Genomic DNA, 72089 nt, shown 5'->3' on the forward strand with positions numbered 1-72089 from the left:
ATCTGGTGTGTGAATGAAAAATTCCCACACTAGATGAAAAATTGTGTGAAACTGTCCTGATGTCTCAGATTTAAAATGTTTTTAAAAATTTTTAAGACAGCAAAATCAAATTGTCTATGGCAAACCTTCAGCGTTACTCAGGGTTTCTTGTAGGATCTTGAAGTTGGAAGAAATAGAAATGTTCCTCCTGTTTGAGAGCTGGGGCTGACCTCACAGGTTCTTTCAAAGCAAAAAAAGGGAAAAAAATCTCTTTTAATGATAATGCACAGCATATAAGGACAATAAAGCACTCTTATACACAAACAGTATGAACCTTTGTCTCTCCCTTGGCTAATGCACAATGAAGTATTGGAGCTGGTTTAAAGTCATTTTCACCTCAAATGTTTTCACTTTAAACCAACCACCCTCACTGGGCTGGGTCAGTAGCTGCACAAAGTCAGAGTCTTTCGGGCCTTGGTCCTTACGGTCTCACTCTTCTCTTGTGAGGCCTGGACCTTGGCTGTTGACCAGAGGTGCTGACTGGGCTCTTTAGTGATGGCTTTCCTTTGGCACATCTTTGGCTGTCATTGTCAGACCGTGTGTCTAATGCTGACATTCAGGAGGGCAGGGGTTGAAGGGTCAGCTGCTTGATACGGGAACGACAGGTATGCTTTTGAGGGTACCTGGTGCGCTTTCCCAGACCTGATCCAGCCCAGACTGAGACACTGGGGCAGGGCTATTCAATTACAAATTCAACTGGGCCAAATTTTAAAATCAAGAAATGTAGCTGGGCAAAACATGTTCGGATCCCAGTAAACAGCTGGTAATGTTAAATTTTGATCCAATACAGATCAATTTCATAAAAAATGTGCACTTTTTATTCATCGTATCCATTTTAAAATTGTTAGCATGACAAAAGCATATGAAAAAGTGCATACAACACAACAACAGAGCTGTATTTGAACATAACCTGAGGTAGTAGACATGTTTTTTTTTGGTACTTGAATAAAAATAAAATAAATGGAATGAAAAAATAAAAACTCAATTCTGTAAATAACGATTTTGGTCAAATCGTAGCCAGCCGTATCTTAGGGGCATAAAACCTAAATTAGCACAGTTGTAGCTACAGTTGAAAAGGATGTTATTTTATATCTGGTATCTTGAGGCTATTTCTGTCAGCATCGACAGCCACGCTTCAAAACAACACAGTGCATTGTAGGTAGACTGCTGCTAGGCTATGCAGAGTGTTGCATTCACGATCTGAAATACTGTGGGAATTTATGAAAACTTGCAAAACAGGTTCCCCTCTGCACCTCTGGCATGACCACAGGCTGAGCCACTTGGGAGTCGGTTCTGGGCCGCATGTGGCCCCTGGGCCGCTATTTAAAAAGGCCTGCACTAGGGTGTCTGTTATGGAGGGTTCAGCTGGGCGGATACCTGGAGAGATGGGACATGGGCCTGGACCAGGCCTGGATGATGGCCATCAGGAGGCCAGAGCAGTCCAGGACTAAGGCTGATGCCGGAAAGTGTCGAAAACACATCCATGCCTTCAGCTCTGTGATGACCTGATCACCTGCTCATCAAAGGATGGGTTAAATGCTTAAACTGAATGAAACAAAAATTCTCTGAATGTTCCATGTCACCTCTATCAGACATATAAACCCTCCTCTATTCTGAGTAAACAGTCATTTATCCAAAAACAGACCTCTCACATGTCAACATTGGTGTGTCTCCACATCAGAACTGTTTAATATTTTTACTGTGTGAGTAAATGTTTGCCTATTAAAGACGCTAAAGTGAAATGTGTTTGGATTGGCTGTCAAAACAGACACAGGGAATATTTAATGACACCCAGAATCAACAATGTCACGTCATCTGATCCAGGTCTAATTACCCGATGTGTCCCATCCCCCCTCCTGTAGATTAATGTTTGCATATGTTGGTGTATGTAGCATCTATGCCATGTTTGGCTACCAAAGAGTATTTAAGATCTGCTCTTTATTTAGTTCAGCAGATCCTTACTGAACGGCTGAGAGGATTATCTCTACGCCTGGAGCGTCTCCACCATGAACCTGCTGACTGTTTCTCTGATGGTTTGTGTCATGCTGGCTCTGACCCTAGCTGATGGTGAGGATTTACTTGGTTACTACTCTGCAGATTTAGAAATAATTTTTCAGAAACGAAACCTTTGTTTTTCAAACTTCATGTAGTGTTTTTTTTACTTTAGTGTGGAGAGGCAGAGACAGAGGGGGTGGCTGTGGGGGATCTGGTACTTGAGGGGATTGTGGACTGGCCAGGGCCACATATTTTTGTTAGAAATACCTGAAAAAGGGATTTTTGCATAATGTGTGACCTTTAACATATCCAAGGCTGTGACCACCCCTCTAAAGGAAACCCAATTTGCATGTCGTTTATAAAAATTATTTGTTTCTTTTTTGTATATGTCCATTCACAAGAAAAACAAAGCGATTTAATGCTTCTAAACTGGCATTTTAAGGTCTGAATTCTGAAAATTAAAAAAAAAAAAAATCAAAATCTGATACTTCTCATCAGGTTGTATGTTGAAGAGTGTAAAATTATTAATGCATAATATTTTTTATCTAAGTTTATATGTATGGCAGGGGTGTAGCTAGGGATTTAGGGTCCCCAGAAATAATATTACACAAGGGCCCCATTAACCAACTAGCCAAGCAACAAATGTGGTATCATTTTTACAAATATCTATGCATTTTAATGTAATTTTTGAGCCATAATTTCCTTTACATTTTTACTATGGTAAAAATGAATTAACTTTAATTATGCTACAGTGCTGGGCTACACCTATTGATGTTTTTAAAGAAGGGCAGCCCCCCTTTTTACAGATTTTATCATTTTTAGGACCTACTGATGATGAATTTACAAGACTGAAATGTTCATTATAAATATACTTTCAAAATTACTGTTTATGGGTTTAAAACAGCAACCTGTCGTCCACAATATCTGATCTGACCCTGAGATTATTTCACCTGACCTGGGATCAGCGCAGAGGATCCAGAGAGGAGACGAGTGAGAGAAAGGAGCGAAAGAGAGAGAGACAGAGACCAGGATCCTGCGAAATTTATTGCATTGTTACTTCTTATAAAGCTGCAAACCCTCACCTGCTGAGTGAAAACTTCAGTCGTTCCTCCTCTCTATCTGAATCCCCCTGACTGTGTCCAGATTAGGATTGAATTTTCAGTTATTGAGTCATTTTAACTGTGGAGAGAATAATTTCTACCATTTACAGGGGGGTGGAGTTAAATATGCCACAGGATTTATAAACGACATCCTGTTTAAATTTTAGTCAGGGATGTCAAACTCAATCGAAGCAGGGGCCGAATTCTGAATTTGGGTCCAACCTGAGGGCCAGGCAGGGTCCACATTTAATAATCTGTCAACCTCATTTTCACCAGCAATGGATTATGGGGAAAAAATCTTAGCACTGATGATAAATGATTTTGAAATTGAAAAAAGGTCAAAAAAGAAAAAATTAAAGGCTCAAAATCTGAATAAAAATTCAAACTTATTAGCTCAAAAGGTTCAAAACATGGCATTTAAAGTCAGAATAATGTTTTTAAAAGGCAAATGTATGAGACAGAAAGTTGAAATCATGATTCTGAAGAGTCAAAATATAAGATAAATTCAAATCATCAAAGTGTGAGAAAAACATTTACATTTTTTAATTTAAAGGTCAAAATATTACTTAAAAATTAAAATTGAGGAACTTAAAGGTCAGATTATGAGATAAAAGTCAATGTAAGGAGCTATAAAGGTCAGACGTGAGAAGAAATTCATAGTCATGAGTTTAAAAGGTCAAAATATTACTTAAAAAATTAAAATTTTGCTTCTAAAAGGTCAAAAAATATGATAAAAAGTCAAAACTGTGAACTGAAAAGGTCAACATATAAAATAAAAGTCAAAACCATGACTTTGCATCATAACTGTGAGGTACAAAATTAAGAATATGAAATGAAAACAAATGTATTTTACCATATTCCTGACTTTTTATCTGATTATTTTAACTTTTTACTCATTCAAATTTTTTTACTTAACAGGGATGTTTTAGATTACTATGGTTAAGTTTGCATTTTTAAACCGGAGGAAATCTGCAGACCTCAAACCAGTGGGCCAGTTATAATAAAAATATGATATGATCTGGTGGGCCGGATATAACTCTACCACAGGCCGGATTTGACCGCCGGGCCTTGAGTTTGACACCCCTGATTTAAGTGATAAAGACCATAATTTCACTTCCTGACATAAAATTAAATCATATGTAAATAGAATTAGTTGATATTAGTTTGGCATTACAGATATTATTATAGATTTATTTATTATAGGGCTTAAATCAGGCTGGAGATTGAACTGAGTCACTCACCAAAGCGAGATATGATGTCTGTGTTTGTGGCTGTGGGACTATTAGTCAGATACAGTAGTGTTATCCTGAGAGCAGCTGTTTTATTCACACTCAGAGGAAGAAGTTCGGTTCTACAGGGCAAAAACCTCTTTATTTGACATTTGTTAAGGCCCTTGTGCAAGAAACCAATTAGAGGTGTGGACAGGAGAAGACTCACTGAGAGAGCAGAGGTGATGCTGCAGCTGCACTCTGCTGTGTGTCTTTTCAAGATGTTCCTCCCTGCTCTGAATGTTAAACTATGAATAATTTTCTTTTTCCTGGGGAGTGGCAATAACAAAAGTGAGCTATAATTGTAGATAAACAAACCTTGGCAAATTCTTGAGGCCCCCCTTATGGACGAGGTCCCAGGCAATTGCCTTCCTTTGGCTAATGGTAAAACCGCCTTAGGAAGTTTTCCAGGCACATTACTAAAGGGAGCCAGAGGTCTTGAAAAATGTAGCCTCAGTTATGCTTTTCTAAAGACATCTCTCTAAAGGTAGAAATTCAGAAATCTGATCAAAAACATCTTAAAGGTCAGGGGGAGTTCATTTTTCCAAGAAAAAAGAGTACACTTTTTATCAAAATATGTTGTGGTTATTAATAATCTGATTTTTTTCCGATCAAACTGAAAAGCTGGTTTGTTGTTTAATAAATAAGCACAGGGTATTAAATCAAATTCTGTTTTCAAAGCTGATTTAGTGAAATGATGAATTGAATTCCAAAAACTTTTCAACAGATCACAGTGCCAAAAAAGATGCATAAATGTTCCTTGGACAGTTCTGTGAGATATCTTTGGATATTTTATGCATCCTTAATGGAGTTAAATTTAGTTGCTTTCGATTCAATAATGACACTAATTACTAAAAGAAAGAAATAAAACGCTCTTCTCAAGGGCCCCTCCCTACTGTGGGCCCAGGTAATCAGTACCCTTTCCCCCCTGTGCTACGCCCCTGACATATGGTGTCCATTTTTGGACATGAGGAGCCTGAGTGTAACATTTTTTTTCTTACAGTGTGAGCAAATAATAATGCATCAGTTTAAAATTGATGTCGTCATTAATATATCCAAGGCTGTAATAACCTCTCTCATTTGTGTGTAGTTTGTGAGCGTGTTGTCTTCTTTTCCGCATTAAAAAACAAGGAGATTTTATGCTTTTACACTGGCATTTTTGGGATTAAATTCTTGAAAATATATCAAAGTTTTATAGTTCTCATCAGGTCTTATGTTGGTGAAAAGATTAGTGCAAAAAGTGGGGAAAAAAATCATGGATAGTATTTTTTTTCTAGCTGTTTCTGTATGGGGTTCATTTCTGGATCCGAGGAGTCTGTGTGTAAAAATGTTTTTAAGGTACCTGAGGGTTAAATCACTGGGTCAGGTTAAAGTAAGTTACTTTTATTGTTGCCAGGCAAAATCATGGGGGAGCAAGAGGACAGCAGGATAGAGAGAGTGAGAAGAAGCCCAGGAGGCCTTGAAGCCGGTCCAGCACAGAGAAGAAGAGGAGGAGGAGGAGCAGGATTTAGAGGAGGAGGAGGAAGGTGAAGATGAGCCATGAAATTCAACTTTCCTGTAGTGTATAATCTACTGTGGCCTAAACATGACTGAAGCTGAGCAGCATGTTGAGCTGAAATGAAGCTGATTCACATGAGCCTGTACTGCAGGACCCAATAAACATTTATCACCTTTTTCTGTGTCTGTCAGATTTTCTTTGTAGTCTTCCTCATTGAACTCACAGGTGAAAATAAAAGTCTTTCATTTTGTAATGCATTTTTATTGACATTTTGAAAATTTTAATATTGAACTGACTTGATTGGGGGCTGCATGGTGGTGCAGGGGTTAGTGCTGTTGCCCCACAGCAAGAAAGTTCCTGGTTCCCTTCCTGTCAGGTCAGGGCCTTTCTATGCAGAGCATAAATGTTCTCTCTGTGCACGCTTTGGTGCTCTCCGGGTACTCCGGCACCCTCCCACCACCAAAAACATGTTCATAATGTTAACTGGTGACTCTAAATTGGCCGTAGGTATGAATGTGATCATGCCTGGTTGTTTCTATATGTCAGCCCTGTAATTGACTGGTGACCAGTCCAGGGTGTACCTAGCCTCTTGCCCAATGACAGCTGGGATAGGCTCCAGCACACCTGTGATTGGGGACGTTTGAGGACGGGATGACTTGACTGGGGAGGTCCAACCTTTCCATGTCTGACTGGAAACACTGGTTTATGAGTTGCATAATTGTGCTTAAGATCTGTCTGCCCTGTTAAAGTCAACAGGATAATTAAAAGACAATGGATGTTTATTTCTACGCCCCGTTCCAAATTATGATGTTAATGATATTTTTCTTTGTTGTTCCTTAACAGTTGATGCAAATGACAGTCAGTATAATTTTCAAGTCCTTTCAAGGGGCCTACCAGCTCTCTCCTCATGACTCCGCCCCCTCCTTGCTGACTTCACAGCCTTGTTGGGACATGGTGGCCATCCACCAACCATCCACTACTCCTCCATCTGGACCATCCAGGGTCGGCACTCATCAGTAAACAAGACTGTTTGAAAATGAGTCTTCATGTATTTCTGGGCCCACTGCAACCGTTTCTGCTTGTGAGCATTGGTTAGGCGTCTGTGCTCTGAATCAGACACAAATTTCTTCTCCGTACGATGACCACACTGAAGTTTTCCTCAAATATCTCATGTTGTCATACTTTTTCCAAGGCATTGCCCTATTTGAGGCTTTTCAGCAGCAGAGATCTTTTTTCTTTCCCATATTGCTGAAACCTGTGGCCTGATTAATAATGTGGAACATCCTTCTTAAATAGTTTTCCTTTAATTGGGCTCTCCTGGCAAACTAATGATCACAGGTGTCTGAGATTGATTTCAGTGATCCAAAGAGCCCTGAGACACAACACCATCCATGAGTTTAACTGAACAACAAAACCTTGAATGTTTATGACATGAGAATCTAATTTGCATAATAATTTGGAACACAGAGTAAAAAAAAAAAAAAAAAAAGTATTTACATTTTTAAGATGACTATATACTACGGCACAAATAATAAAAAAAACTCCCACAGTTTTAGCCTTGATAACAGCGGCTATTATTCAGCTAAAAAAATTAAATGTGGTTATCACAGTGTTAAAAATCTCAAATCCTCAGTCCTACTGATACAATCATGGCAGAGCAGGGAGGAGGAGCCTCAGGAGGTTATTTAAGAGATGGGTGTGGTTATCGGCCTCCCTTTGTCCTTGAGCCTGCTCTGTCCATGCTGCCACAGCACTTAAGTAAGTTTGTTTGTTGAATTATTCCACTTTTTCCTTTGTTTACCAAATAAGTGCATCCTTTTAATTATGTTTGTCACTTTCACCAAAGGTAGAAGTTTGTTTGACCACTGAAACCACAAAGAAGATCTAGAGACTTAGAATTGTTTGTCTACTTTAAAGGACACATATGAGTGAGTACATTTCCTACCTAAGTTTAGAAAGAATAATCTAATTTGACACAGTGCACTAATTTATGTTTGTTTAGCAGGAAGCTGAAGCAATTCCTCACTCCTTGTGTAACATATTGGATGCATAAATTAATGTAAGTTGATCCCTGTTAGCTTTAATTTAATTGTGATATGTGCGTGGCAATGTTTTGATTTGATATATCTGTTTGTACAGAAAATCATCCATCCATCCACCTATTCATCCATCCTTCCATCTTCATCTTCAATAAATGGTTAATCTGATTTCTGGATCCATGTGTTTAAATGTGCACCCCACCTAGAGGTTCGATGAGCTAGCATCAGTTGAAATTCAATTGGCCTCCTCTAATTCAATTTAGTGACAGTTTTTACACACAGATTAATATAACAATGGACCATCATTTTGCTGACTTCATGGCTGAGCCCCAGAAATCCTCCCATCCACCTTCCCTTTATGGACGGCCTTGTCTCCACATGACTGTTCTTGTACATGGCTGCGTTCAGGGACAGTGGGGGTCCCCGGTCTCTGGCACTTTTATTTTGTGGGTCGCAGGCTGAAAAGGTGGAGAACTCCTCCCCTTCATGTGAGCTAACCTAGAGTGTGCCTTTAATATTAATATTATTATAATTTAATCTGTAGAATGAATGAAAGGTCAGCTCCTCCCCCCAGGAAAACTAAAGTTCATTTCTTAAAGGTACATTTGTTTTTATTGTTGGTGTGAAGAGGATGTTCTGCTCAGTTGAGTCTCATAGTTTCTGTGGTTGGAGTGTGTCATATTTCATGTCACCTGTAGTGAGTGTTATTAGAGAATAGTCCAAGTGTAAATCTACTCCATGCCTTTAAATCAGGGGTGTCAAACTCAATTAGGGCTGCAGTAATAGATTCTTTTTGTAGTCGAGTACTCTATCGATTCTTCTGACGATTAATCGAGTACTCTAATAAGAAATGTTGCATTTTTTAATCAGTCACTTTGGCTTTTTCAAGAGAAGTAGTCCTAGACAGATGAGAAAAGAAGCTGGGTCCTTTAAACGAACTACTTCTATCTTAAAAATTGGTATTATTCTTTAAAGAAAATATATTTTACAAAGTGCAATGAAGTTCTTAGGACAGTTTAAATTTCTTAATGTTACAAGGAAAGGAAGTTAAATAATGACATTAGATTATGCCATGTGTGGGGTTTTAAGGATCCTCTCCCAGGAAATTTTGGGTGCCAACACTTCATTTCTTCTGTTGTAGTTTATTTTTATTTTCCAATTTGTCATTAAAGTAAAGGGACACTTAATCATTTTAACATCCTCTACTTTATACATGTGTGTAATATTTCACATTATAGCAAGAATAAAGCTCCATCATTCACACAGAGGTCTGATGATGTCTGAAAGCTGAAGCTTTAGATTACAGGAATATGGTCGATTGTTCACTTTTAATTTTAGCACATTTTTGTTGGTGAGTTCATCCACCATAAAAATCTGACCTTTTAAGACCATCCACTGACATGGAGAACACATTTTAAGGAATAAAGCTGCGTCTGTGACCTTTTGAATTCTGACTATATGATGATGAACTTTGACCTATTTAGTCTCAGTCAGTGTCTGTGGCGATAGCGTGTTTCTATTTAATTGGTGTCAATTTATTATCAATAGAAGTCATAAAATTATTTGGGATGCTGAAACTTTTTTGAAAAATACGCTGCAATCAAGACGCCAGTGCGCTGAGTTTTAAATCATTTATAATTAAATGTATGGCGTGCGCTCGCGGAAGAGAGAGAGAGAGAGAGAGAGAGAGAGAGAGAGAGAGCCCCAAAACAGGACTCCAATCGTGACGCCTGACGGTGTTCCGCGAAACCGTCTGGCCAATAAACCAGAAGTTTATGAAATTCCCTTACGTCTGCAGACACAGACTAAGCGCTGTCTCACTCCAGCGAGTCATGCAGGTAAGATCAACTCGGAGATCTGCACCTGCATAGCGCCATATCTGCCAGCCGCAGGCAGTGGCTGCGTAAAAACGCAGGACGCATGCCTGTGAGCATCACTGCATCAACTGCTCTTCCTTCGTGATTTCCACGCCTCGTATCATGCATGTTGGGTTATAGTAAAAGCGAAAACAAGTACATTGTGCCTCACAAATAGCCGTCCGTGTGAAACACAGCTCGCTGTACAACAAACGGCGCGATGTCCAGGCTACAGTACGGGCGTATGGATCCGTGACTGATTTAAGCGAAGCCTCGAGGCAGATAATTTGCCTCGAGGAATTTTTTTATTCGAATCACCTGAATAATTCGAGGAATCGTTTCAGCCCTAAACTCAATCACAGCAGGGCCCGGATTCTGGATTCAGGACTAACCTGAGGGCCAAAGGGTCACCTTTCTGACCAGAAATTGTCATCCTTGTTTCACTGGTAATAAAATATGAAGAAAGAAAATGTAGCACCGATGAAAAACGAATATGACATGAAACTGAAACTGAAAAATAATGTTGTAAAGGCAAATATATTAGAAAGGAAGTCAAAATCATGAGTTTAAAAGGTCAAAATTTTAAATAAAATTTGGTATCATGAAATTAAAAGTCAAAATTTTAAATTGTGATTCTAAAAGGTCAAACTATGGGATAATGAAGTCAAAGTTTGGAGTTGAAAATACAAGATAAAATACAAAATAATTGGTTAAAAAGGTCAAAATATAACTCAAATTTAGATTTATGAAACTTAAAGCTCAAAATATATGAGAGGTCAAAATTATGAGTTGAAATGCTCAAAGTATGAAATCAAAAGTCAAAATCCTAAGTTTAAATCCTGATTGTGAGATGCAAAATTGAAAATGTGATATTAGAAACAAAATTTTTTTTCTTCCCACATTCCTGACTTCTTATCTAAATATTTTTACTCCTTACATTTTTAGATTTTATGACTTAACAAGAATTTCTTAAATCATCAGTGATACGTTTACATTTTTATACATGAGGAAATCTGCAGACCTCAGACTGATGGGCCAGTTAGAACAGAAATATGAAATCATCTTGGAGGCTGTATTTGGCCCCCGGGCCTTGAGTTTGACACCTGTGCTTGAAAAGATCCACTTCACTCAGCAAACAGTATTACTTTTCTAACCGGCTCTCACGGATGTCGTACTGGTGTAGTGTCCGGTATTCCTTCTGCTTTTGAGTCCGTAATACTGAGCAAATGTTTGCTCACTGATTTATTTAAGCCACTTGTGTTTTTAGTGGCTGTCAGAGGCACCATGGGCATTTTCAAACTACCCACAGTGCTTGTGGTTCAAAGCTATCACATATAATAACATAATCCATCATTAATTAACCAGTTATGGGTGAGATGATATCGAGCTGTTTCCATGTAGATGTGATAAAGCTAGGACTGTTGACTTAGGTTGCACAAATGTAGGTATATTATGTTTTACATATAAGTTCATCATACTTAAATGATGGTTGGCTGTCCTCACATGGCCTCTGACTCCTATTATGGGAAAAAAAAAAAACACTGAGACATGGCCGGTTATGGGAGAAACAGATGTTTAACCTAACGTCAGAGCTGCATTCAACTCACTCTGACTCCTCACTCGTCTTTTAATGTAGAATTCCTAGCTACAACACAAACACCACAGTTATCCAACCACACTTAACCACTAATGTCCCATCTGTAGGACCAGTGTGAGTGCACTGCTCAGGTGTGGTATGATTCCTGGGCCCAGGCATGGACGGAAGGGATCTGCTTCTACATAGTACTATTGAACACACACAAGCAGGCCTGCCCACAGAATTTTCTGGGACCCTGACAAACCCAGAGAGTGGGCCCTCCCCAGGTGTGATTTCTAGATAGAATATATCAGAGGTTCTCAACCTTTACAGCCCTCGACCCCCAAAATAAAGATGCCAGAGACCGGGGACCCCCACTGGACCTGAAGGTGATTTAACACAGCCATGAACATTCAAGAATAGTCATGTGCAGACAAGGCTGTCCATAAAGGGGGGATGGAGAGGAGAACTTTCTGGGCCAAGAAGTCAGCAAAATGATGGTCCATTGTTATATTAATCTATGAGAACCACATTTCATTTTTTTAGCTGAATAACAGCCTCTGTTATCAAGGCTAAAACTGTGGGAGTGTTTTATTATTTGTGCCGTAGTATAAGTATATAGTCATCTTAAAATGTAAATCCTTTTTTTTTTTCTTTTTTTTTTTCTTACAATTTTGCTCAATTGGTTTGGCTCATTTCTTGAAATAAAAATTACATTCTCAAAATAACATGGACAAACCTCCAAACCACTTGGCAATTGTTCACAACAGAATTGAATTTCTCCTTCATTTTATCAAATTGCAAATGTCTTAGTACATGTTGTTGCAAATGTCTTAGTACATGTTGTTGCAAATGTCTTAGTACATGTTGTTGCAAATGTCTTAGTACATGTTGTTGCAAATGTCTTAGTACGTGTTGTTGCAAATGTCTTAGTACATGTGGTTGCAAATGTCTCAGTACATGTTGCAAATGTCTTAGTACATGTTGTTGCAAATGTCTTAGTACATGTTGTTGCAAATGTCTCAGTACATGTTGTTGCAAATGTCTTAGTACATGTTGTTGCAAATGTCTTAGTACATGTTGTTGCAAATGTCTTAGTACATGTTGTTGCAAATGTCTTAGTACATGTTGTTGCAAATGTCTTAGTACGTGTTGTTGCAAATGTCTAAGTACATGTTGCAAATGTCTCAGTACATGTTGCAAATGTCTCAGTACATGTGGTTGCAAATGTCTTAGTACATGTTGTTGCAAATGTCTTAGTACATGTTGTTGCAAATGTCTCAGTACATGTTGCAAATGTCTTAGTACATGTGGTTGCAAATGTCTTAGTACATGTTGTTGCAAATGTCTTAGTACATGTTGTTGCAAATGTCTTAGTACATGTTGTTGCAAATGTCTTAGTACATGTTGTTGCAAATGTCTTAAAACATGTTGCAAATGTCTCAGTACATGTTGCAAATGTCTTAGTACATGTGGTTGCAAATGTCTTAAAACATGTTGCAAATGTCTCAGTACATGTTGCAAATGTCTTAGTACATGTTGTTGCAAATGTCTTAGTACATGTTGTTGCAAATGTCTTAAAACATGTTGCAAATGTCTCAGTACATGTTGCAAATATCTTAGTACATGTTGTTGCAAATGTCTTAGTACATGTTGTTGCAAATGTCTTAGTACATGTTGTTGCAAATGTCTTAGTACATGTTGTTGCAAATGTCTTAGTACATGTTGTTGCAAATGTCTTAGTACATGTTGTTGCAAATGTCTTAGTACATGTTGTTGCAAATATCTTAGTACATGTTGTTGCAAATGTCTCAGTACATGTTGCAAATGTCTTAGTACATGTTGTTGCAAATGTCTTAGTACATGTTGTTGCAAATATCTTAGTACATGTTGTTGCAAATGTCTTAGTACATGTTGTTGCAAATGTCTTAGTACATGTTGTTGCAAATATCTTAGTACATGTTTTTGCTAATGTCTTAGTACATGTTGTTGCAAATGTCTTAGTACATGTTGTTGCAAATGTCTCAGTACATGTTGCAAATATCTTAATACATGTTGTTGCAAATGTCTCAGTACATGTTGCAAATGTCTTAGTACATGTTGTTGCAAATGTCTTAGTACATGTTGTTGCAAATGTCTTAGCACATGTTGTTGCAAATATCTTAGTACATGTTGTTGCAAATGTCTTAAAACATGTTGCAAATGTCTCAGTACATGTTGCAAATATCTTAGTACATGTTGTTGCAAATGTCTTAGTACATGTTGTTGCAAATATCTTAGTACATGTTTTTGCTAATGTCTTAGTACATGTTGTTGCAAATGTCTTAGTACATGTTGTTGCAAATGTCTCAGTACATGTTGCAAATATCTTAATACATGTTGTTGCAAATGTCTCAGTACATGTTGCAAATGTCTTAGTACATGTTGTTGCAAATGTCTTAGTACATGTTGTTGCAAATGTCTTAGCACATGTTGTTGCAAATGTCTTAGTACATGTTGTTGCAAATGTCTTAAAACATGTTGCAAATGTCTCAGTACATGTTGCAAATGTCTTAAAACATGTTGCAAATGTCTCAGTACATGTTGTTGCAAATGTCTCAGTACATGTTGCAAATGTCTTAGTACATGTTGTTGCAAATGTCTTAGTACATGTTGTTGCAAATGTCTTAGTACATGTTGTTGCAAATGTCTTAGTACATTTTGTTGCAAATATCTTAGTACATGTTTTTGCTAATGTCTTAGTAAATGTTGTTGCAAAAGTCTTAGTACATGTTGTTACAAATGTCTTAGTACATGTTGTTGCAAAATTCTTAAAACATGTTGCAAATGTCTTAGTACATGTGGTTGCAAATATCTTAGTACATGTTGTTGCAAATGTCTAAGTACATGTTTTTGCAATGTCTTAGTACATGTTGTTGCAAATGTCTTAGTACATGTTGTTGCAAATGTCTCAGTACATGTTGCAAATGTCTTAGTACATGTTGTTGCAAATATCTTAGTACATGTTGTTGCAAATGTCTTAGTACATGTTGTTGCAAATGTCTTAGTACATGTTGTTGCAAATGTCTTAGTACATGTTGCAAATGTCTTAGTACATGTTGTTGCAAATGTCTTAGTACATGTTGTTGCAAATGTCTTAAAACATGTTGCAAATGTCTTAGTACATGTTGCAAATGTCTTAGTACATGTTGTTGCAAATGTCTTAGTACATGTTGTTGCAAATGTCTCAGTACATGTTGCAAATATCTTAGTACATGTTGTTGCAAATGTCTTAGTACATGTTGTTGCAAATGTCTTAGTACATGTTGTTGCAAATGTCTTAGTACATGTTGTTGCAAATGTCTTAGTACATGTTGTTGCAAATGTCTCAGTACATGTTGCAAATATCTTAATACATGTTGTTGCAAATGTCTCAGAACATGTTGCAAATGTCTTAGTACATGTTGTTGCAAATGTCTTAGTACATTTTGTTGCAAATATCTTAGTACATGTTTTTGCTAATGTCTTAGTAAATGTTGTTGCAAAAGTCTTAGTACATGTTGTTACAAATGTCTTAGTACATGTTGTTGCAAAATTCTTAAAACATGTTGCAAATGTCTCAGTACATGTTGCAAATATCTTAGTACATGTTGTTGCAAATGTCTTAGTACATGTTGTTGCAAATGTCTAAGTACATGTTTTTGCTATGTCTTAGTACATGTTGTTGCAAATGTCTTAGTACATGTTGTTGCAAATGTCTCAGTACATGTTGCAAATGTCTTAGTACATGTTGTTGCAAATGTCTAAGTACATGTTGTTGCAAATGTCTTAGTACATGTTGTTGCAAATGTCTTAGTACATGTTGTTGCAAATGTCTCAGTACATGTGGTTACAAATGTCTTAAAACATGTTGCAAATGTCTTAGTACATGTTGCAAATGTCTTAGTACATGTTGTTGCAAATGTCTTAGTACATGTTGTTGCAAATGTCTCAGTACATGTTGTTGCAAATGTCTTAGTACATGTTGTTGCAAATGTCTCAGTATATGTTGCAAATGTCTTAGTACATGTTGTTGCAAATGTCTTAGTACATGTTGTTGCAAATGTCTTAGTACGTGTTGTTGCAAAAGTCTTAGTACATGTGGTTGCAAATGTCTTAGTACATGTGGTTGCAAATGTCTTAAAACATGTTGCAAATGTCTCAGTACATGTTGCAAATGTCTTAAAACATGTTGCAAATGTCTCAGTACATGTTGCAAATGTCTTAGTACATGTTGTTGCAAATGTCTTAGTACATGTTTTTGCAAATGTCTCAATACATGTTGCAAATGTCTTAGTACATGTTGTTGCAAATGTCTTAGTACATGTTGTTGCAAATGTCTTAAAACATGTTGCAAATGTCTCAGTACATGTTGCAAATATCTTAGTACATGTTGTTGCAAATGTCTTAGTACATGTTGTTGCAAATGTCTTAGTACATGTTGTTGCAAATGTCTTAGTACATGTTGTTGCAAATATCTTAGTACATGTTTTTGCTAATGTCTTAGTACCTGTTGTTGCAAATGTCTTAATACATGTTGTTGCAAATGTCTCAGTACATGTTGTTGCAAATGTCTTAGTACATGTGGTTGCAAATATCTCAGTACATGTGGTTGCAAATGTCTTAAAACATGTTGCAAATGTCTTCGTACATGTGGTTGCAAATGTCTTAAAACATGTTGCAAATGTCTTAGTACATGTTGTTGCAAATGTCTCAGTACATGTTGCAAATGTCTTAGTACATGTTGTTGCAAATGTCTTAGTACATGTTGCAAATGTCTTAGTACATGTTGCAAATGTCTTAGTACATGTTGTTGCAAATGTCTTAGTACATGTTGTTGCAAATGTCTCAGTACATGTTGTTGCAAATGTCTTAGTACATGTTGTTGCAAATGTCTTAGACCATGTTGCAAACGTCTTAGTACATGTTGTTGCAAATGTCTTAGTACATGTTGCAAATGTCTTAGTACATGTTGTTGCAAATGTCTTAGTACATGTTGTTGCAAATGTCTTAGTACATGTCTCAATATCTCAGTACATCCTTCCAAATGATTAAGTACAGATAGCCTGCATTTAGGACAATTTCCAAATGAATAGATCTTGTTGATTTAAACTGATTGTTGACTTCTCAGTCTAATGGTTCTTCTCTCCAAAACATGTCAGCACCATTTCATTGTATAAGTCATCACATGCACAATAGTCTGTTCAATTGTCATATATATATATATATATATATATATATATATATGGACTTTCATACACAATTGTATTCTGTTAGCCAGAAAAAAAAAGCACAGTAACCACTGTCAGTGAAGGACTGGGCTAAGACTGAGAGGTGGACATGAGGGATATTTCAATGGTCATCTGCCATAGTGACCAAACATCAAAACATTTTGACTTGCAGTGCTTACACAGTGCCACAGAGACAATGCATTTTGGGGGCACTGACTCTTTATATAAGAATAGAATTTAGTTTTGACAAATGAGTGAACAGTTTTGGGAGAGATATGAGCTTTTGCAGGTGTCAGCCGTGGTGTGGTGCTGAACCATCCAGGTTATTTTGGTAAAAGCACCAAGAGTGTTGAGAACGTCTGGTCTGTTTTAAGAAATGAGAAGGATTTTTGCATTTTTGGTGGCTGAGTATTTATATGGGAAAGGAATTTAGCTTTGAAGCATGAGTGAACAGTTTTGGGAGAGATATGAGCTTTTGCAAGTGATCTATGGCGTTGTGCTGAACTGTAAGACTGTTTCCCAAATGATCTTAGAGTTTTGAAACGTAATTTCTGTTTCAAGAAATGAGCCAAACCAATGGAGAAAAACTGTAAAATCAGAAATAAAATGGGTTAAAAATGACCCAAAAATGGTGGAAAAGGTGGTGGAATGTGATTTTAAAAACCACTGAAATGGGTTAAAAGTGGCAAAAATTCAATTAAAGTAGCAAAAAACAAGGAAAAACTGTCATAAAAGGGTTAGAGTGGCAAAAACAGGCATACAAAGTGGTAAAAAGGGTTTAATCAGATCAATTAATGCATTTAGTAAAATATAAATGTGTATTATATCTATAAATATATAGTTTATAACTGCTCTCTTTCTTCTATCAGGCTGTCCTTGCTTTCCAAATCAAACTAGTTTATTTCTGCCTGCCACTGATATTTCTGTGTCTGAAGACAGTCTACACCAGTGGAACTCAACCTTAGTCTAACAAAGACTCATATTGTCTAAAAATACTTTAGCCAGAGCCACGATCCAAAACCAGGGATGTAAGAAGATCCACAGATCAGCTGATCCATAGTTGAAATAAAATAAAACAGTGAATTGTTGGATTATTGTGTAGTTAAATAGGATACAATAGGTCACATAATAATGTCTAGTGTTAGAGGAAAGGATATGTTACTGATAATAAGCCTTTTTTTCCCATGCAAGTTCCACCTGGTCTAATAATGTGTTAAAATATTAGTTTGAGCTCTGAGATGCTTTTCAAAGAGCTGATGAATTATGGTTGGTTATTTGGGTATTTATCCCTCACACTGGGACATTTACTGTAGTTCTGTGGCTTTATTACAGTTTTTCTCCACTGGTTTGGCTCATTTCTTGAAACAGAAATTACTTTCTCAAAACTCTAAGATCATTTGGCAAAACAGTCTTACAGTTCAGCACAACGCCATAGATCACTTGCAAAAGCTCATATCTCTCCCAAAACTGTTCACTCATAACCTTGCAAAGCAGATGGATACGCCAGTTTCCTTGTTTTTCACTGGCGAATCCATCTTGTAAAGCTCCCATCTGAACTGTTTGAGCCCAGTTAGAAAGTGACAGGACCAATCAGCAATGAGGGGCAGTACTTTCAGGTGCAGCAGAGTCGTGACGTAAACAAGCAGCAGCAAGAGCTGGTGTATTTATGGAGGAAGAGGTTAGCGTGGATGCTGCTGAAGCCTAAGTTTTATCAGAACTTGACGACATCTGTCATGTTAGTTCACTCATGCTTCACAACTACATTCCTTTCCCATATAAATACTCAGTGCCACCAAAAATCCTTCTCATTTCTTAAAACAGACCAGACGCTCTCAACACTCTTGGTGCTTTTGCCAAAAAGCACCTGGATGGTTCAGCACCACCACCACCAGCCTAATGACATCCCTGCTGTGTAGATAATCATGTTTCTTTCTCAGCTCCTCTGGTATGTGGATTTCCCCAGGGTTCGGTCTTTGGACCATTCCTGTTTTTACTCTACATGTTGTCGTTGGGCGGTCTTTTTAGCCAGTTTGAGGATGTTTCTTACGTTGCTATGCTGATGATACTCAGATTTATTTTTCTGCCAAACCACATTCCCTCAATCATCCCTCCTCTCTCCATAACTGTTTAGCCTTAACGGAAAACTGCCCCAAACTTTGTCCTGGTTGCCCTTCTGGTCGTTCTCTGCGGTGGATTTAAGGTCATCTGGTGTCTGCTGTTCTCAGTGGTGGTAAAGGAGCATCAGATTTTGCTGTAAAAGCCATAACATGCTCAATAGCTTGAATTTGTCTTGTCTGAGTGTGACCTTACATGAGGAAAAAAAAACACACAGAACAAATAATTTTATAGGGGAAAAGGACTTTTTTCTGGCCTTTTCTTCTTTCTGAAGGGGCAGTCACATGATCCAAAAACTGTACATGTAGTTACAGATTTTATTTAAAAAAACTTGAAATTGGTGCTTCTTGTCTTTTTCTTCTTCTCCACACTAATGTCATGTGACTGTGAGCCAAGCTGCTGAGCTGGAAAAGATTAAGGCTTGTTTTTACTGTCTTGCTGTAGGAGAAATATTTGCTCTGGGCGTGTTGCTGGTGTGGCCTCGCTGTCACGTTTCATCACTGAGGTGCATTTAAGGACCGGACTGTGGACTTCATCAGCTCCACACTGAACAGCTGAGAGGATCATTCTGCTGCAGGTTTGGTTCATCTTCCTCTTTTTTACAGACGGACGGACAGACAGACGGATGGATGGATGGACGGACGGACGGACGGACGGACGGACAGACGGATAGATGGATGGATGGATGGATGGATGGATAGATGGATGGATGGATGGATAGATGGATGGATGGATAGATGGATGGATGGATGGATGGATGGATGGATGGATAGATGGATAGATGGATAGATGGATAGATAGATAGATAGATAGATAGATAGATAGATAGATTATTGTTGTCTGAGAAGTGACAGTGACCTAATGTGTGGCTCTGGAGCCACATGTGGCTCTTTCATGTCTTAATTTGAAATATTATTTCCCCAGAAAACCTTTAAAAAGGGAATCTTTCTTGCCCCTTTTTACAATTTTTTGGCCACTTTCCACCCATTTAAGCTACTTTTTCTCATTAAATAGCACATTTTCCCTACTTTTTGCCCATTTTTGGGCCATTTTTGCCACTTATTTCCAAGTTCTGCCTTTTCTCACAATCAGTTTTGCCACTTTTTGCCCATTTAAGCTATATTTTGCCATAGATAAGATATTCCTTTTTTAGTTCCACAAGGGGAAATTCCAATTTACAGCAGCAAAAAATATCTTAGACAAAGCAAGCCATTGGCGACAGAAACACATAGAAATAGAGTACAAATAAGAGTAGTGTTGCAAGAGCACTAATAAATACAAAAATATTGAATATAAGGACGTCAACTTACAAATGATAAATAGTATTTACAAACAGTTATGTACAGGTTGAGTATATTACAGGTTGGGTGATTAAAAATGATTAAATATCACTTGTTTCCTTTTTTCCCCATTCTTGCCTCCTCTTTTGCAACTTGTATCCCATTGTTGCCCCTTTATTACTTTGTTGCCACTTTTTGCCCATTTAAGCTGCCTCTTGCCAATACATACCACTTGTTTCCTATTTTTTGCCCATTTTTGCCACTCTTGACTGCTTTGTCCCCATTTTAGTCACTTTTCACTTTTTTTGCCACCTGTCATTCATATTTTTTAACTTCTTGACAATTTCTGCTACTTTCTGACTCTTTTCCCACTTTTTCTCCACATTTTTGCCCCCTTTCATCCATTTTTGCTGCTATTTGACCAATTTTTGCCATCTTTAACTTAGTTTCATTGCTACTTGAAGCCATTTTTGCCACTTTTCACCACTTAGATTGTGGCTCTTGCAAAGGTATTTTTCAACAATTTGGCTCTTTGGTTAAGCAGGGTTAAATAACACTGGTCTATATGAAGGGAAAGGTTAGTGAAGATTTAGGCCGGACAAACAGACTACAGCTGAGGTCGTCATCATTTTTACACTTACTGTTTTAAGTCACCCAAATTTGTTGATTTATTCTTTTAAAACTTTAAAGAAGTTTGAGGTCTGAACAACATGTGGCCTAAAATGATTTTGTAAATATCAGATATTGGAAAAATCCAACGCTGTGCATTCCTAATATGTGTGTGTTTGTTTTCAAAGGTTTTGGTTTTCATCTTTACACCATGAAGCTGCTGACCGTTTCTCTGCTCATCTGTGTCCTGATCGCTCTGGCCCAAGCTGCTGGTGAGCATTAACGCTCTTATTTGCCAGTTTAGTCCAATAATTGATGACTTCTTTCTAAACTCTAGTGTTTCTCCTTATTTCCTTTAATGCTGAGATATGTGTGAAGACAGAACACACTCTCAGTCCTGTTCTCATGACAGATTCATGTTGGGACAGAGTGTGGTCTGAACCTGCCCTATTTGTAAAGTTTCTTAAGATAACATTTCTTTTTATTTGAATAGTTATGTAGTTTACTATGATGCCTTTATTTCAGTGAAGCTAAGCTAGCAGCTCTGGCTCTAGTCTCACAGAAACTGCAGTGGATGAATCATTAAAGTTGAAGAATTTATTTGATAATCCTCTGAAACATAAAAAGCTCTGAATCCCGGTTTGAGCGTCTGTAATTGTCAGTCCTGACTCCATAAGTTCTGATCTCTGATCTGAGCTCAGGACTCACCTCATCACTCACCTTTAGGACGCTTATACCAGGGGTGTCAAACTCAATCACAGCAGGGGCCAGATTCTGGATTCAGGACTAACCTGAGGGCCTAACAAGGTCTACATTTAACCAGAACTGTACTGATGATAAATCATTTGGAAATTCAAAAAAGTAAAAATAACAAATTTAAAGGCTCAAATCTGTGAGTTCAAAAGATCAGAAGAAGGATATTGAAAATATAAAAAAAAGTAAAAATAATGTTTTTTTTTTTTTATTGGGGTTATCTCATTGTGACAAACAAGGTATTACGAAAATAATGAACAGTCTGACAAATGCATTAATTCCTTACAGGTGCAAAATGAGTAAAATAAAATATAACAATCAATAAACACTTAAGCAAAGACATACATATAATCACATATGGTGTGTATCTATGCATACAACTCCATAACATAAAGGCATATACATACATTCATACTAATGTAAGAACATAAGTGTAGTAACAGACATGCATTCAGCAAAGGCTAAGACGATACAGATAATGTAATTTGATAAATGCGTGGGATTCTGTTCTACCAACAAAGTTTAACATAGGTTACTATAAGCCATCACCTCCAACAGAAATTGCTGAGAACAACCACTTTTTAGATTTAAGAAACTCCATTTAATCTGCCCTCCCTAAACGTTCCAGTTTAGTTCGGCAGATAGCTAAACAGTTCTTTGTGAATGAGAGACCATTTCTTCCTGATTTGGCCGTTTATTCAGACTTCAAACACAAAGGCAATTTCTTTCTTTTCTTCTGTAAAACTGTAAAATAAAAGACAACATACTCTGTCACTATACAGACTCAAATCAACACCTTCCCCAAACCAAACTGTACAGCACGTCCCAACATGACGCTAGGCAAACCAGCATGACATCTGCACTCATTTAACGCAAAGTAAAAAAAAAAGGGTCTATTAGCTTAATGCTAACACATAATGGGAAATCCTATTTACAAGCTAACGAAAATTAGCGCCGCGATCGCGGTTATTTATTAGCAATAAAAACGGAAACTTAAGTCCATATGCAATCTCAAAGTAAGTCCAAAACAGTCATACTTACAGGCATATATCAGGGTTGCCAACTCTCACGCTTCTGGCGTGTGACTCACGCTTTCACCTCCTGTCTCACGCTCACACGCCACTCAAACTTTTCTCACGCTAGAATCAAATGAATGCTTTGGTGCTCTCAAGTTACTCATGTTACAGTCTTTAACTTTATTTTAACTATGTATTTTATTACCGTCGGATGCGCTCGACGGAGGAGCGTGGGTAAGAGGAGAGAGCAGAGGAAGTCCGCCGGTGCTGCATCTTCCAGCCACTTCCTGCCGATGCTCTCTCACACCCAGATCTTTTGACTATTATACCGATGCGCGTCATCAACGAGCATAACACACGTATCACACGTGGAGATAACGTCATATCTAGTTAAAGTTGTTCAAACGTGGGTGTTTTATATGATCTTTAACGCACCAATGATAACAAATGTTGTCAAAGGAGCGGAAATATAAAACTAAAGCTCCAAAATGAGGCAGGGTGAAAGGATGTGTCTGGAGAGCTGCAGGTGTGAGGCAGGGCTTGTTTTAGTTATTTGGAGGCCCAGGGCAAAGACCAAAATGAGGCCCCTCCCACTTTAGCTAAAGAACTGATAATGAGTGGAAAAAAAATGAGAAAGCTTCTCTTTTATGTTCATAAAGCCACAGAACTCCAGTAAATGCCCCAATGTGAGATATAAATACCCAAAAATAGCCAACTACAATTCATGATTTTCTTTGAAAAGCATCTCAGAGTTCAAATTCAGCTCATTCTAATATCTTAAAAAATCTTTTCAGGGGATGAAAAGTTTATAATTTATAAAAATGATATAAATATGATTTATAGAAACAAATTTTAATGTGAAAAATTGAGATACAAGATTTTAGTCTGATGTCAGTGATAAAATAAATATATGATCATTATCAGTGAAATATTGGTTCTTCTGACATTATACAGACATTAACCTCATAATTATCCACCAATCCACTGTTTTATTTCATTTCAACTACAGATTAACTGATCTATTTTCTAACTTACATTCCTGGTTTGTATTGTGGCTCCGGCTAAAGTATTTTTTAGACAATGTGGCTCATTGGTAGAATAAGGTTGAGTACCACTGGTCTAACTGTTACAGGGTGGAACTGTGAAATAGCCCTTTAAAGGAGCACTATGTAGTTTTGGCGAGGACATTTTTAATCAAACAAGAAAAATCTTAATTGGTTGATTTTCATGTGTCGGCAAAATTTCTTCTGTTTCGTGATGAATAAACTGAGTAGAAACAGAAGAAAAGCACCATTTTAAACTTGTCTATAAGTAGCAGACCCCTCCACCTCTCAAGTGTCGGTGTTTTACTGACCTCATTTTCCTCTGAGAATAGTTGGTTTCATCAGTTACTAAAAATTATTTCTGAGTTTGTATTATTACCTTATTAGTATTGTCCAGTATTATTGGTGAGTCCAAATATGTCGCCATCATTGAGTGCGCGTATGTATAATGAACAAAATCTCACTCCAGCCAGGAACCCAAAGTTGGCAACCCTGATATATTTTCCTAACTCTGTAAAAGTGAAATTAAACTTCTATCTCAAGCTGACTCCAGTGTGCCATGCTGTGTCCTCCTGCTTCACTCAGAACTAAACTACCGTGGCTGTGAAAGTCCAAAATCAAACCTAAAAGGCACAGCCTAAAAACATACAGAACTGTTATGACATTAGATGCCCCTAGAGGGCAGCACATTCCCCACCTGGTATAATACTATATACCACTATACAATGTCTTCATGAAAGAGAAAGATTATCTCCAAGATGGGCCTCAGATACACTTTTCGGGTCCCTTGTTTGACAACTTTCACCTCAACCTTGCGGACTCTGCCATCCTGGCTAGGTATAGTCTTTACAACAAGTCCCGTGGGCCATTCTGTTGGTTTAGCTTGTGAGTCTTTCAGCAAGACGACATCTCCCTCTTGCAAACTGTGCTTCTCAAAATACCCCTTTCGTCTGGGTTGAAGCGTCGCCAGGTATTCCTGTCTCCATCTTCTCCAGAATACATCAGCGAGGCCTTGAATCTTTTTCCAATGTTTATTGGAGAGGTCATTAACATCAAAGTCCCCTTCAGGTGCAGGCAGTGTTTCCATCTTCTGCGTCAACAACATCGATGGAGTAAGGACTGTTGGTGCTTCAGGGTCGGATGATATTGGGACCAATGGCCTTGAGTTCATAATGGCAGTAACTTCCGCCATCAGAGTGGTAAGAACTTCATGAGTGAGATGGGATGTATGTACCTTAAAAAGAAGGGCATCCAGAATGCGGCGTGCAATGCCAATCATTCTTTCCCATACCCCTCCCATGTGCGATAAATGTGGGGGGTTGAAGATCCAGGTGCATTTGTTATCATGAAGGTAAGTCTTTAGGTCTGGGTCATCTGTGTTGAGGTTAAGTTCTTTACAAGCCCCAATGAAATTGGTTCCTCGATCGGATCTGAGTGTTTTGATGGGTCCTCTTATGGCGGTGAAGCGTCTGAGGGCGTTGATGAGGCTTGCTGTTGTCATTGTCTCTATCACCTCAATGTGCACTGCTCTGGTGCTGAGACAGGTGAATATGATGGCCCATCGTTTACTTTCCGCATGGCCACCTCTTGTCCTCCGGAATGTAACCATCCACGGGCCAAAGACATCCACTCCAACGTGAGTGAATGGTGGTTCCAAAGACAGCCTGTCTGCTGGCAGGTCCGACATCTTTTGTTCCTCCAGTTTTCCTCTGAGTTTTTTGCAAATGATACACTTATGTATTACACTGGAGACAAGTCGTTTTCCTCCAATTAACCACAGTCCAGCTGATCTGACAGACCCTTCTGTGAAATGGCGTCCTTGATGTGTGACTTGTTCGTGATAATATTTCACTAACAACGTAGCAATGTGTGTCTTTGGAACTATCAGAGGATGTTTGTCGTCAAAGGACATGTCTGCTGAAGCTGCACGACCACCAACCCTTAACAATCCATCTCTATCCAGAAATGGTGTCAACTTCTTAAGTGGACTTTGTCTGGGAAGTTGATCCCCTTTTGTGAGACATTGATACACTTTCTTGAAGGCATCTTGTTGTGCAGCCTTGATGATTGTTGTCGTTGCTTGTGCATGTTCCTCTTTTCTCTTGACGTCACTATCAGGAGTTTTTTTGACATCTTTGACTTTCTTGAGCAATGTGGCAATTGCTCGTTGCAGAGACTTCCAAGTAGAGAACCTCTCAAACCTTTGAGATCCAAGAAGCCCTTCTTTCACCATTGTTTTGGAAGTCTACACTTCTGGATGGATATCCTTATCCATGTCTGGGTGTATTAGCTCAAAGTTGTCCGTAGGGCTCTCTGGTGGATGTCACAATAGAAAAGACGGTCCAGAAAACCAGTTGGTGTTTTTGAGCACTGCAGCATGAACTGGCCGAGTTCCATGATCAGCAGGATTTTCCTCAGTGTTGACAAAATGCCACTGGTCTGGCTGTGAAGACTTTCTGATCCGTGTGATTCTGTTGGAGACATAGATGTAAAACCGCCTTGAGTTGTTATGAATGTAGCCAAGCACGATTTTACTGTCCGTGTAAAATGTCAGTGAATGAATGTTGATGTCTATTTCATCTTTGATGAAGTCTGCCAACTCTGTTGCCAAAACTGCTGCACAAAGTTCGAGACAAGGGATTGTGTGAGCTGGGCGTGGAGATAGCTTGGATTTTCCCATAACAATTCTTACATGACATTCCCCTGTTGTGCTGACTGTTTTCAAGTAGGCTACAGCAGCTATAGCCATATTTGACGCATCTGAGAAAACACATAGCTCTCGGTGCTGTGTCTGGGTGGCCAGGGAAACTGGAATGTAAGGTCTAGGGATCTCTAGCTGCTCCAGCACTTTCATGGAGTCTACCCAGAGCTTCCATTGTTCATATTTTGCTGGTGGAAGTGGAGCATCCCAATCATATTGTTCAACTGAGAGCTCTCTCATGATGTTTCTACCCCTGAGTGTGACCGGTGCCACAAACCCCAAGGGGTCGAAAAAGACTGTTCACTGTAGAGAGAATGCCTCTTTTTGTTACAGGTTTTTCTTCTTGTGAGACACGAAAGGTAAAGCTGTCTGTCTCAAGGTTCCAGGTTAGACCCAGACTTCTTTGAGGAGGTAGTGGTTCAACTTCAAGGTCCAAGTTTTTCAGATCTTTAGCTTGGTCTTCTGGAGGGAAGGCTTGCATGACGACTCTGCTGTTGGATGCTACTTAATGCAGTCTGATGTTGGACTCTGCTAGCATGTCTTGGGATGTTTTCATGATGTTGATGGCATCTTCTTCACTAGGATATGATGCAAGTCCATCATCCACATAAAAATTGAGCATGATAAACTTCTTTGCATCCACAGTGGAGGCTGTTGCTTCCAATGCAGCACGCCTGAGGCAGTAAATGGCAACTGCTGGTGAGGGACTGTTGCCAAATACGTGCACTGTCATGCGAAACTCTTTAACTGGTTTTTGCAGGTCGTTATCCTCATACCACAAGAACCTTAAGAAGTCTCTATGTTCCTCACAGACACTAAAACAATAAAACATTTGCTGCACATCTGCAGTCACTGCAATTGGTTCTTTATGGAATCGTATCAGAACTCCAACAAGTGAATTGTTCAGATCAGGTCCACAAATAAGCATGTCGTTGAGGGAAACTCCTTCATGTTTAGCGCTGGAGTCAAACACCACCCTTATCTGGTCCGGCTTTCGAGGATGCTAAACACCAAATAAGGGGAGATACCAACACTCCTGGCTTTCTTTAAGTGGTGGAGCTGGCTCTGCTTGCTTGGCGTCAAACATCTTTTGCATGAAGTCGATGAACTGTTCTTTCATCTGAGGTTTTTTTGTCTAGCGTGCGACGTAAGGATGTCAGGCGCTTTTCAGCCTGTGATCTGTTATTTGGAAGATAGCTCCGTTGGGGCTGAAAAGGTAAGGGTGCAACCCAGGTGTTGGTACTGTCTTTATAAACCTGTTTCTCAAGAGTCTCCAAGAAGATCTCATCTTCAATCGAAGGAGCAGGTTTATCATCGTGCTGTGTTCTTTGAAACACTTGACTACCAACATGATCTTCCAGACCATTCAGGCGTTGCATGGAACTCTGAAGGCTCAGGTCTGGTGGGTGACATTCAAACTTTTCTTTGACCTGAATGCTGCTCTTACACGGATTCAAGAGTGACGCTCGGCCATTTTGTAGAATGTTGGTCTTGTAAACGCTGATGTTGGGTGTTTTATGGGCTACCCCAATACAGACGTCTCCCACAACGACCCAGCCAAGGTCAAGACGTTGAGCATATGGTTCATTGTGGTGGCTGTTGTGCTGTTCTCTGACCTTGTGCAAACTGAGAATGTCTCTGCCTAAAAGGAGGAGAATTTCAGCATTTGGGTCAATCTCTGGTATTTTGTTCACTACTTTCTTCAAGTGCGGATGATGGATTGCAACTTCTGGTGATGGTATCTCTGCCCTATCATCCGGTATCATATCACATTTAATGAGAGTAGGAAGAGGACGCTAAATAATGCCATCCAAGGACTCGATAACAAAATTGTTAGCACGTCTTCCTGTTACCTCCATGACACCTGAGCATGTCTTTAAGGTATAAGGTTCCAAATGTCCATCAATGTTGAAAAGATTGAAAAAGTCCGTCTTTGCTAGCGAGCGGTTACTTTGTTCATCAAGAACAGCATACATCCTGACTGAACGTTCTGGTTGACCAGCAGGATACACTTTGACTAAACAAATCTTAGAGCATGATCTGGGGCTGGTAGAGTTCCCACATACCTCTGTACACTTTGAAGTTACAGCAGTAGCGTCTGGCTCCTTTTGTTCCCCGCCATGATCTTCACTAATAACAGAGCTCTCTGTCCTCAATGGAATAGGTTCTGGGTGTAGTGCTGTGGGATGAGAGTCACTTCCACACTCTCTGCAGTGTACTGTAGTATTACAGTCTTTCGCCATGTGACTGATGGAGGAACAGCACCTGAAGCAGATGCTTTTGTCTTTCAGGAGAGCTCTTCTGTCTTCCAAGGTCTTACTCCTGAACAGTCGACATTTTCTCAAAGGATGAGGTTTGCTGTGCAATGGACACTGTTTCTCAGGATCCACAATGCTTTTGTCTGCAGCAATATTTTTACCAGTTCCTGCTGTAAGAGAAACATCCGTTTTCCTGACTGAGATTGGAGGTTGATATTTTTGCTTCACTGGTTTGTCTGTTCTAGGGGTAGTGGCAGTGACATAAGCAAAGCTAGGATCGTTACGAGTCTTGGCTTCCTCAGTTATGAAATGAACAAAGAATGAAAATGGAGGATAAGACACGCTATAGTCTTTCTTGAACTTCGAGGCAACTGTAACCCACTTCTCTTGAAGGTTGTACGGGAGTTTTGCCAAGATAGGATTCACTCCATGTGCGGTATCAAGATGTGAAAGGCCAGGGAGATAGCCATTCTGCTTTGCTGCTTGGAGTTCTGTCAGAAGGTCACCAAGCTCACGTAAACGCTGGTTTTCCCTGTTTGCTATCTTTAGAAAGTTCTCAACTTTCTTCAGCGGCGCATGTTCTATGATTTCTGGTGCACCAAAACAAACCTCCAGTCTCCGCCACACCATGTCGAGGCCGGCTTTGGGGTTGCTGATGTAAGCAGCTCTAATTCTCTTTGTTTGTGCTGCTGACCGTGGTCCGAGCCATTTAGCAAAAAGGTCCAGCTCTTCCTGTGGTGACAAATTCAGATCCTGCACTGCATTTCAGAAAGACGTTTTCCAAGCCCAATAATTTTCCAGTTGATCATCAAACCTCAGTAAACCAGAACTGACCATCTCTCGTCGCATCAGATATTTTGCCAGATCTGAGGTTTGTGTAGGAGGTATAACTGCAGGCGCTGGTGTTGACACATTGGGCTGAGGATGGTAAAACTGTCCATCACTGATTGGCTGCTCACCATAGGGACCATGGCTCTGGCTGTATGGCTCGTTCTTGGTATCTAAAGCATGGCGCTGCACTGGTGGGATTGTCTCTGCTCTTTGCGTTTGACCAGCAGAAAGAAAAGACAACAGTTTGAATTCTTGACTGCTATGCTCACTATACTGGTAAACACTTGGATCCCTGTAGCCTGCTGCTTCTTCATTGGTGTCAATAGCTGGCTGTAACGCCAGTGAAGCTGTTGGCTGTGGAGGATTAACCTGTAGAGTGTCAAAGTCAGAGTTCAATTGCGCTTGTTGTTCCACGTACTCTTGTGTTCGCTGAGTTGGGTTAGCTGATGGCATGTTTCCTAGCATTGGCTGTTGTGGGTCTCCACCTTCTTGTGCAGATTCTTCCCAAGCTCGAGCCTCAGCTAGTGCTGCTGCTGCTTCTTTCTGTGATTTGAGCACATGCAAGTCTGCATCTAATTCAGCTTTCTTCTTGAGTTGCTCAGCTTCTTTCTGGGCAAAGTTGAATTTAACACGAGCGGTCTCTGCCTTAGCTCTAGCTCTGAAAGCAGCAACAGATGATGTGGTAAGCTGACTGGAGCGTGTAGACGCAGAGACTTTAGATCTAATTTCCAGCAAATCTTCCTTACTGCCTTAAACAGGAGTAGTCATGGCTAATGAGTTTTGCTAAACACTTCAAACAACTGTGCAGTCCGATTCACTTCTAGAGCAGAGTGTGATGAGATTGATGCCTTTTTACTAATTCTGCCCTCCCTAAACGTTCCAGTTTAGTTCGGCAGATAGCTAAACAGTTCTTTGTGAATGAGAGACCATTTCTTCCTGATTTGGCCGTTTATTCAGACTTCAAACACAAAGGCAATTTCTTTCTTTTCTTCTGTAAAACTGTAAAATAAAAGACAACATACTCTGTCACTATACAGACTCAAATCAACACCTTCCCCAAACCAAACTGTACAGCACGTCCCAACATGACGCTAGGCAAACCAGCATGACATCTGCACTCATTTAACGCAAAGGTAAAAAAAGGTCTATTAGCTTAATGCTAACACATAATGGGAAATCCTATTTACAAGCTAACGAAAATTAGCGCCGCGATCGCGGTTATTTATTAGCAATAACAACGGAAACTTAAGTCCATATACAATCTCAAAGTAAGTCCAAAACAGTCATACTTACAGGCATATATTTTCCTAACTCTGTAAAGTGAAATTAAACTTCTATCTCAAGCTGACTCCAGTGTGCCATGTGTCCTCCTGCTTCACTCAGAACTAAACTACCGTGGCTGTGAAAGCCCAAAATCAATCCTTAAAGGCACAGCCTAAAAACATACAGAACTGTTATGACATTAGATGCCCCCAGAGGGCAGCACACCATTAATCTTCCCCATATTTTTCAAAAATTTCTGGCTTCCCTTTTTTAATATATGTTAGTTTCTCCATAGCAACCGTCGATGAGAGGTCCTTAATATATTGATTCATGCTTGGTTTACTAACATTTTTCCATTCCATAGCAATTGCCCTTTTAGCTTGTAGGAGACATAAATCTATTAATGCACAATGGGCATCATTAGGAGCAAAGCCGGTTGGGTAAATTCCCAAAATGCACAGCTTTGGCAAACAAGGGATCTTTAGATTTGTTATTTTAATAATGAAAGCAAGAAGCTCCTCCCAAAAACTTTTAACTATTCTGCAATCCCATAGGCAATGGAAAAGTGTTCCTTTTACACAACTACATTTGAAGCATGTGTCTGGCACATTGTGATTGAAGTGGTTTAACTTTGATGGTGTTATGTATGTTCTTAAAATCCAGTTGTATTGTATCCATTTAAAACGGGTATTAATTGTTCGTGTCTGAGCCGTCAGACAAACTTTCGCCAATTCTTCATCAGAAATTTCCTCCTGAAGATCTACACTCCAACTTTGGTGTTTATCCTCTGATGATTCTGGGGAACTGTCTACGATCATTTTGTACAGCAAAGACATTTGGCGACAACCAAAAATATGCTTCAAAGTGAACTCTTCAAGCTTTGATAGGGAAGGCTGAGAGAGTGAATTATGTTGGGAAGCAGAGATAAAATGTTAAAGAACTTAAAGAAGTGCTGTAAAGGAATGTTATATCTATTTTGCAGCTCAGAAAATGACATTAACTCTCCATTATTGAAGAGATCCATTATTTTACATAATCCCTTGCTTGCCCAGGTCTTAAAACCAGGGTCCTTCCACCCAGGTAAAAATTTGCTGTTACCCCAGATAGGTGTGAAACCTGAGAGTGATGAAGGTCCACCAAAGTATTTCTGGGCCTCAAACCAAATAAGTATAGCGTTTTTAAGAAAGGGGTTCTTTGTTTGTTTACTTAACATTTTTTCATCAGCTGAATACATGTAGCTGTTGATTGGTAATCCCTGGGCAGAACAGGATTCAATCTTCACCCATGCTGGAGGATCATTTTTATTAAAATAGCACATTGCTGCTCTTAACTGAGCTGCCCAATAGTACCAGCGCAGGTTGGGTAGATTTAAACCACCTCTATCATAAGGTAAATAAAGAAGGGTGAGGCGGAGCCTAGAACGTCTGTTGTCCCAAAGAAAGTTGGTAAAAGCTTTCTTCAATCTTTTAAAAATTAATCTGGAGGGGGTAAAGGAATCCACTGAAATAGGTACAACAGTTTAGGCAGAACGTTCATTTTTAAAATGTTAACGCGTCCAATTGAGGAAATTGGCATTAAAGTCCATCTGTCTAAAGACTCTATTATAGATTCTACAACACGACTATAATTGGCCTGAACCAGTTCCTTAACATTAGGTGTGATTTTAATTCCCAAATAACTGAATCCTTCCAGAGAAATTGAAAAAGGAGATTGTATCCTGGGTTGTTGCCTCTCGTTTTCATTTAAATAAAGTAAAGAGGATTTATACCTGTTTATTTTGTATCCTGAAAATTATCCAAATTTTTTAATGAATTCTAGAAGGAAGGGACTAAGTGCTCAAGATTTGACAAAAAGAGTACAACATCATCATTATAGAGTGCTATACGATGTTCAAACTCGCCTACTTTAATTCCTGATATACATGGAGAATCTCTAATAGCAATAGCAAATGGCTCCATTGCTAAAACAAATAACAAAGGGGAGAGGGGGCACCCTTGTCTCGTAGATCTATATAAAGGAAAAGGAGTAGAAATAGTATTATTTGTTACAGCTTCAGCTGTTGGGTTCTTATATATAGTTCTAATCCACTTGAGAAAGCCTTCACCAATTCCAAACCTCTCTAACACATCAAACAGATATCTCCACTCTATTCTATCAAAAGCTTTCTCTGCGTCGAGAGAAAGCATTGCTGTGTTTGGAGGCCCTTTTTTCTCATGAAGAATGTTTAACACCCTTCTTATATTGTGAAAGGCTTGCCTCCCCTGAATGAATCTGTTTTGATCATCTCTTATTAAAGCAGGTACCACCTCTATTAGCCTTCTTGCTAGAATCTTACATAAAATTTTACTGTCTGTGTTAAGCAATGAGACAGGTCTATACGATGCACAGTCAAGGGAAGACTTTTCTGGTTTTAACAGTAGAGCAATAACAGCGTTTCTAAGAGATGTTGGCAGTTCTTCCTTTTCATATGAATCCAGTAACATATCTAGAAGTGGCTGAATCAGTCTGTCTTTAAACTGTTTATAAAACTCTATTGGAGGACCATCTGATCCAGCAGCTTTGACTTCTGCCATGCTGGAGATAGTATCTGACAACTCAGTTATATTTATAATTTGGTCTAATTTGATTAAGGATTCATCTGGAACCACTGGATACTTTAGCGAACTTAGAAAAATATCTTGTTGTTCTGGACTTTTATATTCTGATGTGTAAAGTTGTTCATAATACGTTTTAAAAGCCTTATTTATTTCTACCGGGTCATTTATCATTTTGTTTTCTATTTTAATGGCATTAATAGCCCTTTCAGATTGTATCTTTTTGATTTGCCAGGCAAAAATCTTCCCTGCCTTTTCTCCTTGATCATAATAACTTTGTTTAAGTCTTGTCAAACTGGCAGCAATCTGGTTACTTGAAAGTTCACTATACTGTGATTTGAGCACCATAAGCTCTGATTGTAATTCAGGTGAATCTTGGGCTAAGATTTGATTTTCTAAATATTTAATTTTATGTTCCAGTGCGTTCAGTTTTGATTTAAGTATTTTATTCTTTGAGCTAGTAAAACTAATCATCATGCCCCTGATATATGCTTTAAATGCCTCCCAGCGTATAGCTGGAGAAGTTTCATTTGTATTTGTATTGAAGTAAATATCAATATGTGTGTCAACAAATTCAGTGAATTTTTTTATCTTGCAACCATCTCACCTGAAAACGCCACCTAGGTGTACTTATGGGAAGCCTGGGATTATTAAACGTCAAAGAAACAGGTGAATGATCAGAAATGACCATACTATCAAACCCACAGTCAGTGATTCTGGACCAGAAAAAGTCAATACGAGAGTAAGTCTGGTGGGTGGCAGAGAAACAGTATTGTTTAGCTGCTGGGTTAAATGCCCTCCAAACCTCACACAAACTGAAATCTCGCATTAGTTGTAGAAGGGTTTTTCTTGTTTGAGTGTGAGATAAATCTTTCCCTTTAGATCTATCTTTAATTGGATCAAGAACACAGTTAAAGTCTCCACCAATAATATTATGGCGGAGGGTGGAAAGAGTTAAGAATACGTTTTTAAAAAATAAAGGAGTGTCCTCGTTGGGACCATATATATTGACAATCTTTATGGTATCTGAGAGAACGGTACCATGAATAATAGAGTACCTGCCTCCAGGGTCAGAGACTGTTTTGATTATAGTCAAGAGGATTGATTTATGTATAAGAGTTAACGAGAGGAGTAGCATGATGCAATGACCTGGCCAGACCATCTTTTCTGAACTTCATGAATGTCACTTTGTAATAAATGAGATTCCTGTAAGAGCAGAATTCTGGACTCTAAGCGCTTGACTCTATTTAAAACTTCCTTTAATTTGGATAACTTATTTAACCCACGTACATTCATGAAGTTATTTTAAATTCTGTTTTTGGTGCCATGTACTTTTAAATTAATCTCTGTATGGTCCAGCATAAAAGAAAAGAAAAGAAAAAACAAAACAAACAAACAAAAAATAAACTCTAAGTAAGGATGCATACAAATGCCTGAATTTGAAAGTATCACCTGTCAGACTGATCGGCATAACCCCTTTAATACAGATTATGATCAACAGAGAAGTAAGCCTACAACCCTTGCTCATAAGGTGAGCTCCCATTTCCCTCTTTAAGACTCCAGTCATGGAACTAACTGGTCCACTAAAAAAATAAATAGATAAAAATGAAAATGAAATATCAATGGCAAACCCTCTGGTTGGACGCTCTGCCTTATACAATGCCTGAGTAAAAACTAAACATCTTTGTCTATGAAGTTCCTTCCTCTTTATCCATGTAAATGTCTTGAATTTAGGAAAAGGCAACTTATTAAAAACTGTTAGATTTAGAATAAATAAATAAGCAGAGCACTGCCTTATATTAACTATAAATTGTTTTACTGAGATTTACATCTTAGCCTAAAAAAATCAATCTGTAGATATTCAGCTTAAATAATACAGGCTCCACCTTCATTTGTATATCCTTTAAGAAAAATTTAAATAATACACCGTAGAAAAGGCACTCTGATCATAATTAACTTCTAGTGTTTAGCAACCGGAATTACATTGTCACACTTAAATTCATATTTCTGATACAGAATAAATGTAATTCATTCTAACTTAGAGAGAGCTCAAGCACAAAATTCTGTGTCTAAGTCCATAAGAAAGGAAGACGCCCATTCTCAGCTCAATAACAGATGATCCATATAAATTTAGACAGAATAAACTCACTCTTTAGGGAGAAAAGTAAACTTCTGAGTTAATGTTACCCACGCCTTATTTTCTTATGCGATGTGCAGGAATCTAATATTATAAAGAAATGGGCTGACAGTGTATAGGATCAGTGTAGAAGTCAGACAAAATGATTTTTTCGTCTCTGATTAACTGAGACAGCTCTCTCGTCAAGTGTCCTTAGTTGTCTCACCCGGTGATGGCTGCCCCTCTGCTCTGCTCTTATCCTGGATCTTGTCCTGGATCTTGTCCTGGATCTTGTCCAAGAATGTGTGAACGTCCGTAGGGGAGGAGAAGAGATGTGAGGTTCCTTCGTAAGTCAGCCGGAACGAGGACGGATGCTGTATTCCATAGCGCTACCCCATAGCTCTGCATCCTGTTTTAGCTCCATCATATGCCCTGCGCTTTTTTTCCGTTTCTTTGGCAAGATCATGGAAAAACATTATATGATTTTTGCCGAACAGATTTTTCCCCTTTTTAAAAGCAGCTGACATCACCATTGTTTTGACTTTGTGGTTCGAAAACTTGATCAGAAGTGTTTTGTGCTCGGTGTCCAGATGGAATTCGGTCCGCTCTTTCAATAACGACAGGTGTTGAAAAAGAATCAGTGCCCAGCACTTAAGGTAACCATTTCTCCAGAAAGGCGCATGGATCTTTTCCCTCAGTGTTTTCAGGTAAGCCCACGAGGCGTATGTTTGATCTGCGGATGCGGTTTTCCATATCTTCTATTTTTGCAGACAGACTCTCAACCTGTTGACTCAGCTGGCGTGTTGTCTTATTCAGCGCTGATGTATCATCCTCGACTAATCCAAGGCGCTCCTCAGCCTCAGTTAGCCGACTTGAGTAGAGTTTTAACTCTGCTTGGATAGACTGCATTGACTGAATGACTGTTTCAGACTTTGATGCGAAGTCTTCCTTCAGTTCTAACTTCATGCTGTTAACTGCACGCAGGATCTCACCTGGCGGTGGGGTGGCCATCTCCACGTTTTCCATGTCTGCAGTGATTTCTTCGGAAAGTAATAAGTCCTCAGTGAGCTGTGCAGATTCCTTTAAAGATGTTTTCTTGCGTCGAGGCATCGAGTAGCTATGTCGCTTATTCTTAATTTGCCCGTTTTCTTTAAAGCAAAGGGTTAATGACACAGGGCAGTCCAACCTACGTCTGCTCACCATCACGCCATAACCGGAAATCAAAAAGTTATTTTGAGTTGAAAAGGTCAAAGCATGAAACAAAAAGTCAAAAGTCTGAGTCCTAATCTTGAGATGCAAAATTGAAAATATGAAATAAAACACAAATTAATTTATTTTCCCACATTCTTGACTTTTTAAGAAATCTTTCTTACTCTTTACTTTTTCAGATTTTATGACTGAACAAGAATTTCTTAAACCATCAGGATAAGTTCACATTTTTATACTTGAGGAAATCTGCAGACCTCAGACTGATGGGCCAGCTAGAACAGAAATATCAGATCATCTTTCAGGCCGGATTTAACTGTTCCATGGGCCAAATTTGGCCCCCGGGCCTTGAGTTTGACACCCGTGGTTTATACAGTAGATGTGGTTGTTGTTGTTTCCAGACCATTAGAGGCTGATTAATGCATCTCAATGGAATAATTTCCCTGAATTGTAATAATAATCATGTGTTGCTTTGTACAGCTCTCCGTCGCCCTCGTCGGACAAGCACAGGTAAGTTGAGTTTTAACAACTTTATCTGTGCCGATTCACAAAGTGACTGAAATTGTTATGTAAAGTGGTGTAGTAGGACCCAGGATGCAGAGAAGCAGTTTTTAACAGTTTTATTGTGCAGGTAAGTGGGGAAGGGGAGGGGGGAGTCCAAGAGTCCAAGGGAGTGAGAGAGCATGCTGGAGCTGGCTGTGGTGATCTGGGCAGGAGGCACTGGAAGAGAAGGAGAGGCACGTTAGAGGGAAGTACAAAGGAACACAATCACTAGAGATTACTCAAATAGATCATTAATTAAACACTGGAACTTCTCTGGAGGATCTTGAGAGAATGAGCCTGGAGCTGACGTTTACCGTGAGGTAAGGCAGGCAAAACTCAGGAGCTGTAGAGAGCTGCAGCCGGTCTTCAGTAGTGCGTGTCCAAATGAGTGACTCGCTGCAGGTGTGGTCTCTCCACAGCACCAGGGGGCGGGGTGGATGCCTCAGGGAGAGCACAGGAAAGTTAACAGCCAGCAACAGACTCCGGAAACCGGAAGTTAACAAAATAATACGATAGATACAAAGTAAAACACCACAGAAATAAGACGACTGTAGAGACTCATTAAAGATACAGAGGAAGTAACTGTGTAGTAAATGTTCTTCTACTGAAAAGAGACTATGGGTTTAACTCCACCTTTCCTAGTTCATAAACTCTAGATTCAATTCAGATTTACTCAAATGAAAAATGATCCTCTTCTCAGCTGCCAGCTGAGAGAAGGATCAGGGGAGGAGGTGGAACTTTCTACCAAGCAGGGAGGGCCAACCAAACCTGGGGGCGGAGCTAACTCCCCACATGACATCATGAGGGGAAAATCTGAGAACAGCTTGTTTCAGCACACATTTCCTGAAAGGTGGAGAAAGTAAGGGGGAATTTTTCTGATTCTTGGGGTGATTGTGGACAGACCAGGGGTTCATATTTTTGTTCTTCTTATAAACAGCTCATATAATTTACAACGGCAAATACCACACTGTCATCATACCTGTAAATGTTTAGTTGATTTTATTACGATTAATCCTCTTGACTTTAAACTCCATTGATCTCATTCTGTTCTAAAGTTGTCAATCTTACAAATTTTGCTGTAAATAAGTAAAAGAAAGAATGAAGATGTAATGTTGTGGTTATGACTTTTTTTTCTTCATATGTGTTCTTTACAGCTTTACAGTAGGTTTGTTGATGTCTGTTTTTGTTATTTAAAGACTGGCATAGTGGATAAAAACATTTTTAAATTTCAATAGGAAGTGATCATAGATATCAAGAATATATTTATTTATTTATTTAGTTTATTCTATTTTGGCTCCATCACTAAGTTAAATATGATCTATTAAAAATGCTGTTTCCTACTGTGTCCAGTTGTCATTGATCCTCGACTTCCTCCTCCTCGTCCTCCTCCTCCTCCACGTAGACCACAGCTTCATGGTGAGTTCAGTTTTAATGATAATATGATAATATGATACGACCCCAAGCAGCATTAGTTCATATACTATATAATGATTAAAGATGCTGTTTATAAGTTCATTTGATTTTTGGCCATAAGCTCTCTCCAAAATCACTCTTTTTCAGGAAATAGAAAAAAACAGTATTTTTTTTTTTTTTTTTTTATGATTTAACACTAAATTATTATAATCAGCAGACCAGACTGCACCAAGACCAAGACAAGACCATTGATCCGCTCGATAAGTTCAAAAAGTTACCTCCTAAGTCCTTTCCTATCCCCTTTCCTTAACTCTGGAGGAAAATGTCACAGGATCAAGGAAAGGTGGGAGTAAGAGGACAGGAAAGAAGAACTGTGGTGATTAGGAAGTCCGACTTTACTTTCCCTAGGTGAATGTTACAGACGTGACGTGTGTTAGTTGTGTAAAAACTACAATTTAATGTTGGACTACAAAAGTCACATCCACCACTCGGTGCGTTCTCTGTGTTGTTATGAGCAACGAATGAGACGTGAAAACCTCTGTGATAAATCTGAGCTCATTAAGATTTTTATATCCTAAAGTCTCTTCAGGACGAGGAAATGTGACTGTGAACAACATAACATAATCTGAACTCTCTACAAAGTCAATACGACTGGATGAATAATATTCAAGTACTTTTATTTCATGACGATATTAAATTGTTTGTTTTATTCCCTACCTATCCATTTTCTTCTTGAATTCTGTCGTCTCTGTTAATTTGGTTCTGTCTTTCTTTCAGTTTGTTCTGTGAGAAGCTCTATAAACCACGTCTTACTTGTGTAATTATGATGATAAATATAATAATCACAATATAGCAACATGCCGACTTTATCGCTTGAATTGGTTGTGATTTATAAACTTTAATCACAGTGACTCAGAGTTAATTTTGGCTGCTATTTCTAATTTTAGTCTTAGTTTTAGTCTTTAGATGAAATACATTTTAGTTTTAGTCACATTTTAGTCATTTCTATCCTTTTTAGTTTTAGTCTAGTTTTAGTCTATTAAAAGTCCTCACATTTAAGTCTGAACTTTTAGTCCAAGCATTTATTTTCCTGTCTAAATCTGGTACCAAATCATGGTAGTGTGTTCTCTGCACCCTAACAAACCTGGGGTCCCTGCTTTCTACAGCTGAGAGGTGGAATAGATACAGATGCAATGCATTTTGACAAATTTACTCTCAGTGGAGAAATGTCACAGATTTTGAATGTCCAACAAAAACTACATCACATTTTAGTCTAGTTTTAGTCATCTTGGTGAAAACTAACCTTAGAGTTTGCCAGTTTTAGTCATCACAGATCTATTTTTGTTAGTCTTAGTCTAGTTTATGTCAAAGTGGCTGTCGACAAACATTTTTCTTCATAGTTTTAGTCGACGAAATTAACACTGCATTGACTTTAATAGTTTAAAATAGCGAAATAAATATGGTTTGAAATACTGACTGATTGGTTTACTGTTTGGATAAAAATGGAAATGAATCATCATTATCATATGTGAACCAATCTAGTTTTCATGCCTGTTATATTTCTGAATGAGTTTTACTGTTTAAATCGGGGCTAGTAAAGTTACAGTCAAATTGAACGCTTGTTTTGATGATGTCAACAGGAGCGCCACTTTAAATGAAGTTTACGCAAAGAATTGCGGGTCGTCTTTTCACCTCTCCTTTGGTAAAGGATGGTCCAGTGTTTCAAAGGCTAAAGGAGATAATAAAGGAAGTAATGAAGCTCATTACCTTATCAGTTAAAGAATTTGAACAGCCTTTAATCATGGCCGACACTAAGATACTTCCGGGTTGTTTCACTGAGTCAGGAACTTTTCTAAGCAAAATGGACTATACAATTGGACCCCACGACTTTTGGAGGTCAAGACCGAGTCACGACTGAGACTGAGGCAAGACCAAGACCATAAAAATCAACTTTAAAAAAAGAACATGATAAGGTTGAACAGTTAAAGAGAATTCTCTCTTTAACTTTAGTTTTCTTTTTAACAAATTTGTTCAACTAACTTCCCGTAAAAATAAATCCTTGTATGTATTTAAAAGCTACTGAAAAGTCAGGAATTATTCAAATATCTGAAAATGAGATTTTTATCTAGATTTGTCGGATGAATGAGGCCTAAAGGTGTTCATAGGTATTTCTGACTAAAATGAGATGGACTTATGTCTGAGTTTTTGCAGGTGAAGCTAATTTTTGTTTTAGCAAGTGCTTCTCCTTATTATCACATCAGTGAAGTCAAAGAATAGCAGAACAGTGCTGTGCAGACTAAAAATAACAAAAAGAGATCTGTGATGACTAAAACTGGCAAACTCTAAGGTTAGTTTTTGTCAAAATGACTAAAACTAGACTAAAATGTGATTTAGTTTTCGTTAGACATTCAAAATCCATGATATTTCTCCACTGTGGGTAAATCTGTCAATTAACAAAGCATCTGTAGCTAGTCCACCTCTCAGCTGTAGAAAGCAGGGACCCCAGGTTTGTTAGGGTGCAGAGAACACACTACCATGATTTGGTACCAGATTTAGGCAAGAAAATAAATGCTTGGACTAAAAGTAAAGACTAAAATGTGAAGACTTTTTATGGACTAAAACCAGACTAAAATGTTTTTGTTTTCCTTGAGACCGGTCTCAAGGCCAAGATTATTCTCTGGTACTACAAGACTAACCAATAGCCCTGATATATGAAAGAAATCAGTATCATAAAAATGGAAATTAGAGGTTTTGGCCTGCTATCGCTGATATAAAGCCATTAAATGTTTCTTCCTATTGTGTCCAGCTGTCCCTGACCACCCTCCATGGAAAGGACACGACCCCTCTGGACACGGACAATGGCCCAGTAAGTTTAAGTTCTGAAGATTTGAATTACTCCTATTTTGTTGTGAATTATCAACAGAAAACAGAAGAGTAAACATGTTCTGCATGTCCTGTTCTAAACAGCTGTAAATACTATTCATTTTTTCATTTGTAAGTTGAATTTTTATATTTCCAATTCTGTATTTTTTTTTTAATTGTCCTAATTGAATGCTCTTTTTACTCTGTGTACTGTTTTATCTCTCTGACTGTGTGCTTTGTTAACACCAGTCTTGCTGCTGTAAATTTGTGAATTCCCCCTGTGGGACTAATAAAGGAATATCTTGTCTTGTTTTTTCATTCCTTGTCTATCTTATCTTTTATCTCTCATTCCTTTAGATCCCTCTGGACATGGACATGGACAATGGCCAGGTACGTTGGTTAAGTTTTCACCACTTTAATGGTTCCTATTTAATCTGACACATCAAATGGATTTGTTTCACACATCCATCTAGAAAACTTCCCATAGCCAGTGTTTGGGAAGGGGCAGAGGCTTTGAAAAAAAACTTGGAGGATGATTGGATGAATGTTCTGTCACATCTTTACGGGCCAGTCAGAGCAACAAAACACGTGACGTAGCCGCTACTGAGGAGTAAACTCCATAGAGAACTGCATAATGCCAACCATGGCTACTGTAGACACGTCAGTACATTACTTTTGTCGTTTTTGAAAAGAAAACAACTCATTGCTGTTCTTTGTTCTTCTTTGAACAAAGAAATGTCAAGTTCTGATAAAACTGGCGCTTTAGCAGCGTCCATGCGAAGCTCTTCCACCATAATTGCACCGGCCTCTTGTTGCCGCTTGACTATGACGACTATGAAAGTACTGCCCCTCATCTCTGATTGGTCCTGTCACTTTCCAACCGGGCCCAAATGATTCAGACGGGAGCTTTGCAAGATGGATACACCAGTGAGAAACATGGCAACAGACGTATCCATCTGCTTTGCAAGGTTAATCATGCACCCCTGCTTAGAATAAGCCTTTCATTCAAACATAGGGGAGGGTCCCATCCACGTAATCCTCCATTACTGACTACAGAACCACAGAAGGGTCAAATAACAGGACCTCAATTTTCAAACTCTACTGGATGCCACTGTTACCACCAGAAGTGAACATCACAATCTAAACCAGTAATACTGAACGTGTGGCTCTTTTGTGATGATTTGTGGCTCTTTAATGTCTTAATTTGAAACATTATTCCCATTGTTGCCACTACTTTTTGACACTTCTATTCTGCTTTTTGCTATTTTTTGCCCCTTTGTTGCCTATTATGCCACTCTCTGATGCATTCTGCCCATTTTCCCACCTTTTTGCTGATTTTTGCCCATTTTAGTCACTTTTTGCTCATTTTTTGCCATGGTTTTGACACTTTCTGACTATTTTTGCCACCTGTAACATTTTTTTTACCACTTCTCAGCCATTTTGCCACTTTCTGCCCTTTTTTGCCACTTTTTCTCCCCATTTTGCCACTTTTCTCCCAGTGTTTGCCAAATTTAGTCCACTTTTGCCACTTCTTTTTGGCACTTTTTACCCATTTCTGACACTTTTATCCTGCTTTTTGCAATTTTTTTGCCCTTTTTTGCCTCTTTTAGCCACTTCTTACCCATTAAAGCTGCCTTTTGCAGTTAATTTCCACTTTATTACCATTTTCCCACGTTTTTAAAATTTTTGCCCATTTTAGTCACTTTTCACTCATTTTTTGCCATGTTTTTGCCACTTTTGGACCATTTTTGCACCTGTAACTAATTTTTTTTTTACCACTTCTATTTGGCTCTTTGGTTGAGCAGAGTTGAGTAACACTGATCTAGAGTCTGACTGTTGGTTGAAACCGAGAAATGTTGCTTCTCTGCTGAATTTGTCTGCTTGTAAAGTGTGAGGTTGGTGTTGTTGGACTGTAGATGTGGGTTTTTGGTTCAGACGGGGTTGAGGATATTACTCCAGAGGTTAGACCAGTCTTCTGGTTCTGTAAGGCATGGTTGTAGTGTGGATGTGGTGAGCTGTGGGGATTTGGAGGTACACCAGTAGCTGTGAAACTTTGTTTGCACACTGCTCTGCATTGTCATGCCCTTATATGGGCATAAAAGGGGCATGTCTCTATGCTAATGAGGAATCAACATGCGCAAGCCTCCAGCTTATAAGGACACCATCAGTCTTAGAAGAGAACAGCTCAGCAGTTTAAGAACATTTGAGTCTGACGGAGGTTGCTATTGGAAAGAACACATTTCAGGCGTATTTGAGGATGTATTGATGAAGGAGGCCCAGAGATTTAGATGTGAAGATAGATACTGCAATCTTGTGTACAGAATTGCCTATAAACACCATTTGACAATGGTGAAGGTTCATCAAAATAAAAATGTCATTACTCCTCTGAATAATAATCCTCCTTTTGTTATCTAGCGATGCCTAATGGTCCTCTAAGACACCAGCCTGAGGCCCAAGGTGAGTTTGATCGGTTATTATGATGTATTATTAGTGAATTAAAAAAAACAATATCTCAAATAAAAAGTTCAGATGTGGACCAATAACATTTCAAACACTGAACTGTCCAGGTCATTCTGGAGAGGATCAACAATATGACGACATGACAACCATCCCTACAACAGTGCCACTATTTCCAGGTAGGTGTTGATTCAAAAAAGTCCCTCAGATTAAAAGTATAGCCATAGTCAGGCGCGCTGGTAGTCGAGTGGTTGAGGTGCACACCATGTACGCGGGCAGCCTGGGTTCAAATCTGGCCTGAGGCCCTTTGCCGCATGTCTCTTCCCCACTCTCGTACCTGTTTCTGTGTCGATCCACTGTCCTCCTCTCTACAATAAAAGCACTAAAAGGCCCAAAAAACAAATCTTTAAAAAACAAAAAAAGTATAACCATAGTCATCTAGTTTAATATTTCCATACAAGCAGGAAAAAAGAGAGAATTATTTAAATGAACAACCGTTTGACTGGTTTTGACACTTCCATATTAAAGTTGGATTACTCCTTTAAAAAGAGCTCTCCTGCTGATGCCTGACTAAGGCTGTGCTTCCCAACTGAAACAGAGAAACAGCTCGTTCTGAGCAGGGCTGAGACAGAGGGCTTTTTTACGGTGGCTGGTAAGGGCAAATGGTCTGCAAAAGCCAGGCGCACTCTAAATGAAACAAAACGACTTCAATAGGAGAAACGCTTCAACTTCATCAAAAGTCCAAACCAACTTCATAAGGGGAAACACGATCGTTTGGACTTCTGATTGTGTCTCTAAAGTTGAAGTGTTTCTCTTACTGAAGTCATTTTGTTTCATTAGAGTGCATCTGGCTTTTGCAGACCATTTGCCCTTACCAGCCACCGTAGTTTTAAACATGCAAAAATCCAATACTGGAGTGTTTTTTTCAGCAACAAACTTCAGAGGTATATTTTAGGGACCGCCGAGACCAAAATAAATTTGTCTTAAAAGGGTAAAATATGTGACCTTTAACTACACAAAAAAAGATGGGACAATATAAAAACATAAAAACATAAAGTGCAAATGCAGAAAATATAAATCAACAAAATAAAATTAAAAACATAATCCTGATCAAATAATACTAATCATTAGAATAAAATAATACCCATAATACCCATAATAATAATAATAATAATAATAATTATTATTATTATTATTATTATTATTGTTGTTTTTATTTTTATTATTATTATTATTATTATTATTATTATTTGTTGTAGTAGTTTTGCTGTTGATGTTTTAGTTATCGGAGTAATGATCATATTAGGTTTATAATATAGGTAGTAAATTATTATTATTATTATTATTGTTATTATTATTATTAGCAGTAGTAGCAGTTGCAGTAGTAGTAGTTGTACTTAATACTTCGATTTTATCTCTTGATAATAATAGAGATATTATAGAGATAATATAATATTATATAATTAGTAGTAGTATTGTTTCAGTTGTTGATGTTGTTTTATTAATTGTTATATGATAATAATAGAGATATAATACTACTTATAGTAATATGTTTTTATTTTTTATTAATTAATCATAATAATATTAATAATAGAGCTATGATAGGATTAAATAATAATATTAACAAAAATAATAATTATTATCCATTTGTTATTGTTGTTTTATTAATTGTTAAAATAATAACACTTGTACTAATAATATTATTAATACTACTACTAATAATAACAAAAACCAAGAAAATCGAACACATCACACCAGTTCTGAGAATTCTTCTTTGGCTTCAGTCCAGTACAGGACTGAGTATAAAGTTCTGCTTCTTGTTAACTAATCTTTGAATTGTATGGCCCCTCAGTACCTTTCTGACCTGCTCACAGGTATAATCCAGTCAGATCACTCAGATCTTCAGGTATGGGAGTCCTCAATGTTCCTAAGGTCAGAGGTTTATCTGGTGAAGGAGTATTTAGCTGTCCTATGGAACAAGCTGCTGGCTGACCTGAGAGCAGTCTGAAAACACTGCTTTTCTCTCCTGCCTTTAACTGTTACACCTGCAGTACTTCTGACTTTTAGATATGTTGTCCTGAAAGACAATATAAGCTGTTTTATACATGTGTATGGGTGTGTGCATGTCTGTGTGCGTGTGTGTGTTTGGGTGGGGGGTGTTTAAGGTTTTATTGCTCTTACTGTTTGTTTTTTTATCTTCTGTAAAGCACATTGAGTCTACATCAAGGTTATTACAGTTAACTAAAACTAACTGAATCACTAAAAGTAAAATGTAAAAATCATTTTAGTAAACTGAAACGAAATAAAAACTAAGCTTCACAAATAAAACAAAAACTAACTAAAGCTGTATTGTGTGCTTGACACTGACACACTGAAAAACATGAACGCTGAAACCTAAAGAGAACAAAATCGCCTGATCTGACTGAAGACAACTTCCCACAGTGGTAATTTTAGGTCTTGAGTTGAGTACAAACATTAAAAGTGAGTAATTACAGTGAAAAGTGGAGAGCCCTTCTGGGTCTCACCCCTGGCAGGTATCCCACATTACCGAAAAAAACTAAAACTAATACTAAAACTAATAAAAAAACTAAACTAAAACAAAGCAGTTATACAAAATAAATACTAAACTAAACCAAAAAAGAAGAAAAAAACAGCAGTAAAAAAGAATTAAAACTAAACTGGAATTCAAAACAACAGGTAAACTAAATAAAAATTAAAACTAATGAAAAATTCAAAACTATTATAACCTTGGTCTACATTTGTATGAAATGTGCTATACAAATAAAGTTTGAGTTGAATTAAATAAGTTAATAATATTAATACTACTAATAATAATATAAACACTACTACTAATAACATAATTATTATTATTAATAATGGTAGTTTCTTCTTTAAAGTAAAGCAGATTGCATCAGTTGTTTATTTGTTTATTTATTTGTTTATTTAATTTGGATCCCCATTAGCTGTACCCTGGAGCACAGCTAGTCTCCCTGGGGTCCAGGCTAAAGCAGACATATTTACAGGCATATCATATATACATTTAACTTTACAAGAAAGTGACACAGTCTGTGCAAACCATCACATATTGGGAAGAAACTTAAAATCATACTTCACACAAATCCAGAAACTTAAAATATCCATTGAACTTTACAATAATTTCTGTCTAAAATAAAACAAATGTCAGCCACAAAACACTAATACAAAGGTTAGAATGAGAAAACTACAAACACTCTGTACCTAGTGTCCTACAAATGATGTGCCGAGGTATTTCTAATATGACTATTGATGGAGTTGCCTTCAACACCTGCCAGTATTCACTGCATCTGTACAACCAATCCAGATCAAGGCCTCCCAAACCTCCTCCACATGCAGTCTGAGCTGTCAAATATTTTTAATTCACATGCATCTATTGAAACAGTGATGATTTTGGCTGGATTTCCAAATGCCTGAAACTAATATGAATTCTAGTGAATGCATTGTGTTAATGGTGCTTTAACTTTACCCACCTACTGTTTTTAGGAGGAGATTATGGACCATATTATCCAGGTACGTTAGTGTGATTAATACTGATTGCTTTTACAATACTAGCACACATCATTATTCCTCACAATCTCCTGCATGGTACTCACTGTTTTCTGTTACTTCTGCACAAACTGTTATTCAGGAGGAGATCATGGACCGTATTATCCAGGTACGTTAGTGTGATTAATACTGATTGCTTTTACAATACTAGCACACATCATTATTCCTCACAATCTCCTGCATGGTACTCACTGTCTTCTGTTATTTCTGTGCAAACCGTTATTCAGGAGGAGATTATGGACCTCATGGACCAGATTATCCTTTTCCGAGTAAGTTTGTATGGTTACTTTTTAAAATACTAGCGCACATGATACCTCACCGTCTGCTGCAGTGAAAAATCATCCACAGGCAATTTCAAAATAATTAATCGAAAACCACTTAGATCAGGGGTATCAAACTCAAGGTCCGGGGGCCAAAACTGGCCTGTGGAAAAGTTAAATCTGGCCCACTAGATGATCTCATATTTCTGTTCTAACTGGCCCATCAGTGTGCAGTCTGCAGATTTCCCCAAGTATAAAAATAAAAATTTATCCTTGACTATTCAAGATATCCTTGTTAGGTCATAAAATCTGAAAAAGTGAGGCGTAAAAAGAATTAGATAAAAAGTGAAGAGTATTTTTAAAAATTGTGTTTTAATTTCACATTTTCAATTTTGCATCCCACAATAAGGACTAAAACGTGGAATTTTGACCTTTTTAACCAATTAAGCTAATTTTTCAACTCCTAACTTTGACATCATAATCCCATAGTTTGACCTTTTGGACAGTCCATTTAAAAATTGGAATCACATTTTGACTTTCAATTTCACGTTTTGACCTTTTTGGACCTAAAAATGTACTTTTCTCAGATTTTGAGCTTTTAAACTTATCTTTTTAATTTTCTTTAAATTTCAGTTATTTTTAAAATGTATTTTATTTCTGGTGAAACGAGTTTGAGAGTTAATGGTTAAAAAGGTGACTCTGTTAGGCCCTCAGGTTAGACCTGATTCTAGAATCCGGACCCTGCTGTGACTGAGTTTGACACCCCTGCTTTAGATCCATGGTATTCACTGTTTTCTGTGTTATTTCTGTGCAAACCATTACAATGGAGGGCATCATGGACCATATCCACCTCTCCATGGTTTAGTGTACATGCTTCATACACTGTCAGATTTTTACCATGTTTGCTGTTCAGTTAAATGTTCTCTGGCTAACACAGAAAACTAAAACATACATGTTTTAAATATGAAATCATCCTCTTTCTGGTTTTGTCCACACAGTCACACAGTGTAAGCCTGGCTGGAAGACATACAGCGCCCGTTGTCTGCTCTACGTTCCAGAAAAAAAGACTCGGAGTGATGCTGAGGTAACCTGGAAGCAGGGTTGCCAGGTCCGCGGTTTTACCGCGGAATTGGGCTACTTTTAACGTACTGCCAAGGGTAGAATTTGTTGTTTGGTTGAGCAGACCCATGTTTTATGTCTTATCAGTGGCGCAAAGCGATGGGGGTAAAATTATTTCGAGTCAGCATTTTCTGTATTTAACAGCTGTTTGTGCATGTCTAAATGATATGATCAATAACAGAGGCACGTCTCTGATTAGGCGCCCCTCCGCTCCTTCACCTCCCCTCCTCTCGCCCCACACACACACACTATAGGTGCTTCAGTGCGTGCCCCCTTGAGCATGCGGGTGCTTTTATTTTAATCGTGGCTCTTATAAGGCTTACTTTACAAAAAAAATTCTCCCGAAATCCTCTATAAAGGTGAAAACTGTCAGCAGTAGCATGGACGAAATTTTGATTTCAGAGGTGGGGAAGACACAACTGGTTTGAGTTCAGGGGGTATGGTCAATACCCCTCATTTACATAAAATTATACCTAATTTTTGAGTAAAAATAAGCTAGAAAAATAAGATTATCATCACCCTAACATTTGTCACAATGCTCAATCTCATGACTAACATATCTTTATTCTTTCAACCTCACCTGTGAGCCTCCAGCATCTCCTCCTCCATCTTCTCCAGTCTCTCCTCCTCTACCTCCTCCTGTATCTCCTCCTCCATCTCCTCCTCTACCTCCTCCATCTCCTCCAGCCACTCTTGCTCTACCTCCTCCTGTATCTTCTTCTGGATTTCTATTATCTGTCACCTGACAAAAATATGTTAATGGATGAAATATGAACAGTGGGACAATTTGGGATGCAACAATCATTGATTTTGATGGTATAGTCTGAAGAAAAACCTCAGTTTCACAATTATTATGTCTAATTTATTCACAAACAATATGGATGTATAAAATCACATTTATAATCCAAGGCTTTATTTTATTTTTCCCACAAACTTTCACTGTTAGTTTTTTTAAACAGTTGCTGCCTTTCAAAACACAAATAATACATGAAAAAAAAATCAAAAAGTGTATCTCTTTGGCTTTAAATATACACTTTTTTAAAATCTCTGTGTTGTTGAGGCTCTACAGTAATAATAATAATAATAATATTTTATTTGTCAGCTCTTTCAATAAAACTCAAAGACACTTTACAAGAATAAAACAATTACATAATATGAACATATAAATTGCAATACATAAGTTTATCATAAAGTTAAATATTATAATATTAAAAAAATACAAGTAATACTATTACTACTACTACTACTACTACTACTACTAATAATAATAATAATAGGAGGGGAGAGAGTCTGAGTTTCTGATGGATGAGGGGAAGGAGTTTGTGGTGTAATGTGTTCCTCTGAGTAACTTACACTTTGACTTCTAAAGAAGTCTCTTATATCCAGTTTTCTTTTTTCGACATCTTGCCACCTGGCTACGCCTAATTACCAAACACACACACACACACACACACATGCACGCACGCACACAGACACATTCAATGTTAATGTAAATGAAACCTCTGATATTAAAATCCGTCTAGCTGACGTGACCCAGGCAGAACAAATGCCCAACATGTTAACAACTTACAGCAGCAGATGAACGTGGACTCATGGCCAACTAGCTAAACACCGGTGTGCTCATGTGCTGTAGTCCAGGCGCTGTTTACAACCAGATGGAGTGACAGCGGGGACGGCCAATCACACGTTAGCAAGAAACGGCAGAGCCAATCGATGAGCTTGTGGGCCAGTGGGCGGTCTAAAGGGAAACAGGCTTCAGCTTGAGCAGCCGTTTTCCGCTTGGTCCTAGTGCTCAACCTGTCTCCATTTAATATAGTGTAACATTGTTTTTGGATGGTAAAAACTGCAGGGGACCAAAACTGCCTTTTAAAAAAGTGCAGGGGACATGTCCCCCCCCCCCGCAAATTCAACAAGTCATATCAATAAATCGCCCAGGACCGAGGAAAGTGTGTAAAAGAGCGCAGAGGAAGTCCGCTGACGGCGCGTCTCTTCAGTAAGTCATCATACCTTCATAGAGGTGTGCTGTCTTGTGTTGAAGCTTCTAATTCCCTCGTTTTAACACATTTCTTCAGTCATTTCCTGCCGATGCTCTCCCATACTCCTATTTGATGATGACTTTTGCGCATCATCATCAACGAGCCAAACACACACGGATCGCATCTTAAAATAATGTAAAACTGAGTAAAACTTGTCCAAACGTGGGTGTTTTATTTGATCTTAAATGTACTAATAATAAATACTGTTAAAAGGGCAGAAAGAGAAAAATGAAAGCAACAAACTGACAGAACGATTTGTGAGGGGGAGCTGCAGGTGTGAGGCAGGGCCGGTTTTAGCCATTTGGAGGCCCAGGGCAAAGAAAAACATGTGGACCCTCCCCCTTTAGCTGAAAGTATCAAAAATTAGAGGAAAAAAGTAGAAACATCCCTTTAAATTAACAGTCACATAACTACAGTAAATGTCCAAATATGAAATATAAATACCCAGACACCCATAATTCATCGGCTCTTTGAAAAGCTTCTCTCAGCTCTAAGCTGTGATGTATCTGCATACCCCTCAGAAAGTAGGTAGTTGCGCCCCTGTGTCTTGTGTATGAGTATTTAGTTTCTGTAGCAGAAAAACTACTCTATTTACACTCAAGTACAACTAAAACAACCTGCAGAGAGGCAGGAAAACATGGAACATGGTACACAGACACACACGCCACCCACAGAAAAGCAGAATGTCTGCAGGCACTCAAGCAATATATGCAGTAGGGCAGAGGTTTTAACTGTATTATTTTGAATTTCAGCATTGGGCTGGTTTTGGGCTAGTTTTATTGGTCATTGGGCTGGTTTTGTCACACAGACCTGGCAACCCTGTCTGGAAGATTCTTTCTTCAAACAAAAAAATAATAATAATACTCTATAAAAACTGCACACTATCAAGAATAGTAAATACTGAACTCGTCATTTATCGAGCATTACTAACTAATTAATAAACTGTTCGCGCTTTTGCAGATGTGTTACTCTCCAGTTTTAGAAATGCTGCTGTTAACACCAGGATGCAATTCATTTTATTTTGTTTTTAGTGAATTTTGGAGAATTGAAATGAAGATAAATCAACAAAATAGAATGTACTCCAGTGGTTCCCAAACTTTTCACAGCCTGTACCCCTTCAGACATTTGACCTCCTGCCATGTACCCCAACTCTCACGCACTTATGGCAGCTAGAAAAAGAGATGTGTCTGTAAGCCTGCCGCCACCCCCAGCTCCCACTTTTAGCATGCATAACATACAAATAAAACCTCTTAAAGTGAATTATTTCTCTCAAAATAGATTTATTTACCAGTATTGACAGTGACAGTGCAATTCCACTTAACACCAGAGGGTAGCCTATATATGGGATTTTTTGGCAATGTGAGCAGGCACCTCAGACTGTAGGCCTATGTCTATTTATATGCCAGTTTCAAAATGTAATCAGGTTGTTTTCAAATCACGTTTTTTATTTTTATTTTTTTCGTGTACCCCCTACGTTACTTTGCGTACCCCTGGGGGTACAAGTACCCCAGTTTGGGAATCACTGGCCTACTCTACACAAATATCAGTAAGAACGTCAGTCCAAAACAGTCGGTGGCGTGGGGGTATATGATCTGCTATTAAGCACAGAGAAGAACAGCAGCGACTTTATGGCAGACTAAACACGGCTTCACATGGATGTGTGTTTCCGTGTTTCAGACGTGGATAATATGGCTGTTTGTAAGACATGCTCCGTGAAGTCACATATGAGTCATTATCGTAATGACGGACTTTTAACGAAACATGAAGAACTAACCCAAACCCCTTAGCATCAGGCTAAAGGCGAATGCTGGCGTTTAACAGGTGTTTCAAATGGTAGACAGTTTTACAGAGAGCCAAAAGGCAAAGCTACCTGTGCTACTCCAGCTAAACCGATGACGTTTTCATATTAAGCACTCTAGCCGCACTGGATTAGAATTACCTGTAACCTTGCAAAGATGGATACGCCCGTTTCCTTGTTTCTCACTGGTGAATCCATCTTGCAAAGCTCCCGTCTGAACCAGTTAGAAAGTGACAGGACCAATCAGCGACGAGGGGCAGTACTTTCAGGCGCAGCAGAGTCGTGATGTAAACAAGCAGCAGCAAGAGCTGGTGCAGTTATGGAGGAAGAGATTAGCGTGGATGCTGCTAAAGCGCCAGTTTTATCAGAACTTGGTTAAAAGAAGAACAAAGAACAGCAGTGAGTTTTCTTTTTAAAAATGCCAAAAGTCATGTACTTACATGTCTATAGTCACCATGTTTTGCGATATTCCTCAGTAGCTGCGAAGGCGCAGCTTGATAGCGGCTACGTCACGTGTTTTGTTGCTCTGATTGGCCCGTAGAGATGTGATAGAAAGAACGTTGACCCAATCATACTCCGAGTTTTTTTCAAAGCCTCTGCCTTTTCTCAAACATTTCCTATTAAAGCTTTCCCAGATGGATGTGTGAAACACATCCATCTGGCATATCAGGTTACATTACCTGTAGACCTCTGATGGTTTGTGAATTACCCCTGATGGTCAGTGTACTTCCTGGCAGATCCATTTCCTGGTTGAAACTGGACTCAGAAAATGGGAGAATCTGTCGTTTCTCAGTTTTTTCGTTTTGGTCAAAAAACGGAAAAACGAATAACATTTTTAAAAATGGGGTCCAATTTTGTTTGTTTCAATCCCATTATTTTGTTTTCTTCATTTCTTCTTTTAATGGAATTCTTGAGGAAAAGGAAGTCATGTGACCACTGGGAAAGGTGAGCATTTCAAAGTAAAAGCCTCCATGTCAAAACAAGGGCCATCCATTGGGTTTATACAGTGTGTATATATATATATATATATATACACATATATATATATATATGTGTGTGTGTGTGTGTGTGTGTGTGTGTGTGTGTGAAATGCCAGGCTATATAATAATATATAAGATGCAGCACTTGCAAAGAGATACTGTAGAACTGTAGAACCTTGACCTTCCTCCTCTTCTTTTCTTGAAATTTTATTGGCGGTTGGCAAACAAGAAATCAAAGCAATACCGCCACCAACTGGTGTGTTTGTTTATCCTTTAAACTGTCATCGTTGCAAGAGTTTGCGCGATAAGCTGTTTGGCAGAGACGATGTGGCAAATTTTGCATGGGGAGTAACCCACACACTCAGCTCTGCTGCTCATTCCACAGATGCATGTTCCTTACAAATGTGGCACCATATATAATATTTATTGGCAAAGAGCAGGGGTGTAGCTAGGGATTTTGGGGCCCCAGAGAGAATATTACACAGGCCCCCCTTAACCAGCTAGCCAAGCAACAAATATTACTTCATTTTTACAAATATATATGCATTTTGATGTATTTTTTAACCATAATTTCCCCATTTATGAGCAGTATTTTTACTATGTTGAAATTGAATTTACTTGTATTATTTCACAGCGTTGGACTATAACATGTGGACATTTTTAAGGGAGGAGTTGAGGGCCCCCATTATTTGTTTTACTCCATTTAATACAAATTGTTTTATGTTGACCCATTCATTTAGTCACCTAAGATTCAATAATGACACTAATTACTATGAAAAAATAGATAAAAACACACTTTAATTACATGCTCCTCAAGGGCCCCTCCCTATGGTGGGCCCGGGTAATCAGTACCCCCCTGTGCTACGCTCCTGGCAAAGAGTATCATCACAGCAAAAAAATAATCGCATTCACTTTATCACCCACCCACACATACAATGAATGGCTGTTTTCAAAACTTAGACCTGAATCCCCTCCTATTCAATGATGATGTTTCTGTTCCCTGTAGAATTTCTGTCAGTCAGAGGGAGGATATCTTGTTGCTGCACTGAAGGAGCAATTCTCTGAAGATATCGATGATGTGATAAAGGAAGCTGGTCCTCAAATCTGGGTTGGAGGCTGTACTACAAGTGTAAGTTATTCATCATCACTTAGCTAGCATCCTTTCTTTAAATTTTGTTATTACTAATCCTAACTGCTGAACGCTGCTCTATGTCACAGGATCCTTCATGGGACTACTCCATATTTGACTGGATGAAACCACCGTCTAAACCAGCCTACATCAAGAGGACAGCAGAAGGTAAATCCATCTGTTAATCCAGGGGTGTCAAACTCAAGGCCCGGGGGCCAAATCCGGCCCTTAGCATAGTTATTCCCGGCCCGCAAGGTCATATCGTATTCTTATTATAAGTGGCCCTAATATATGAGGTCTGCAGATTTCCTCCAGTATTAAAATGCAAACTTAACCTTGATGATATGAAATACCCTTAAGTCATAAAAAGGTGAAAAAATAAGGAATAAAAATAATTAGATAAAAAGAAATCTGGGGAAAAAAATTAACTTGTGTTTTCAGTTCATATTTTCAATTTTGCATTGCACAATTACAATGTCTTTTATTTGGGCTTTCATAGATCAACCTTTTACATTTATAATTTTGACTTCTTATCACTAATTATGGCCTTTAAAATTTATTTTGATTTTTATCTCATATTTTGGCCTTTAACATTTATTTTTTTTACTTTTTATTTCATATTTTGGCCTATAACATTTGTTATTTTGACTGTTTTTCTTATATTTTGATCCTTTAGGTACAAAATTTAAAATTTGCTATAATATTTTGCCTTTAAAACATGATTGCGACTTACAATTTTAAATATTTGCATTTTAAAAGAATTATTTTAACATCTTATTCCATGTTTTTACCTTTTAACTTATGATTTTGACTTTTTAAATCTTAAAATCATCTATCATCAGTGCTAATTTTACCCTCATAATTTATTACTGGTGATAACCAGGGGGACGGTTTTGTTAAATGTTGACCCTGTTCAGCCCTCAGGTTAGATCTAAATTCAGAATCTGCCCCCTGCTTTGACTGAGTTTGACTCCCCTGATCGAAAGATTCAATCTTGAATCACCATGGGCTCAGCACTAGCAGTGTTTAGCAATGTTTCAATGAGAAAAATAAAAGTCTTTTAGAGGGGAAACCTGGAGCAGAACCACACTGATAGTGACCAGCATCTGCTGAAGCTGTGTGGAGGTTGTGAAGGGGTCGAGGGTAGGGCAGAAGCACCACCTCCACATGAAACTCCCCCTCTGACCCCTGTAGGACTCGGTCTCTTTAACAGGTAGCTGGTGAAGTTCAAGCCAGGGTCCAGAACAACTTATTTTACATTCTGACCCAAGGTGTTAATATTAATGATTAATGCAGGGGTGTCAAACTCAATCACAGCAGGGGGCAGATTCTGAATTTAGATCTAACCTGAGGGCCGAACAGGGTCAACATTTAACAAAACCGTCCCCCTGGTTATCACCAGTAATAAATTATGAGGGTAAAATTAGCACTGATGATAGATGATTTTGAGATTTAAAAAGTCAAAATGATTAGTTAAAAGGCTTAAAATCTGAGATCAAAAGTAACACTTATTAGTAAAGGTGAAAACATGGAATTAGATGTTAAAATAGTAATTTAAAAATGCAAATAAAAAAAATTGGAAGTCACAGTAATGTTTTAACGGCAAAAATATGGCTTCAAATTTAACATTTTGTACCTAAAAGATCGAAATATGTAATGAAAAGTCAAAATAATAAATTTTTAAGGCCAAAATATGAGATAAACAATCAAAATCATAAATGAAAAAGGAAAAATATTTGATGAACAGTCAAAATAATCAATGTAAAAGGACAAAATAAATGATTAAAAGTCAAAATAATCAATGTAAAAGGTAAAATATGTGATGAAAAGTCAAAATAATCAATGTAAAAGGACAAAATATGTGATTAAAAGTCAAAATAATCAATGTAAAAGGACAAAATATGTGATTAAAAGTCAAAATAATCAATGTAAAAGGACAAAATATGAGATAATGTCTACATAACAGATTGAAGTCATAAGTGTACAATGCAAAATTTAAAATCTGAAATGAATTTCTTTTCCCCATTTCTTTTTATCTAATTGTTTTTTCACATCAATATAGGATATTATAAATCATCAAGGTTAAGTTTACATTTTTATACTGAGGAATTTTGCAGACCTCAGACTGGTGGGCCACTTATAATAAGAATATGATATGACCTTGCAGGCTAGGTACAACTGTGCCATGGGCCGGATTTGGCCCCTGGGCCTTGAGTTTGACACCCCTGCTTTAAAAATGCCATAGAGCAGGGACTAGACCTGCCCTGTGAAGTATCTTGAGTTTACTTTGGTCAAAGATTGGCACGGTTCAAATTAGTTTTTGAATAAGTTCAGCTTTTGGTCTAAAACTCCTACCGTATTTACCAAAGCAACATGTAAACTGGAACTTTTATGATAATGGAAAGCAGCCTCTCTGATTTTTAAAGTGTATTGATAAAGAAAATGTGATCACACCCAGTTTTCTGCTTTCTAGGGAAATAATATGGTTGAATCAAAAGAGACAAAGGGATAGAATATACAGTTATATTAAATTCATCAGGTGATGGACTGTTAGGGGGCGCTTTGAGCCAAACTGCTAGGGCCAAGTTTTGTCCCAGTCTAATGTGGCACCGTGTATGTAGACTTTAGCTCTGTTGCTAATGAATCAATGGGTTGAGGTGTTTGTGCTCATGTTTGCCCACTTTATTTACAGGATGGGAATGCGTGGAGGCTGAACCGTGCAAAGAAAAGCTCCCGTTCATCTGCAGCATAACTCGTATGTGATTCCTGAGCTGGTCAGTCAGATTAATCTGTTAGGAAGGAAGCACGGACAGACGTGTCTTTGTGTCGTTACTCTCTCCTGCTGACTGAACTGTTCTTTCTTGTGTCATGCACATTAAACGCATTAAAAAGGCTGATTTCCTGAGTCTTGTTTTGATTGTGTCTGAAACATGAGGCACCTTTACAGTTTTGATCCTGTGTTTCTGGATGTCTGGACTAAGTAAGAGAAAACCCCTCACACTTCTGTTTATGTGCAGCCAACGATAATCTGACATGATTTTATCACTCAAAATTATGAAGTTGTTTAAATCCTCACCGAGACTTGGCTGACCCTAACCCTGGCTGGAGCCTGTAACTGGAAGGATGGGAAACTTTTAGGGGCCTGATATGGCCTCTGGGCCACCAGTTGATGATCACTCCTCTAGAGTGAAGGGAGAATGCAACATTCATGGAACATGCTGTTCATGCTGGGAATATTTGAAAATAGCAAAAAGCGGGATTAAAAAGGCAACAACTGGTGGAAAATGGCAAAAATGGTGAGAAAAACTGGCAAAATTGATTACAAAAATGAGTTACAGGTGGTAGAAAGGTAAAAAAAAAAAAAAAAAAAAGGTAAAAATGTGGTAAAAATTTGAAACTCAAATGGGCAAAAGTGGCAAAAATGAAAAAAGGCAGCTTAAATGTGCAAATGGGGCAAAACATGGCAAAAAGGGGAAAATTTGAAAATAGCAAAAAGCGGCATAAAAGATGCCAAAACTGGTAGTAAATGGCAAAAATTAATAACAAAAAATGAGTTACAGATGGCAAAATTGGTCAAAATAAAGGTAAAAATTTGGCAAAAACAAGAGTGAAAAGGGACTAAAATGGGCAAAAGTGGCAAGAGTGTTAAAACTGGCAACAACAGTGGCAAAATTTATTAAAAAAGAAGTTACAGGTGGTTGAAAATTGTAAAAAAGGTTAAAAATGTGGCAAAAAATGAGTGAAAAGAGACTAAAATGGGCAAAAAGTGGCATTAAATGGAAAAGGGCAGCTAAATGAGAGAGAATGGGCAAAACATGGCAAAAAAGTGGAAAATAATAGCAAAAATGTTAAGAAAAAGGCAAAAACTGGCGAAAAGGGGCAAAGGAAGCGGCAAACTTGGGCTTAGATAGCTGTAATAATAGATGAAAAGTGTCAAATAAAAGGAGGAGATTGCAATTAAGGGCGATGGAAATATGCAAACATAAAAATAAAGGTTAAGCCAACTGTACAAGAGTGGGGAACAAACTGACTGAAGGATAATTCCGGAGGTTAAAGTTGACCTATTTTAAGGTTTCCTGGGGGGAAATTTTCAAATTAAGACACAAAAGAGCCACGTGCAGCTCTATAGCCACGCGTTGAGTATCACTGGGTTAAATTCACCCCAGCAGACGAGCCCTACTGAAGATCAGTGTGGTGCTATTCCACCTCCTACCATACGAGGGCGCAGAGCACGGAAGTAGCTCCGTCATCATTTCCGGTTTTAAAACGAAAAGGGTGGCGCCAAGGCTTGACAACAAAGCGGCTGTTAGATTCAACATGGCTTCAAAAACAGAGCATCTCCTCGTCGTTGTGTCCATCCTGGAAGGTAAGCAGCTCTAGTCAAAGATTATTAACTCTTAATAACCGCCGTCTTCTTTAGAAAATAAAACAACATATCGTAGTTTCCATCCCGGAAGAAAAGCTGTGAAAGTCAAGTATATTAACTGTATTACTGTTAACCGAAGACTTCTTTAGCTAAAGGGCAGTATATCGTTTCTGTGTTGTCCTTCTAAGTTTAATTATTGACAGCATTAGTAACCGTGAGTCAAATTCGCTTTGTTAGTTTGTCATGTAAAGTTGAAGCTGCGGTCAGCCTCTGGGTGTTAGTGTTGTTTCTGAGGCAGAAAATTCAGTTTAAGTGGGTTGAACTGTCAGACTAAAACAGGTTGTTACTGTACACACACAACAGAGTCACATTTATCACTGATAGAACTTCCTGGTTATGCTCTAACAGTCTAAAACTATAAAGTTTGGCGTTAAATGTGTTTTTTAATGTGGTCTGCGTGTGGAGAAAGGTGAAAAGGAATCCCCGCTTTGCCTATTACAGGTCATATTAATCTTAACTGTACTGGTGCATCTGAAAAAAAAAACATGTAAAAGTTCATTTTCCCTCGTGATTTACCACATCAGTTAAATATCCATAAACTCCAGATTCATTTTATATGAGGTGAAATATGTCAAAACGTTTTTGTTTAAATTTGATGATGACATCTTACAGCTCATGGAAATCAAAAAATCCACGTTCTCAAATTATTAGAATATAGTTGAAAAGTCAATTTTGCAAAGGTTTCCTGAGCCTTCATTCCTCATTCTGCTTCAGTCCACACAACCACTATCATGAGGAAGACTGCTGACCTGACTGTTGTCCAGAAGACAATCACTGACACCCTCCACAAGGAGGGTGAGCCACAGAAGGTCACTGCTGGAAGGTCAGGCTGTTCTCAAGGCTGGATTAGAGCAGATTCATGGAAAGTTTACTGGTGGGAAAAGTGTGGTAAGAAAAGGAGCACATCAATGAGCTTAGTCTTCAGAGGATTGTCAAACAAAGCAGATTCAAGAACTTGGAGCTTCACAAGGACTGGACTGAGGCTGGAGTCAGTGGACCAAGAGCCACCACACAGACGAGTCCAGGAAATGGACTTCAAGTGTCATGTGCTAAGTGTCAGGCCAATCCTAAACAGACAACATCACCTGTGTCTCACCTGAGCTAAGGAGAAAAAGAACTGGACCATTGCTCAGTAATCCAAAGTAGGGATGCATGATATTGGATTTTTGGCAATATCCTATATGCCGATACTTACAGATTCATTTTAGCCGATACCGATATTTAAGTATGCTTTTTGGACAAATAATTTTAGTCCTTTTGGACACTTTAAGGTTTAAGGATGACCAAAGGAAAGAAACTTTAGTCCTTAAAAAACACATTAAAGTTCAAAGAATGTGTATGAATAAAGAAAAAGACCTCGCCTGACATAGGTCTGTTGGTTCAGACTAAAACTCAACTAATTTATTAGTATATATGGACTAAATTTACAGTTGATTAATGCTGAAATACACAGGAAAAATATCAGATGTAAATATCGGCATAAATTTTGATATATGCCGATACCGATACCAGACTGATAATATCATGCATCCCTAATCCGAAGTCCTGTTTTCAGATGACAGTTAATTTTGCATTTCATTTTGTAAATTAATGTCCCACACTGCAAGAAGACCAGAGAGGAACTTAATCCCTCAGTGGTTCAAGTCATGTGTTTTCAGTTTCTACTGACAGAGGTGGTTTGGGGTCCATGCCATCTACTGTTGGTCCACTGGTCTTTATCGAGTCCAGAGTCAATGCTGTCAGCCATCTACCAGGAGATTTTTAAGCCTCTATCTGCTGAGAAGCTTTATGGAGACTCTGATTTCCTTTTCAACTTCCCCTTTTCAAGCCAGAACTACCAGAAAATGGTTTACTGACCATGGTATTACTGTGTTTGATTGGCCAGCCAACTGGTCTGACCTGACCCCCAAAGAGAATCTCTGGAGGAAGATGAGAGACACCCGACTCAACAATACAGACGAGCTGAAGGCTGCTATCAGAGCAGCGTGGTCTTCATAACACCATAGCAGGACCACGGACTGATCGCCTCCATGACGCGCCATAGTGATGCAGGGATTTGTGCAAAAGAGCAGCCAGTCACTGAGTTATAAATGAGAACAATTTTCTAGACAGTCAACATTTCTGTATGATAAATCCTTTTTTTTGACTGATGTGTGGTATTCTAAATTTTTTAGATAGTACTTTTTTGATTTTTGTGAGCTGTAAGCCATAATTATCAGGATTAAAACAAAAGAATTCTTGGAATTTTTCACTTTGTATTCAATGGATCTAGAATATATGGAAGTTTCACTTCTTGACTTAAAATCACAGGAAATACGTAAACTTTTTTATGATCTTCTCATTTTTTTAGGTGCACTGGTATTTTTAGGAGTTAACTATTCTGTTTATTTTCTTAAGTATGATATAGATTTTACAAGTTATAGCATACATGGCTCAGAAATGTGTTTAAGATACTTAAAAATTACTTGTAACCACTTATTTATTCAAATTATAAATTCTATTTCTCTCTTTCTTGCCTAGGGCGTAACTTCCCAAAGAAGCCTCAGCTCAGTCTGGTGGTCCAGGCGAACTTTAATGGCGAGCAGCTGGCCACAGACCCGGTGGAGCATCGAGAGCAGCCGCAGTTCAGCACTGAGCTGGCCTGGGAGCTCGACCGCAGGACGCTCCACCAGCACAGGTCTGTGTTTTTTTGTCTGACTCTCTGTCACATTTATCTGCCCATATATTTGATGTAAAGATGACTGTGACCTTAAAGATAATTGAAAGAAGAGTCACTGATGGTTACCAGCCCGTCATTTACTGTCGGGTGGGAAAGGACTCTCTGATTTGACCTTGTTAGAGAACATAACATCAGACAGTAAGGGAAAGTTTCCCAAGAGCCTGTTTCACAGCTGCCAGCTGTGGCGGTCTGCGGGAGTAATCCTCCAAAGCATTTCTACCTTTCTGGTCCCTCGGTATTTAAAACTTGGCCAGTATTGAAATGAAAGGTTCCCTTTTTAGCTGATGAAAGAAAAGGCTACAAGATCAGAAGTGTAGTACATAACATGTATGTAAATACTGCTAATGTTTATGAATCACTTGTTCCTCTCAGGCTGCAGAGAACTCCTATCAAGCTTCATTGTTTTGTGATCGACCCAGTGAGTAAGAGGAGAGAAAGCGCCGGGTACATTGTGCTGGACCTTCGATCTATGCAGGACATCAAACAGGTGAATAGTTCCTCCGTGACATCTAGTTTCTGTTTACTTTGACCAACCAAAAGGTGTTTTAAGAAAGGTGTAAAAATAGAGGTACTGGTATGAAGTTTGTTGTGTGTTTTCATGTCAGGAGCCTCGCTGGTATCCTCTGCTGAGCAGTAAATACACCAAACAGAGACCAGAGCTGCTGCTCAGCATGCTGCTGGAGATTGACACCAAAGTGTCGGAGCCGTCTTCTTATAGGTTCAAAGCCAAGAAAGCCCCGCCCCGACAAGGTCAGCTCCTTCTTCTTCAGCTGTTTGCTTCTCAGGTTCTGGTTTCACTTCTGTGTTTTTCTTCCGTCTGGTGGGATGCTTGTCCATGGAAATAAATCATTAGTAGAAGAGCAACTTTTGAATTTCAAATCACATACCCAAAGTTTTGATATATACCTCTCTCTCTATATATATATATATTAATTTAATAAACTTTATAACAGTGACTGCAATAAATGCTGAGAGCTTGAAGGGCTTTGAAAATAATAGGTCTTGAATCTGTGTTTTTATTATCTTTTGTAATGTTTGTGTACTGTAAGCTAATTAAAAATGATGCTCTTTGCTAAATATTTGGTCATATTATGCACATATTTTATCAAGCTGCCCTTTTGGAAGTTAGTTTCTCTAGAGGTTTTTGTTAATTAAGAATTTCCAGATAATCCACTCATCAGTTGTAGAAGAAATAATAAACCCATTTAATATGATTTTTTTTTATCATAAAAGCCATATTTCCCTTGCTTTTTGTGTAAATTAAGATTTAAATGTTTATTATGTTCCTTTAGTTTTTGTTTTAACCCTTTGTGTGCTGCTGTTGTAGGATCTCCTGTAGTAACCGATTTGCTCCCGGACAAACTGGAGGCCACGCTGATCCCGGATCAGGGCTATCATCAGATCGGCCCCGCAGATCTCTCCTCTGATATGTTTGTCCTCTCCGTAACCGTGGCCTTTGCTACAAAACTAGAGCATGTAAGACTTTCTAATTTTAACACTAAAACATGCTTAATAAATAGATGACACTGACTGCATTTCATTGCACATTTCTCTTAATGTCTTCTCAGTAAAGGTAAATTGCTGATTTTGTTGCAGTAGCATGTATATAGGGTTAGAAAGATGATATAATGTTACGTTGTTATTTTCCTCAGTTGATTCCCAGCACCATGAAACTGTCAGCAGAGGGCTCAGGGTTCTTCTTCTACTATTCTTTACTTGGTAATGACATCACCAGTGAGCCTTTCTACAGCCTGCTAAGCCCTGACTTTGAGCCAGAGCGCGCCTCTGTGCGCATCCGCAGCAGCAAACAGATCCTCCAGACCTTCCTGTCACAGCAGCCTAGTTTAGAGGTAAGAGTTTAGAGAAGAACTCTCTGTGTTCCCATAAACGTTCACGTGTGTCCTTCAACCTGTCCATGTTATCATCACATGCTCCTGTTTGTGTTCATCAGATCCATCTGTGCTGTGGGAATCACTCTCTGGGCAGTACAGAAGTTTCTCTCTCTGCTTTAGCCAATGTTTCTGTCGATCTGGAGAACAAAGCAGCGACGGTGGAGGGAGCGTTCATCCTCAGACCTCCTACGAGTCAAACGACGACGACGGCTCTGCCTGCTGACCTGCAGCCGACTGTGGGAGTCGCTGTTACTCTACGGAGGGAAGAGGTCACACCACAGGTACCCACTCACACAATGCTTTAACCTACAGTGTTAATACTAAACTAATGAGGGATGATTTACCGAATTAAGTGGGAGTGTAAAGCACCTGTTTCATTATGATGGGCAATGATTTCCATACCTAAAGGCATCCTTGTGACTGCAAGAGAGTGGGAGAGTGGTCAATTTTCAATGCCGGATGCGAACACAGCATTGCACACATGAGAGTAATGACTTCGGCAGCAGCGAACTGAATCAAGAAAACAAGCATGGCTGATAGGAAGTGGTCGAAGGTAGCGCTCCACTTTTCAAAATACGATGCACGTTACACTGCAATATTTTTGGCATGAAGTTCAAGGTTTACCATGGCACAACTTCTAATCTGAGGAAGCAGTGTGATGATTGATGATTCAGATCGGCTCCCACTGCTTCCTGCTCGTTCACCCCCCTCCCCCTCTCTCTCTCTCGTACCAAATCCTCACTTTAAACGCCGCGATTTGCCCGTTTATCATATGGATATCAACCATGGAAATATATTAGATAAAGGGACACGTTTGTTCACTCAGCCACCTAACAGACACTGGATTAAGGCCCGATACGGACTGCCTAGTGTGACTGCATCCTAAAAGTTGCTCTCCAACTTGGCACAGCTAGGGCCGTATGAAGTGCTCTGTCAGGACGGATGGATTCAGAGTGATTTTGAAGAGAGCCACAGGCTCGTCCTCACTGCTAATTTTCACCACAGAATGAAACAATTTGCCCTTTTTTTTTGCAGTAAATACAAATATAATGTAACGAACCTAGTGTGCATGGTTCAGGTGTGTGACATTTTTTCGTGTTAACCCTCCGTTGTTCTTCTGTGTGGACGGTCACATGATTGATTGATGAGAAGCAGACTCTGCTCTTACCAGGGAAAGATGACATTTTAGTTTTGTTGGAAAGAGAACCGCATGAGGAAAGAAGATGTGCAGTACACGTAGTTCATGGTAGAGGAAGTATTTTGTCTACTTTCATTTGTAATACTTTAAGTGGTGACATTTTATACCTTTATTTATTCATGTAGTTATTTTGACTCCATACTCTTTGTTCTAACCTTGCAAAGCAGATGGATTCGCCTGTTTCCTTGTTTCTCACTGGTGAATCCATCTTGCAAAGCTCCCGTCTGAACAGTTTGGGCCCGGTAAGAAAGTGACAGGACCAATCAGCGACGAAGGAAAACGGAAATTATCGTGGTGGGGCTAATCATTTTGTCAAGTGTAAGTCCCTATATCGCAGCCAGCCACAAGGCAGCGATTGAGATATTTGCACAGAATATTTCTGTGGCTGCTGTCCATCTCTGAGTTTGAGACTTGCATGTTGTGTAGCAATAAACGAAAAACCCAAGCAGGAAAATGACACTCCCAAAACGCCTGAAGCTAAAAGCTGACAGAAAATAGCAGTTTAATCAGGATTAAACTGATAAATCTGTGTTTAATATGCATCATATTTGCTGGTAACAGCTGACAGGTGGATTTCTGAAAAATGGATGAAACATAAAGTCATTTGTGATGAAGATGTGAGGGGCCTGATGTTGCCCCCAGGCCACAAGTTAATAGTCACTGCTATAGATCAGGGGTGTCAAACTCAATCACAGCAGGAGCCGAAATCTGAATTTAGGTTTAATCTGAGGGCCTAACAGGGTCAAGATTTAACCAAAAACTGTCAGCCGAGTTTTCAAGGTAATGAATTATAGGAAAAATTAAACAGTGATGATAACGGATTTAAGATTTCTAAAAAAAAACAAAAAAAAAAGACTTTAAATGATTAAATATCACAGCATCAATGTTACTGTGTGTCCATGTCAAATAAATGCTAAATAAATAGATAAATGAGTTAAAGGCTCAAAATCTGAGATAAAAAGTCAACTTTATAAGTCCTAAAGATCAAAATAAAAAATTAAAAGTCAAAATAAAGTTTTGAAAAGGCAATTACATGAGATAGAGACTTAAAATCGTGAGTTTAAAGGTCAAGACATGGGATGAAATACAATATCAAGAGTTTTAAAGGTTAAAATATAAGACAAAATTCAAAATTCTGACTCTAAAAGGTCAAAATATGAAGACCAGGAGTTTAAAAAGTGAAAATATATGATGAAAAGTCATAGTTAGGAGTTAAAAAAAGTCAGTATGATTTAAAATGAAAAATTGTGGACCGGAAAGGTCACAAAATGAGAGAAAAAGTCACAATTATGAATTGTAAAGGTCAAAATATGAAATAAAACGTCAAAATCCTAAGTTTAGGTCATAATCTTGGGATGTAAAATAAAAATATGAAATGAAAACACAAATTAATTTCTTTCCCTCAATCCTAACTATTTCTACTCTCTACTTTTTCAGATTTTTATGACTTAACAAGGTTTTTTATTTTTTTTAATCTTCAAGGTTAAATTTACATTTTTATACCAGAGGAATTCTGCAGACCTAATTTGGGTTAAAACTGCACCGTGGGCCGCATTTGGCCTCAGGGCCTTGAGTTTGACACCCGTGCTATAGAGCCTTTAGCTGTGGCTTTACAGCAGGATTGTGAAATTACTGGATATCAATGGAGGTGGGCAGCTTCATAAATTCTGGTTATACGCAGATGACCTTTTGTAGTTCATATCTGATCCTGCAGTCTCAATCCCAAAATGCATGGGCATTATATCCAGTTTGGTGTTGCCTCAGGCTATAAAATGAATTTGACAAAGAGTTTATTGTTCCCAATTAATAGGAAAGCAATGAGAATGTCTTTTGACTCATACTCATTCAAAGTTTCAACAGGCCTGCTCACATATTTTATAGGAGACATGATCTTACAAAGACATTTTTCAAACAATTTAAAGGAATACTAGGAATGATTTTAAACGTTTGTCAATTCTCTCATCGTCTCTAGCTGGCCCCATCAACTCAAGAAAGACCAGACCATCAGTTCTATATTTTGCCACTAACTTGAGGGGCTTTAAAATAAAAGCTGTACCTAATCACTGATAGAAAGTCTGGTGTAATATGAGCTGCAGGCTTTCCTTAGCTTTACTTTACTCATATGTTGTTCTCTGTTCTGCAGTCTTTAGGCAGTAAAAAGGCTAGCGAAGCCCAGCCAACATCCAAGCCTCCATCAGAGCCTCCTCCCTCTGGCCCTCCTGCTGAACAGAGACCGGAGAGTTCCTCTCCAGTTCGAAAACCCCCCGACTTCTCCCCTCCTGCTGCTCCTCCATCCTCTCACACAGAGAGTGAAGCAGAGAGTCTGCTGCAGGAGCTTCAGCACGCCAAAGAGGCAGAACTGGCAGGTGAGTCAGGAAGCAGTGATGCCATCGTAACACTAGTTTAGTCAGACTGACAAAGAGATAATAACTTTTGTAACTGAATGTAGCTGCAGACATGGAGGTTCCTGTGCCGCAGCAGAGTCAGGCTGAAGCACCAGCAGAGGGCGGAGCTTCTTCTGTCAGTGTCTCTGCTCCCAAAGTGTCCATCCCCTCCTCCGCCCATCACTTTTGCTTCTCTTTGGAACTTCGGGGCCTAAGAAACCTCAGCCTGACACACCCCATCAACGCTACACTGCGGTAAAAGACTTGATTACTGATGTCCTCATCAGCAGTACCTGATTTCTATATATATAATAATATAATGTCCTAACCATGTGAATAAATCAATCAATCTTTGTGTGTATAGCACAGATTCATGACCAAATTATCTCAAGACTCTTCACAAAGAGGGCAAGTCAAGACAGTACTCTTGGATGTATCATTATAAGGACCTAACATTAATCAACACTTAGCAAAAACTCCCCCACATTGACAGCCCTCTGCTGAAGCTGCACTGGGGTGGGAAAGGGCTAGGGGGCAAGAGGGCGGGGTAGAAGCAGGAAGAAGGAAGAGGGGGATGCAGAAAGAGGGACAGTAGAAGCAACAAATAAGATAAATTTATGGCTGTCATGGCCATGAATGCATCCTCCCTTTTGTAAGGTTTTTGAAGAAAGCAGAAGTGCATCCGTGCTCATGTCTTCCAGCTGCAGCAGTCTGAACTGACAGGCTTTCAGAACATTGCAGAGCGAGAGGTTGTAAACAGTCACAGGTTTCAGCTCATCTCATCGTGAATCTTTGCTCAGGACTGGCCTTTAAGGATCATTTTAAAGCAAAATTTGCATGTATTTCTACCCGCTTTTTGAATTAGATTTTAATAACAACTCAGTTACCAAACATTTGGAGCAGTAAAATGATTTTAATCAATCCCACTGTGTCATTTACTAATATTTTTTTGTATTTTTGTTGTGTTTCAGGTATTCATATCCGTTCTTCGGCAGTGCAGCTCCCATCATGACCAACCCTCCTGTGGAGCTGCAGAGGAACATGGAGGCGACGCCGCCTAAGTCGTACTGTGCCTTCGCGTTTGCCGCTCTGCCTCATCAACTACAGGAAACCTTCTTCAGGTAAACACGGCGAAAAATTTTCCTAATGCTTTAATTGTTACTACACTAATTCTACTCATACCATCTCATATTATTTTATTTATTGTTTTTATTTAAAACTCAAAAAATTAATCTTTATGTTAGATTTAAAAGTGAAAAACAGACTATAAAGGAACTTACCTGATGAAACAGAGAGAAAAGCTTTGATTTGTTGCACCGCTTTGATTTCAGGTGCATATGCTTGTTCATCTGAGTATTTTGGATGTTTATCAGTTTTGATGTTGCAGTAAATAAACATAAAAAATCTGAGTGGACAGCAGAGGTTTTTCTGATTGGCAGTGATATCTCTTATGGGTTTTTGATGTCGTCATGATAAGTCCATCTCTGTTACCTGCAAAATCACTTCTTCCTCATTGCAAATTAGATTAAATCGCACCTGCTGCAATTTTCAAATTGCAGAAGGTGCAATATTTCATAAACCTGAAATTTGTGTAAAGTACCAGTTTAGAACTTTTTTCAGAAGAGATGTTATTAGAAGTGGGAATCACTAGTGGCCCCACGATACGATACTATCACAATACTTGGGTCAGGATTTGATATTGTTGCGATTTTAAACATTTTGCAATACAGTGAGTATTGCGATATCATATATCGCAATCGACACGATTTTTTGAACCGTTGAGCTGATTCAGCATTAGTCTTGCCCTTATGTTTGTTATATTTACGCAGTGTTTCATTTTCATGTCGCACTTCTTGCAAACCTCATGTGTCATGTCCATCTCATTCATGCCCTGCTTGCATTCCTAATGTCCTTCCCCTGGTGCTGCCATGTTTGTTGTACTAACTGTCTCCTGCTCTATGACCGTCAACTATGCAGACCTCGCTGGACAAACAGTTGTCCAAACAATTGATTTTATTTTTCCATTATCATAGACTTCAGTTCATATTAGCAATTATTTTAAAAACTTGATAGTTGGTGGGCGAGACCATACGATGTATCACCAGACAAAATATCGCAATACTGTGCTGTATCGATTTTTTCTTCCACGCCTAGATGTTATGCATTACATACCATGCAATCATTATAGTGCCATATTTTCAAAATAGTGGACAAAAAAAATCTTTTTTGTTTATTAACTCAGAGAACTGTATAAAAATTATCATTCCCTTTAATACAACAGTTCATATCAAATTTGCAAAATAGGCAAAAAAATCACCACAATTAAATGTTTTTGAAAAAATTGTTCAGCCCTGGTTTAATCTAATATTTGTAAAATGCATGAAATGAGGAACTTAAAATAATTGCATATTAAAACGCAATCGCAATATTGGATAAAAAACAACGCAATTAGATTATTTTCCCAAATCGTTCAGCCCTACTGCCCACTAGGTGGAGCTGCAGGATTGTTTGTTTTCCAGGCTCCCTGTAAGCCGTATGTGTGTGGACTTGTTTTGTAGAGTTCCACTGGTGGTGGAGGTGTGGCACAGAGACTCCACCTGCAGAGATCAGCTAATTGGCCGAGCCTCCATCTGGCTGTCTCACCTGCTGACCTCTGAGAGGACTCGTCTGCTCTCATCCAGCGGAGAGGAGGGCTGGAGACAGACGCACAAAGAGCAGATCCCCGTCATCACAGCACAGCAGTGAGAACTGAACTGATGTGATCTGGTCTGTTGGTTTGTCTTACTTACTAATGAACTTCTTTTTCATTCACTCAGCCCTGGTGAAAAAGTGGCAGAGCTGAGCTACGTAGCCACACTGGAGGACCTCGGTTTGATTAAAGCCAGAGAAGTAATTGTGTCGGACTCTTCACAGGTAAGACCGCTGCATGTGTGGAAGTTAGAGCTGGGGATATGACCAGAAATCTGGCATCAAGCAAAGAATGATTGACTGATGTTGTCATACATAAACAATACATCCTGCACAAAGAAGACCAGAAACCACAAGTAGACACCTGCCTTCTGCACGCATCTGATTGAGGAGGTAGAGGGTGGTAGTGTGGGGAGCATCATCATCAAGAGTCAACAATAACAGCAACACTTGCTATAATCTCAGTAAAGACGAATGAATAATCTCTCTTACAGTGTCAACAGTATTTATTAAAGTAAAATACATGTTAAAGATGTAGCAAACTGAACTACACCTTCCTCCATGATTGTGCTGTGGTGTCCGTGTGTTTATAAGTTCCCCTCAGACCAAAGTTTCCTGACAAGACGAGACCATTTTAGAACGTCACTGACGGTGGCCGCAGCTGTCCGTTCTGAGCCATCCCAGCTGGAATCAAGCCGTCTGACGTTTCAGCTGGTTTCAGGATGTTGAGAGCAGATGGATCAACCAGCCAACTGGAGGGTGTTGGTCCAGCCCGGCATTATGAACCAGACATGGAGATTACGAACTTCTGCCTCACTTTCTCTCTCTTTGTTTTTTCTATACATCATCAGACTGAGCCTGTGGTCCCCACACAGCTGCCCCCTGACCCTGCAGCCCACAGACCTGCTGCTCCCACTCTGGACCCTATGCCTACAGCGGCCCCTAGAGACACCCTGGAGTACCGGAAGGCCCTAGAGCTGGAGCTGTGGAAGGAGGAGCAGGAGGATCTGTTTGATGATCAGGTAGATGTGTCCTCGGTTGTTTTTCTACCTTCAGAAAAAAAAGGCATTACAAGCGAGCAAATACACAAATGTAGTCACCTGTTAGCTGTTTCCAACACAGAGAATAAAGGGTTAAATAAGTTGGAATTTATGTTTGTTTATAGCTGAGGAAGAAGGAGCTGAGCCATATGCAGGCTCTGGCGGAAGAGTGGAGGAAGAGAGACCGAGAGAGGGAAGCTCTGGCGAAGAAAAAGGTGGGGGAGTCATCTTCAAACTTCCACGTTACAGTAGATCCTACAGCAAAGTTTCCTTTATCAGAGTCCTGGAATAGATTTAAATGTAGGGGTGGGGATCGAAACCCTGTGTTTTTGAAATACCTGAAAATCAATAACATTTTGGCTTATCGATACTGCTATCAAGTCTCACAGGCTCTGTGACGTAACGTCATTTTAAGATACAACTGGTGTAAAAAATACATCAGTTCTTACAAGGAGAACATAAACTAAAAACACATCAATAATATGTGACCAAAGCCAGATAAAGTTCCTGCAAGTTGGCATTCTGGTGGTTGAGAAGAATGAATACAAAGTCGTTTTCTTCAAAATGATCATTTTTCGTTTCTTTCTCATTTTATGCAAGTCCGACATTTAAATTATTCATTCGATGAAAAAAGTAACACAAATGTGATATTTAAAAGCGTTAATTTTGTGTTTAAAAATGCCCTCTTTTCGTAGTTTCTGCGGGGAGATTGAGGGGAGGGGAAAGCGAAACTGCTGGGTGATAATTGGCCACTCAGCCTGCCATTGTCCCCAGTTTCACCCATTGAGATCGACAATAACAAACACTGCATGGCTCAAACTCCAACCCCCGTCGGCACATAATTACAGCTATTTCTAGTTATATCACCTTTATCAACCTCAAGATGCACCCTGCAGTGAAGAAAAGTAGAAGAGACGATGAAGAAGCAGCAAGAATGACTTGGGAAAACTTCAGGATCACTCGACAATGAAAGTTTGATGAAGGCAGATTTCCTATGGGAATATTTTGATGAGCTGGGAGGAACAGGCTCATATCCAGCTTCAGAACAGTTTTCTTCTTCAGCTGCTCAGATAAATGCTGAAGTGTTCAAGAACTTTGAGCGAGTCCTGTTTGTCAAAAGTAGTAATCCAGTGTAGAAATCTGAGGTGGAATCAGCAG

The 72089-nt window shown here is 38.7% G+C and overlaps 2 protein-coding genes and 1 long non-coding RNA gene across 3 annotated transcripts in view; all 3 read left to right on the forward strand.

Annotated features, from left to right (window-relative positions):
* The first annotated feature begins 7534 nt into the window (after positions 1–7534).
* On the forward strand, positions 7535–8107 carry LOC121510387. Its single transcript, XR_005991933.1, has 2 exons — positions 7535–7658; positions 7747–8107. It is a non-coding gene; the product is annotated as an uncharacterized LOC121510387 (long non-coding RNA).
* Positions 8108–19253: 11146 nt separating this feature from the next.
* On the forward strand, positions 19254–57474 carry LOC121510223 (collectin-12-like). The gene is made up of 15 exons (XM_041788183.1): positions 19254–19312; positions 20813–20896; positions 36886–36915; positions 38299–38364; positions 41168–41227; positions 41581–41613; positions 43639–43680; positions 43791–43859; positions 47200–47226; positions 47345–47371; positions 47490–47531; positions 48521–48606; positions 54462–54584; positions 54674–54752; positions 57277–57474. The coding sequence occupies exons 2-15, from the start codon at positions 20836–20838 to the stop codon at positions 57345–57347; spliced, it is 816 nt and encodes a 271-aa protein (XP_041644117.1). The 5' UTR covers positions 19254–19312; positions 20813–20835; the 3' UTR covers positions 57348–57474.
* Positions 57475–58857: 1383 nt separating this feature from the next.
* The window catches only part of LOC121510407 (centrosomal protein of 120 kDa), a 20198-nt gene continuing 6966 nt past the window's right edge, over positions 58858–72089 (forward strand). Inside the window, exons 1-14 of the mRNA XM_041788435.1 lie at positions 58858–58950; positions 61531–61687; positions 62102–62216; positions 62335–62479; positions 63057–63205; positions 63382–63579; positions 63681–63902; positions 66963–67185; positions 67269–67458; positions 68175–68324; positions 69762–69944; positions 70020–70116; positions 70743–70913; positions 71057–71146. Of these exons, the coding sequence (XP_041644369.1) occupies positions 58902–58950; positions 61531–61687; positions 62102–62216; positions 62335–62479; positions 63057–63205; positions 63382–63579; positions 63681–63902; positions 66963–67185; positions 67269–67458; positions 68175–68324; positions 69762–69944; positions 70020–70116; positions 70743–70913; positions 71057–71146 (2139 nt within the window). The 5' untranslated portion in view covers positions 58858–58901. The remainder of the gene's footprint in view (positions 58951–61530; positions 61688–62101; positions 62217–62334; positions 62480–63056; positions 63206–63381; positions 63580–63680; positions 63903–66962; positions 67186–67268; positions 67459–68174; positions 68325–69761; positions 69945–70019; positions 70117–70742; positions 70914–71056; positions 71147–72089) is intronic.

This window comes from Cheilinus undulatus, linkage group 5, assembly GCF_018320785.1.
Source record: "Cheilinus undulatus linkage group 5, ASM1832078v1, whole genome shotgun sequence".
Lineage (NCBI taxonomy): Eukaryota > Metazoa > Chordata > Actinopteri > Labriformes > Labridae > Cheilinus > Cheilinus undulatus.

What these genes read in the sequence shown, in the direction of transcription:
- LOC121510223 (XM_041788183.1), top strand. Translation starts at nt 20,836, where the DNA reads ATGAAGCTGCTGACCGTTTCTCTGCTCATCTGTGTCCTGATCGCTCTG. An exon ending in ACCAGATTATCCTTTTCCGA is followed by an intron (nt 47,532 to 48,520) that starts GTAAGTTTGTAT and finishes TTGTCCACACAG; the next exon opens with TCACACAGTGTAAGCCTGGC. An exon ending in TTGGAGGCTGTACTACAAGT is followed by an intron (nt 54,585 to 54,673) that starts GTAAGTTATTCA and finishes TCTATGTCACAG; the next exon opens with GATCCTTCATGGGACTACTC.